General features: G+C 35.3%; 1 pseudogene; it reads left to right on the top strand.

The window, feature by feature from the left end:
* The first annotated feature begins 10,894 nt into the window (after positions 1-10,894).
* LOC105727021 (etoposide-induced protein 2.4 homolog) lies at positions 10,895-46,311 on the top strand (annotated as a pseudogene).
* Positions 46,312-72,089: the final 25,778 nt, after the last annotated feature.

Below are 72,089 nucleotides of genomic sequence, written 5' to 3' on the forward strand. Positions count from 1 at the left end.
GATTATCTAAAATGTTTGATTTTATGCCCTACTCTTAGCTTCTGAGAGAAGAATATAAAAAAACTCTGTTGTGTGTATTTAGGGCTGCTGACTTTCAGAAGAAAATCACTGGAAAACCACAAACACAAACAAAAACAAGTGTAACTAACTTTAGGAAGAGAGTTTTTTAATGAAAAAAATGCAGCATTTTGTTTGGGAATTGAAAGACATTAATGTGAAGTTTTATTCAATAAATATAACTAATACACTTGTTGAGCCAACAAAATAGAAAAAATGAGAAACAGACTGAAGAAAGGATAGAGGAATGAGAAGAATGTGAAAAAAGAAAATTGACAGAAAAAAATAGGCATACAAAGAAAGCCAGATATAAAGAGAGAGAGAGCCAGTAAAATGGAGAGACTGTCAAAGAGAGAAGTAGGTTTTATTTTATGTAAGACTTCTGCGATAACTTTTTTGCTACTTCCAGAGGTCCCCATCATCTAGCTACACTTTCTTTCACAATTGTCAGCACCTTGGACAGCACAAATGCCAATACCAAGTTTCCACGTCTGCTAAATACAACTTTTGAATTTTACCTACGCTACTTGCTTAATAGCAACTCCTATTTCTCTTAGAGTTGTTTTTTCTTTTTACTGTGTCCACAGCATCTTTGAGTCATTTATCAAGAGTTAGTTTTGTACAGCTAGAATTTTTTTCTGCTATGTTTGTATTTGTCTCTGTTGTTCTTCATCAGAAGAAGTAAGGAATTCCTAGTGAAACTTGCAGAAAATTTCCCTTGAGACAAATTAGGTTTTCAGACTGTAGATGTTCCTACATCTAGTGTAACATAATCATGATTTTTATGTCCAATAAAGTATACATGCTTATTTTTTCCAGAATGAAGAACAGTGCCTCTGATATTAATTATGTGAATCACTTCACTTAACTAAATATTCTCTCAATATTTATTAATCTCTCCTTTGTGCCAGACACGTCAGAGATACTCCTTCTTCTCCCCATCTGCACATGACATAAAAAAAAGCATAAATGCTGGTCAGTTTTTTTTTATTATATTATGATTCTTTGATTAAAAGCCATGGCATCTGCATTCATGATTGCCTGATTTTAGCAACAAATTATAAAATCCAATAAGATTATTCACAGAACTCAAAGGAGAGGTTACAGTCATCTTCACTGAAACTTAATGTAATCTTTAGAGAAATATATTTTTATATCACCTCTGCATTACAAATTAGAGCATCTACACATTGATGCAGTCTCTCATAACAGCTAACCTCAAGGTTAAACAATATGCTGATGCTAAAGAAATAGCAGAAACAGCTATAGAATACTGCTTGAAAGAAAATGTTACACATCACAGGGAATGAACTGTTGACCCATGTTCTCATTGAGAACAGCAAGGGATCGATTGCCAACTTCTAATTATGCTTCTATGGTTATTTTTCTAAGAAAGGAAAAATAATTTCTACAATAACTGTTTCCCTACTTCTAGAGATCCCCATCATCTAACTGCACTTTCTTTCACAACTGTCAGCACCATGGACAGCATAGATGCCAATACCAAGTTTCCACATGTCTGATAAAAACAACTTTTGAATTTTACCTAGGCAAGATGTGACTAAAGTTTACAGGAATCAAATAGTACTTTTAGTACTAGCAACTCATAAATTCAAAAACGTTTGGACTTAAGAGTGTTAGTTAAACTCATACGTTTAAATGCTTGCCTACACTTTATTATATCATAACTTTAAAAAATATCAGATGCCCCACTTATTGCTGCTTAATTTCAAACACATGAGCAGAGATTAACCAAAGTAATTATGTAGCAATCCAGAGTATTAGTCACTGTAGTCCAAAGACACATCTTTATGATGATGTTAGTACTTCATTTTGATGAAAAATATTATAATTAAGACTAATTATAATTAAAGTGGGCTGCTGGGTTGGGCAATGTCTATTCTGTTAGCATCCTCTATAGTACTCCTTGGCTATATAATCTCTGATCCAGCCTTTTGAACTATATTGACCCTGTAATTAGGTTGAGAAATGAAGTGATTCTGCTGTTGGTTCCCATAGCATATGGATTTTTAGCATCAGGACATTCATCAAATTTCACCACCATTGTTTCTTTATTTTCTTTTCTGAAAAAGCACAGTCTCTATTAATGAAAGCCTAGCCTTGCTACTATTATCCCAAGCTAAGAATAGTCTTGTTGTTATTATCTGATAGCAAGGGTTCAATAAATGTTTTCTAGATGAAATAATAGACCAGTAGATAACATCATAGTTACTGAAAAGGATGCCATCATTTTTCAGTGAACTATTTTTTTTGTATACCTACTTATTAAAACCTGGTCTCACCTCAGGTAAAACTTTCCTTTTTATTAAACATATCTTTTTAGAAAAACTACAAAGGTCATGCACTGTTATTAAAGGAATACACAGCAAGTGAAAGTGTGGAAGCATAGTGGGTATTCATGCCTCATTTGCTTAGGTAAGCAATAAATTTGCCTTGGAATGAGATCACCATATTGTCACATTCAAGTGTAAGGAAATCAGGAAAGAAGCTTTTTACACTTATTAACTATTAATTTAAAATTTTCTTTTAGGCCAGGCACGGTGGCTCATGCCTGTAATCCCAGCACTCTGGGAGGCTGACGTGGGTGGATCACTTGAGGTCAGGAGTTTGAGACCAGCCTGGTCAACATGGCAAAATCCTGTTCTATCAAAAATATAAAAATTAGTTGGACATAGAGGCATGCATCTGTAATCCCAGATACTTGAGAGGCTGAGGCAGGAGAATCACTTGAATCTGGGAGGTAGAGGTTGCAGTGAGCTGAGATTGTGCCACTGCACTCCAGCCTAGGCAACAGAGTGAAACTGTGTCTCAAAAAAAATATTTTATATTAGAAAACTTTAGTTTTTAGATGCAATATGATATCAAATTTTGTCTTTATGCCAGGTCAGAAAAAATGGCTTTCTAATTAATACACTGAGTAATGCTTAAAAATCAATTATTTTTGTTTACAAATTAATTTTTTCCTGTTTCTGGCTTTGTATATTTTAATTATTCAAATTCTCCCTCCCCTGTTGCCTTGGCTCACTGGAGTACTTTAAATTAGGAGAAAACCTTTGAATAATAAAATCTTTCACAATTTTATTGGTCATTGTGATAAGATGACCTTCTAAAATTGCTCTTGATGATTTCTATCTCCAAGTATCTATGCCCTTGTATAATCCTTTCCTTTTGAATGTAAGCTGGACCTAGTAACTGGCTTCTAACAAGTGGAATAGAGTAAAAGTATTTAGATGTGACTTTCAAGATTTAGTTGTAAAAGACTGGGATTTTTGTATTCCTCTCTCTCCCTCTCTCTCTCTTTCTCTCTCTCTCTTTCTCTGTTCTCTTCCATTTGCTCTGATGAAACAATCAGGTATGACCTAAGTGTTAAGGACTGAGGGAGGTCTCTGGTCAAAGGGGAGTTGAGGCATTCAATTCAATAACACTTAAGGGACTAAATTTTACCAAAAATCATGTGAGAGAGCCTAGGAGTGGGTTCTTCTCCAGTTGAGCCTTCAGATGAAACTACAGCTACAGTTAGAAGCTTGATTGCAGCCTTGTGAGACACCCTAAAGCAGATGACTCATGCTAGATTCAACCTGCAGAAATCATGAAATAATATATGTATATTCTTTTAAGTTGCTAAGTTTTGTGTTAGTCATGCAGCTCTATAGAATGAATACAGCAATACTCCATGCATAGATGTCAGATAATAAACAGAATCAAACATAATTTAAAATAAAGATTTTCATAAAACTTAAAGATTCCAAAATTACATTAAATTTCCATGCCTCTGAAATCATCACTGCTGACCTGCAGATTGAGAAATATGGAGGGATGTAAGAGAAATGTATCAAGAGATATAATTTGTTGCTTAATTTGATTATTGCAACCATTAATCAAAATATAATCCTATATTTGATAAGAATATGGACTTTATTTTTCATTATAATTGCTGTTCATTATTAAACTTTACAAAAATCACACTGACGTATTTAGCAGAATGCATACTTGCTTCACATCAGCCAACTGTGGTAGTCATTTACCTTTGTTAAATATTTTCAATTTTCTCTTCCTGGGGCTCATGATAGAATTGTACTTTCAATTTAACCAACTGAATGTGTGTTGTTTCCTGGAAGAAGATGCTTAATAGCCAGTGGGAAACACTGCATCAGTCTCTTCAAACTGATTGTGGAAATGTGTTTGAGATGGAGCCTCTGATAACACGGTTTGTTGAGTAACTGCAATGAGTAATTGAGATGGAGCCTCTGATAACGTAGTTTCCTGAGTAACTACAGTGAGTAATAGCCATTGTCAATTCACAATGGACAAAGCAAAACATAAACTAATTTTCTGATAAAATACTACAAGTTTTGTTGCTGCAGCATAACCAGGCTTAACCTAAATGATTTCTGCCCTGACATTAAGTAGATCCCATAAGTCAAAATATGGAGGCATGTTTGTGTGACAAACTTTTTTTTTTCTTTTTAACTCTAAATGCAGAAAACATTTTAATCAGATAATAGGTCAATGGAAGTTATCTTCTTTTAAGTTGCTTCCTAAAAGCTAATAGGAGAAAGAGCAGAATTTGAAAACTTTCTAAAACCTCTTAGCTCACTGATTATTTTATTTTAAACTATGAAGTGACTATTACTAGTCATTTTTGTAGAAATCAAACCAAAATGTAATTACAGTAAATATTCAAATACATTATGATATTATAAATGTATAAGAATTATATAATTAACATATTGGGCTGGGTGCTATGGCTCATGCCTGTAATCCCAGCTGTCTGGGAAGCCGAGACGGGAAGATCACTCAAGGTCAGGAGTTCAAGACCAGCCTGGACAACGTGGCAAAAACCTGTTTCTACTAAAAATACAAAAATTAGGCCGGATGTGATGGCTCAAGCCTGTAATCCTAGCACTTTGGGAGGCCGAGGCGGGTGGATCAAGAGGTCAGGAGATCGAGACCACCCTGGTCAACATGGTGAAACCCCGTCTCTACTAAAAATACAAAAAAATTAGCTGGGCATGGTGGCGCGTGCCTGTAATCCCAGCTACTCAGGAGGCTGAGGCAGGAGAATTGCCTGAACCCAGGAGGCAGAGGTTGCGGTGAGCTGGGATTGCGCCGTTGCACTCAAGCCTGGGTAACAAGAGTGAAACTCCTTCTCAAAAAAAAAAAAAGATACAAAAATTAGCCAGGCATGGAAGTGAGTATGGAGTATGAGGTAGAAGAATCACTTGAACCTGGAAGGCAGAGGTTGCTGTGAGCTGAGATAGCATCACTGCATTCAAGCCTGGGTGAAAGAATTAAGCTTCATCTCAAAAAATAAAATAATAATAATAATAATAAACATATTGAATATATATCATAGTAACTGTATTATCCCAAGAACTTAGTCAGTCATGTGTTTCAACAATTTTCCCATATTTTAATCTACATCATTTTTAACTCTCTACTAAACATCTTCTTTGAAAATAAAAATGCAGTCACATCTGCCATCTGGAAACATAAAAAAAAAAAACCCTCAAATACATTTCCACCTTCAGTTGTAGTCCCATCCCTTTCCTTTCTTTTACTGAAAAACTCTTTAAAGTAGTCTATTCCACTGTTTTTTTTTGTTTGTTTTTTTTTTTTTTGAGACGGAGTTTAGCTCTTGTTACCCAGGCTGGAGTGCAATGGCGTGATCTCGGCTCACCGCGACCTCCGCCTCCTGGGTTCAGGCAATTCTCCTGCCTCAGCATCCTGAGTAGTTGGGATTACAGGCTCGCACCACCATGCCAAGCTAATTTTTTGTATTTTTAGTAGAGACGGGGTTTAACCATGTTGACCAGGATGGTCTCGATCTCTTGGCCTCGTGATCCACCCGCCTACGGCCTCCCAAAGTGCTGGGATTACAGGAGTGAGCCACCGCGCCCGGCCTTATTCCACTGTTTTGATTTCCTTCCATTCTCTCTTTCTGAATCTGCTTCGGTGTTGCAAAATTACTATTATTTCCTTATCTCCTCCCCTACAACTTGCTTCTTTCTCCATATTTCCCACCTCAGTTGATGACAACTCAATTCCTCTTTTTATGTATAGACCAAATAATAGAATTCCATTGTTGATTGTTTTATTTTGTACATGCTCCATGCTCAATCCATCAGAGAATTGTGTTGGCTTTATCTTTAAAATATGCACAAATCCCAATCATTGGGATTTTGCATTGCTTCTCATGTTGCTACATGAGTCCAAACTGTTCTTATCTCTTGCTTAGATTTTTGCAGTAGCCTACTAATTGGTATTCTTGATTCTGCCATGCCTCCTATAGTCTACTTTCAGTTAAATAACTGAGTAACCTTTTGGAAAAGTGAACCTGATCATATTTTTTTGTTATCATTTTATTTTTTATTTTGCATGTCTGTGACAGGTCTTGCACTGTCACCCAGGCTGGAGTGCAGTTGTGCCATCTTGGCACATGACAACTTCTGCCTCCCACGATTAGGTTATCCTCCCACCTCAGCCTCCTGAGTAGCTTGGACTACTGGCACACGACATCTTGCCAGGCTGCTTTTTTGTATTTTGGGGGGTAGAGACAGGGTTTTGCCATGTTGCCCAGGCTGTCTTGAATTCCTGGGCTTCAGGCAAACTCTCTCACCTTGGCCCCTCAAAGTGCTAGGACTACAGCATGAGCCACTGTGCCCAGTTAAGCCTTATCGTGTTTTTCCTCTACACAAAGCCCTCTAATGCCTTCTCATATAATTAACAGTAAAGGGTTAAGTCCACAATAGGCTTTAAAACTCTCCTTAGTTGACACCTTTGTACCCATTACATTTTCCTTCTTCTGTTCTCTCTCTTGTTTATTCTATTTTGGCCATGCTTGCCTCATTTCTGTCCCAAAATCATGCCAGAAACCGTAATGTCTCAAGGTATTTTCTATTATCTTTTTCTTCTCCATAGCACTTACCATTACCCAAATTCTTATATATTTTTACTATTCATTTTATTTAATATCCATCTCTAAAAGTAGAATATAAGCCTCATTAGTGCAGAGACTTTGTATGTTTCTATTGCTATATTCCTATTACTAGAAGTTTGCATATTATTGAATAATTTAAGGAAGAACTTGGCTCCGACCTTCAAAGTATGAAGTCGTTGTCTCTAGGAATGATGATGCATGCCTCTCTCAGGAAGCTATATTTTTGTTTGTATTTGTCATCTTCCTCCTGGAAAATGGTTGAGATATCTACTCCCTTCAAAGCATCTGTTTATGAACTTAAGAAAAGAGAGTTAGCATTGATTGCCCAATCATAGACTAATGCCATTCTTCCCTCTCTATTCTTAGTTGCCTGGAATTTTGGAACTCATATAGAATAAAAAAGGAAGGTAAATAGAGATCCTCCTCATCAAATATGTGATTCAAGTATTCACAAATTCACAGTTCACCCAGTGAATTGCAGCACTTGTTCAAAACAAGTGAGCGAGTTGACAATGTGTTGTTAAAATATTATTTAAGACTCTCGTGAAATAACTGCATTGTTTTGTGCTCCTAACCCAGTAGTTTGGTACATGAGTGGTAAATGATGAGGGCGAGTTTAGAAGGAAGGTATGGATAAGCAACAAAAGAATGATGCCAAGACCAGGCAGTAAATTTTACTTGAAGTTATCCACTTGAGAAAAGAAAATAATAGGTAGTAGGTAACAATTTGAAACCATTTTCAGAGGTGAAAAAAGTAAGGGGCAAAGAGATTATCAATTGTCTCATCTTACAAATCAGTAAATTGCAACAGTCTGAGCTTAAACGTGGTAATTAGTGCTTACATCATCTTGGTTTTCAAAATGCGATTATCAATATTAAAATATTTAACATATACAGGAGGGCCTTCAGTTGATCTTCTATGTTTTCTCTGCCTTTTTATTCCAGACACCAATAGAAGGTACTAGAATTGAGCATAGACATAATTAGGCCTGATTACAACTCTGTCATCAACTTTAATATTAATACATAAATTAAAAAATTTTTGATAATAGTAAAGAAAAGCAATGCCAGATAACCTTCATCAATTTTGATTATTTCAACCACAATTTCTTTTTTCTTTCTCTGTATTATAACTTCCAGTCCGAGTCTCTCAAATAATAATTCATATGTTTATTATCCTTTCAAAGTATCTTCTAATTTTATAGTCATTTTATAATCAAATAATAAAAACAACAGAAAAAATCAAATAATAAAAAATAAATAAGTGAATAAAAACAGTGTTGTCACTTTTCTGCTTACCTTAACTATTTCTCATCAGTTTTCTTCTGGTGTTATCTGGCCTGTTATAAATGGTAAACTTTCAAAGCAATAATAATACTATTACTTTAAAAAGCCTCATTCTGAAACTTATCAAGGGCTATTTGGTAAAATACAATTCCTTTTCATTTGTGTTATTTCTCTTCCCTTATAATATTTATTATACTGTGTTTTATACTCAAGAAAACAGAACTATTCTCCTGTGATTTCTAACTAAGTTTATTTTACTCTTCATAATGTTTATTGACTGGCATATGTTTCTCAACTCTGTGAGCCTGTAGTACAATAAATTAGTTATCAGTAAACTAAATGAGACATTAATGGTAAAATTATTTGACTCAGATTATAATATTTCTCACATACTTCTGATTTGCTATCATCATAAAACTCATTTATGTGGATTATAAAAGTGGCTCTTCCGATGAATTATGTAATGTTCCACTTACTAGTCAAGAAAAAAGCCATTTATATTCGTTTGATTTACTTCCTTCAACTGAAAATTTTCTTCTTAATATTGTTATTGAATCTTATAAAATGTTTGTTAAAAATCCATATTTGGTCTAAAATACACATATAAATTATAATTCTGAGAGTATATTTCAGCACCTTGAGATCTGATCTTTGCTGAATATTTTCTAAATAGTCCCTAATATTTCTCCTCAAATAAAACACTTTTAAAGAATATTTATGGCCCCTTTCACAATCAGCTTTTTGTTGCTGTTGTAGTTACTCTTTTCTGTCCCTGCTTTGATAGGAAGAGTGATGGAATGACATAGAGACATACTGGGTTGCTGCACTAATAACTCCATCAGGCTGTACCCTAAGCATATTCCCTTCATAGCCTGTGAGGTGCTCAGGGAAAAGTTTTCCTGAAGTCACAATAAGGCACCCCAAATTGTTTCAATATGAATTTTCTGTATTTCCAGTAAGAAGCACATATTTGTTTCACAGAAATCGTCTTTAGTAAGACTGAAACCCTCTTGCTAAAATTTGACACACTCTTGAATAAAGAGATGCCTCTTATTAGACAATAATATAAGGCTCAATATAAATCTGTTTCTGTAAATTCACAGAAGCTATATCTAACGTAGTGTTATAGTAGTAATATGGCTTGACTCTGTGTCCCCATCCAGATCTTATCTCAAATTAGACTCCCCATGTGTCAAGGGAGGGGCCTATGAGATGGGTTCCTCCATATTATTCTCATGATAGAGAGTGAGTTGTCATGAGAGTGGGTTTTTTGATAAGTGTCTGGTGCTTCTCCCTTCTCTCTCTCTCCCTCTCTCTCTCTCTCTCTCTCTCTCCTGCCACCATGTAAGATGTGCCTTGCTTCCCCTTTGCCTCCTGCCAGACTGTAGGTTTCCTGAGGCCTCCCCAGCCATGTGGAACTGTGAGTCAATTAAATTTCCTTTTTATAAATTACCCAGTCTCTGGCAGTATCTTTATGGCAGTGTTAAAATGGATAACACAGAGAATTGGTAGCAGCAGAACGGGGTACTTCTACAAAGATGAACTGAAAATGTGGAAGCAATTTTGGAACTTGGTATTAGGCAGAGGTTGGAAGAGTTCAGAGGGCTCAGGAAGATGTGGGAAAGTTGTTAAATGGTTTTAACCAAATGCTGATAGTGACATGGGCAATGAAGTCCAGACTGAGGTGGTCTTAGATGGAGATGAGGAACTTACTGGGAACTCGAGCAAAGGTCACTTTTGCTCTACTTTAGCAAAGACACTGGTGGCATTTTGCCCCAACCCTAAAGATCTGTGGAACTTTGAACTTAAGAGACATGATTTAGGCAGAAAAAATTCAAAGGAGCAAAGCATTCGAGCCTTGAATTGGCTTTTCCTGAAAGCATATCATTATATGCACTGACAAAGAGATTGTTTGAAATTGGAACTTACATTTAAAGGGGAAGTTTGTTGAAGAAATTTGGAAAACTTGCAGCCTGACCATGAGGTAGAAAAGAAAAACCTGTATTCCAAGGTGAAATACAAGTGGGATGCAAAAATTTTAATAAGCAATGAAGAGCTGTATGTTAATCATCAAGAAAATGAGGGAAATGTCTCCAAGGCATTTCAGAGATCTTCAGGGCAGTGCCTCCCATCACAGGCCCAGAGGCGTAGGTGGGAAAAATGGTTTCATGGGCTGACCCAGATCTCCACTGCTCTGTGCAACCTCAGAACATGACACTCTTCATTCCAGCCACTCCAGCTCCAACCATGGCCAAAAGGGGCCAATGTACAGACCAGGACATTGCTTCAGAGGGCACAAGTCCCAAGCCTTGGCAGCTTCTATGTGGTGTTGGGTCTGAGGGTGCATAGAAGACAAGAGTTTAGGTTTGGGAACCTCCACCTAGACTTCAGAGGAGGTATGGTAATGCCAGGATGTCCATGCGAAGTCTGCTGCAGGGGTGGAGTCCCCATGAAGAACCTCTACTAGGGAAGTGCAAAGGAAAAATGTGGAGTTGGAGCCCCCCCCCCCACAGAGTCCCCACTGGGGCAATGCCTAGTAGAGCAGTGAGGAAAGGGCCACCATACTCCAGACCCCAGAATGGTAGATCCATGGACAGCTGGCACTGTTTGCCTGGAAAACCCAAAGGCCCTCAAAACCAGCCTGTGACACCAGCTGCAGGGGCTGCATCCTATAAAACCACTAGGGTCAAGGTGCCTGAAGACTTGGGGGCCCATGTCTTGCATCAGCATGCCCTGGATGTGAGACGTGGAGTCAAAGGAGTTAATTGTGGAGTGCTAAGATTTAATGAGTGCCCTGACAGCTTTTAGACTTGCATGGGTCCTGTTGTCCTTTTGTTTTAGCCAATTTCTCCCATTTGGAACAGGAACACTTAACCAATGCCTGTATACCCATTGTATCTTTGAAGTAACTAACTTATATATATATACAGGCTCCTAGGTGAAAGGCACTTCCCTTTTCTGAGATGAGACTTTGGTCTTAGACTTTTGGGTTAATTCTGGAATGAGTAAAGACTTTGAGTGACTATTGGGAAGGCATAATTGTGTTTTGAAGTGTGAGAGGGACAAGAGATTTGGGAGAGGCCAGGGTAGAATCATGTGGTTTGGCTCTGTGGGGTGGGGACCCAAATTTTATCTTGACTTGTAATCCCCATGTGTTGATGGAGGGTCCTACAGGGAGGTGATTGGATCATGAGGGTGCTTTACCTTATGCCATTCTTTTGAAAGTGGGTGAGTTCTCATGATATCTGATGTTTAAAAGTTTGGCAATTTTCTTTTATCTCTCTCTCTTGCCACCATGTAATAAATCTAAGTTACAGAATATACTTGTACCAAATTGTTTATAATATTACCGTATTTTTATGTTAATATTCACGGAATCTGTAGTGATGGTGCCTCATTCATCCTGTATATTGCTTTTGGTGTATTTCTTATCAGTTTTACCTGATTAATACAGCTAGAAATTTATCAACTTTGTTTATCTTCTGACTTACTTTTTAATTTTATTAATTTTCCTCTTTCTGTCTATGTGTCTGCCTCTCTGTCTAGCTCTCTCCCTCTTTGATGTTCATGATTCTTCCATTGGTTTGTATTTTACTTACTGTATTTTTCTGCTTTCCTAGGACTTAAATCAGTTTGGAATTTTTCTTTTCTAAATCAGGCATTCACTGACACCAATTACCCTTAAATACTACATTAGATCCATCCTACAAATTTTGATGTTCTTCAGTTTTATTTTAATTCAGTTCAATGTACTTTCTATTTTTTTCTTTATATGTGTTCTATTTAGTTTCCAAATACGTATTTGGGAATTTTCAAAATGTGTTTTTGTTATTTATTTCTAATTTCATTCCATTTTTATCAGATAAAATACATTATATGATGTGATAACTTTTAAATTCATTGATACTTCTTCCACAGCCAACAATGTGTTTTATGTTAGTAAATGTTCATTGTGCACTAGAAAATAATTTTTAGTCTACTTTCATTGGGAAAGGCATCCAAGCCTTCTGCATCTGTCCTAAATTTCTATTGACTGTTTCTACCAATTTGTGGTAACATCACCACTGCCCACTTTCCTGCCATCTGGCTGCTTTTAAGATTATCTCTTTCTGACTGGTTTTGAGCAATTTGAGTATAGCATCATTTTGTTTTTCTGGTGCTTTGGGGTCATTGAGTTTTTTGATCTATGGGACTTTGTATCAAATGGCACACATTTCAGTATTTATTTATTTATGTACCATTTCCCACTTTCAGGTTCTCTGTGTATATATTAGGCTGTCAGGGTTTTCCCACAATTCATTCATGTCCTTTGCGTTTTTTAAGATTCTTTTTCTCTGTGTCACATTTTGTTTACTTCTGTTGTTATGTCTTCAAGTTTATTAATCTTTTCTTTTGCAGTATTTAATCTGTCATTTATCCCATCAGTGTATTTTTAAAATTTTAAACAATGTAATGTTCATTTCTAGGAGTTCAAATTGAATCGTTTTTTAAGAGAGCTTATTTGTTTTCTTAACTTTTTTAACCTACAGAATACAGTTAATATAGTTGCTTTAATGTTTTTGTCTGCTAATTTTAACATGTTTCAGCTCTCTCAAATCTCAAATTATTGATTAAGGTATTGATTATTCTCTCCTTCTGAGCTGTGTTTCTACAGCTTCTTTGCATACTGGGTAACTTTAATTGCACTCATGAGAGGTGGGGTTAAATTAATTGGATACAGTTTGATACTTAGAGATCTTGTTTTATTTTTTGTTTGACAAATTGAAAACAGTGTTGATTTAGGATAATTATTTACCACTAGAGAGGCATGGCATTTCTGAGTGTTCTACTTAATGCTCTGTAAATTATGAGGTTTTCTTGCCTGGCTGGTTCTATTTTAGTCACTGTGCAACCCTGAGCGCTATTCATTTTGATCTTTTCAGCTGGTTCTTTTTCTGTGCTTGGGTAGTTTCCTCATACATATGCAGTAATCAGTATTCTACTGAATACTTTAAAGAGATGCTCTGTAGATTGCCAGCATTCTCTTTCCTTGTTGTTCTCTTGTCTTGGTTCCTTTGTCTTGAAAAATCTAGACACTTTGCTCTCCCTGTACTCTCAGCTCTGTCTCAACTCATGACATTCACTGGGATCTGCATGGACTCTCTCTTCCAGCACCAAAGCTTGGAACAGTCAAGGCAGTAAGCTGAGGCTACTGTAGGGCACATTGCTGTCAATAGAAGAGTTGAAAGAGCAAAGCATTTGTACAAGATCTGACCTACAGAGACAAATGTCTAAATCTTCTTACAGATCATAGCATGTTAAATACCCAGAGGCAGGTGTCAGATTCCTAAAGTTTTCACTTAATAAATTATATTCCCAGTTTTCTTAAATATAACTCATTAGAAAGTTTTCAAATAAATTAGCATTCTGAACATTTTTTGCTAGGTTTTAAGATTTTGTCAAAAGTTTTGTTATTTATTGTTTGGTTTAGCATAGATCAAAAAACTCAATATTATATATGTCACAGATAAAGTGATATTGATAAAATTACCAAAGTATAACAAATAGATCACATTTGTTTACTTAGTCTTGAATCAGTGTAAATTTATGAAAAGTACTAACATCAATTATTCTTTAACTGAAACTCTCCAATTAATTAAACAGATATTTTAGCAAGTTTACTTTTTAGGTAACTCTTTTTTTTCATTGGTACTTTCCAAAAATTGATGCTCCTTGATATGTGAAAAAAAATCATGCTCTTTTTGATCTCATAACATATTTCATACTAACTGTTAAAACTTTTCCCATAGGTTTCTACTTGTATTAGTCCATTCTTACACTGCTATGAAGAATATTTGAGACTGGCTAATTTATAAAGAAAAGAGAGTTAATTGACTCACATTTCCAAATGGCTGGGAAGGCCTCAGGAAACATAAAATCATGGTTGAAGATCACAAGATACTAAAGTTGACTCGAGAATAGCAAACCCAAATATCCTTATATTTTTTAAAAATTGAGTTTTCAGTTAAAAGCCTTCCACAAAGGAAAACTCTAGTCCCAGAAGGCTTCAGTTGGACAGTCTACTAAGTATCAATGGAAGAAAGAATATCAGCTCTGCACATGCTCTTCCAGAAAATTGACCAAGAGGGAATTTTCTTAAATGATTCATGAAGTCAGCATTATTTTGATACCAAAATCAGAAGAAGACATTATCAGAAAAGAAAATTATAGAACAATATTCATAATGAATGTATATCCAAAAAAGTTTTAACTAAATGCTACCAAATTAAATACAACAATATATAGAAAGATAATACATCATGAGAATAAGTGAAATTTATTTCAGCAAAATACATGGTTTAACATTCCAAAATCAATGAATGTAATTCACCAAATACCGTATTAAAAATAAAAGTCTTATGATAATCTCAATAGATGCAGAAAAAGCATCTTAAAAAGTCTAGTATCTATTTATGAAAGAAGGATTCAGCAAAGAAGAAATAGAGAACTTTCTTATCTTGATAAAAGACATCTATGTAAAAACTTATAGCTAACCTCATACTTACTGGTGAAAGAAATGAAGGCCTTTCTCTTAAGATAAAAAATGCAAGGATTTCTGCTCTCACAGCTACTATTCCACATTGCATTTGCAGCTCCAGTCAGTGCAATAGGCAAGAATGAAAGGCATTCAGATTAGAAAGAAACAAAACTATTTGCAAATGATATAATTGCCTGTGTACAAATACAGTGGCATCTACAAAGGAGCCATTAGAATTAAAGTTAGTTTAGTAAAGACATAAGATAAAAGATCAACATATGAAAATAAATATTTCTATTTTTTTCTTGTCTTTGGAGACAAAGTCTCCCTCTGTCGTCCAGGCAGGAGCCCAGTGGCACGATCACGGCTGTATGTGGGGTTGACCTCCCAGGCTCAAGCAATCACCCTGTCTCAACTTCCCAAGTAGGTGAGACTACAGGCCCACACCACTACCCCTGGCTAATTTTTGTATTTTTTTGTAGAGACAGTGTTTCATTATGTTGTCCAGGCTAGACTTGAGTTTGTGAGCTTAAGCCATTCACCCACCTTGGCCTCCCAAAGTGCTGGGATTATAGGCATGAACCATTGTGCCCAGACATAAATAATATTTCTATACACTGACAATTAATTGTAGAAAATTGAAACGTTAAAATATACAATATAAAATAATACCAAAATATAAGACATATTGAGGTATAAATGTGATCAATAATTTGCAAAACTTACAAGAACTGTTAACACAAAATAATTTCTGAGAGTTTTTTTTTTTTTTTTTTTTTGAGACAGAATTTCGCTCTTGTTACCCAGGCTGGAGTGCAATGGCGCCATCTTGGCTCACCACAACCTCCGCCTCCTGGGTTCAGGCAATTCTCCTGCCTCAGCCTCCTGAGTAGCTGGGATTACAGGCATGCGCCACCATGCCCAGCTAATTTTTTGAATTTTTAGTAGAGACGGGGTTTCACCATGTTGACCAGGATGGTCTCGATCTTGACCTCGTGATCCACCCGCCTCGGCCTCCCAAAGTGCTGGGATTACAGGCTTGAGCTGCCGTGCCCAGCCTCTGAGAGATTTTTAAAAAAGCAAAATAAATATAGAATATAATATTGTTGGATCCCAAAACTCAACATCATCAAATTCTATACAAATTTATGTATAAACACAATATCACTACAACTTCCAGCAGGTACTTTTTATTGACATTGATAAGCGGACTCTAAAATTTATGTAATAATGAAAAAGCAGCTCTGAAAAACAAGAAAATTGAAGGACCTTGACTATTTACTTTAAATCTTATAATATTTTAAGATTCAGTATTAATATACTATTGTATTTTAATATGTATTTTAAATTTATAATTATCATAAACTCTAATAATGAAGTTCATAGACTACTGGTATGAAGATGAACAAACAGTTAAGTGGAACATAAGATAAAGTAAAGAAATAGTTCCACAGTATATAGTCGATCAATTTTTATGCAAAAGCAATTCAGTGAAGGACATGTAGTATCTTTACAAATAGTGATGGAACATGCAGTTATGCATTTGCAGGAAAACAGCTTGTATAACTAATGCTATAATAAGTCTAAATGGAAAACCTCATGTTATAAAACTTCTAGAAGAAAAGATGAAAGAAAAATTACTGTGGCCTTGAATTAGGTAAAGGATTTCTTAGCTGTAACACTAAAAACACACTCTACAAAAATACAGATAAATTAGACTCTACCGAAATTAAGAGTTTCTGCTCTCTGAAAGATTTTAAGAGAGAGAAAAGACAAGTCCTGAATTGGGAGAAAATATGTTTCAATTATTTATCCGACAAACTTTTTGTATTATGGTTTATAAAGTGTTCTCAAAGCTCAACAATAATAAGATATACAACTCAATAAAAAATAAGCCAAAAGTTTGAAGATTTTATCAAAGAAGCTATATGAAACATGAAATAAAACTACCAAAAGATGCTCAACATCATTTTTATTTAAAAAATGCAAAGTAAAAGCACAATGAGATACCACTATGCACATATTAGGATGCCCAAAACTAAAAAAAAAATTATAAAGCCTAATCATAATGGATGTTGGTAAAGGATGGAGCTGAAACTCTTATCCACTGCTGGTGGGACTGTAAAATGGAACAACTGCTTTGTAAAGTTGTAAAATGGGCCAGGCACAGTGGCTCACTCCTGTAATCTCAGCACTTTGGGAGGTCCAGGTGGGTGAATCACTCGAGGTGATTCGCCAACATGGTGAAAACCTGATTCTAACAAATATACAAAAAATTAACCAGGTGTGGTGGTGCGTGCCTGTAGTCCCAGCTACTGGGTAGGTGGAGGCCAGAGAATCGCTTGAACCTGGGAGGTGGAGGTTGCAGTGAGCTGAGATCATGCCACTGCACTCCAGCCTGGGTGATACAGCCAACAAACACGTGAGAAAAAGCTCATCATCACTGGTCATTATGGAAATGCAAATCAAAACCACATTGAGATACCATCTCATACCAGTTAGAATGCTGATCATTAAAAAATCAGGAGACAACAGATGCTGGAGAGGATGTGAAGAAATAGGAGCACTTTTACACTATTGGTGGGAGTGTAAATTAGTTCAACCATTCTGGAAGACAGTGTGACGATTCCTCAAGGAACTGGAAATAGAAATACCATTTGACTCAGCAATCCCACTACTGCGTATATACCCAAAGGGTTATAAATTATTCCATCATAAAGGTACATGCACACATATGTTTATTGTGGCACTGTTCACAATAGCAAAGACTTGGAACCAACCTATATGCCCATCAATGATAGAATGGATAAAGAAAATGTGGCACATATATACCATGGAATACTATGCAGCCATAAAAAAGATGAGTTCATGTCCTTTGCAGGGACATGGATGAAGCTGGAAGCCATCGTTCTCAGAAAACTGATAAAAGAACAGAAAACCAAACACCTCATGTTCTCACTCATAAATGTGTGTTGAGCAATGAGAACACAAGGACACAGGAAGGGGAACATCACACACTGGGGTCTGTTGGGAGGTGTAGGGCTAGAGGAGGGATAGCAGGGGGTGGGGAGACTGCAGAGGGATAACATTAGGAGAAATACCTAATGTAGGTGACAGGGGGATGGAGGCAGCAAACCATCATGGCACGTGTATACCTATGTAACAAATCTGCATGTTCTGCACATGGACCCCAGAACTTAAAGTATACTAATAAAAAGAAAGAAAGAAAGAAAATGGTTTGGTAATGTTTTAAGAAGTTGAATATACACTTATGATATGGCTCAGCTATTCCACACTAAGGATTTGAAATTTTCCAAATATGCAAAAGAAATGAAAACATATGTCTACAACAAAGACCTGTACATGGATGTTTGTAACAGTTTGACCTGTAATAGGCAGAAACTGAGATTAATCCAAACACTCATTAAATGTGAATAAATTATATTATGTCCATGCCTCAGTAATAAAGAGGAATAAACTACTAAAAACATGCAACATTATGGATACATCTCAAAAAATTAAACTAAATGAGAAAGGGCAGGTATCAAGCAACAGCATAAAATTTAATTTCATTAATACAAAATTATAGGAAATATAAATTAATTTACATAGCTAGAGAATCAGTGACTGCCTGAAGGTGGCTAGAATAAGGAGAGGTAGGAATGAGAAACCCTGAAGTGGTACAAGAAGACTTTGGGAGTTAAGAATATATTCAATAGGCTGACACGGTGGTTCACAACTGTAATCCCAGCACTTTGGGAGGCCAAGGTAGGCAAATAACAAGGTCAGGAGTTCAAGACTAGCTTGGGCAACATAGTGAAACTCCATCTCTACTAAAAATACAAAAATTAGCTGGGCGTGGTAGTGGGCATCTGTAATCACAGCTACTCAGGAGGCTGAGGCAGAAGAATTGCTTGAATTCAGGAGGCAGAGGTTGCAATGAACCTAGATCATATCATTGCACTACAGCCTGGGAGACACAGTGAGATGCCATCTCAAAAAAAAGAAAAAGAATATATTCAATAAATTGGGTGTACTGATGGTCTCACAGGTGCATACATATATAGCATCTTATCATGTTACACATTTTCAATATATACAGTTTTATTTCAATTACACATTTAAAAAGCTGTTAGAAGATCTTTATTTCATATTATTTTTTCTCAATCTCAAAATTATAATTTATAGAAATATTTAGAATTCTACCAAAGCACAGTTAAGAAAACATATAGTGAATTTGTTCTCTGATATAACCATACATATTCCTAACTAACCCCAACTTCCTTAAATGAATGTGAGTATATTTACATCTATACACACTTACATACATACACATATATGTGTGTGTATATATATATTTGTGTGTGTATATATATACACACACACACATATTAGTATTCAGAAGTAATTTACGTGAAAGGCATCAAAATCTTAATTTTTATTTTGCGCAGCATCTTTATAAATATATTTCTTGGCAAACAGAAGTGCTCAATTTTCCTTCTTAACAGTCTGCTTTCCTTTCAACGACTTTCTCTTTATTTGATGATACTTGTTCTGAAAGTCAAAGGATATCCTAATGAAAGCTCCTCTTAGCATTGTGTTTCTAGAATCTGCTGTGCATCTAGGCCACACTAACATGCTTGGTGGGGTTGCATTTTCCCCTAAACACCTCACTGACAAAGCAGATTAGTTGTATGACTGAAATATTTCCCTGTTAAGTATCTCTTCAGTCTTTCTGCAATTCTAGCATCAGGGAAAAGAAAATGTAATGTTTCCATGTGTTTTATTTTAATTGAATCAGCTGCAAGAACAAAATACTTTTCCTTTTCAGATTGAGAGAAAATTGCTGCCTTGGTTCCAAATCACTGCTTGGTAACCAAATAGCTCTTTTCAACCTAGATTTATTATATTTCTACTTTCATGTGGAAAAATTTTGCAGTCACTGTTGTTTGGAACATTAGTTGGTAAACTCTTTTCCTGCCTGACACTTTCCTCATTAGGCCACTGAGAAAATTAAACTGATTCTATCACTCTCTTTCCTAATACACTGGTAATACTTTATGTGCTATAGGCTGAGAGAGAGGAAATTTAACTGTGACTTCTAAGAACTATCTTCCCATTAGGGTAACAAAATATTTTATGTTCCTGTCAGGGTGGATGTGGTGGAATGACTGAGAAGCATATTTTTTAATCTCATCACCTACAAGCTGTGGTAAATCTCCAGATGTACCCCTAGCGTTGTTCCTAGAACAATGTCTGAGACCTTTTAAAACAAATATATGAAGGGGCCAAATATTTCCTAATTAGAACTTTCATGTGCTCTAGGTTTTAATCAGCAGTCACTTTGAGACAGTCCTTTACAATCACATTAGAGAATTTATGCCCTTGGGTAAGACTTTCCCTGCCTGGGATTAAGGTGTGAAGAACATAGCCTTTGGGGTAAGAAACACCACTACATTTTGCTTTGCCACTTCCTGTTTGATATATTCTTAAGTTTCTTCAAGTATCTGTTTACGCTTCTGTGATACAGTGTTAATAATTTTAGTTAGAGGAAAGCTAAATTTAGCCATAAACAGATGCAAAAGCAATGACTTAATTAAATAAGCAAGAAGTTTATTCTTTCCCACAAAGCAGTCCAGAGTTGAAGACAAGATGGCTTTGTAATCTTCAAGACACAGCTTCTGTCTCTGGTATCAAGGCTGTTGTTTATCATCTCCAGCCAATGGAAAGTGTAAGGAGGAAAATGAAGGTAAGTCATTTTCACATTGAAGATTCTATACAAGGTGCACAGTCAACACTCCTGCTTTCTTCCTATTGGCCAGGGCTTGGTCACAAGGCCCATGTGGGTGCATGGAAGCCTGAGAGAGAGCATCTCCAGCTGGGAGGCCCTGTGCACAGCTAAAACTTGAAGATATCTCTTTCTAAAAGGAAGAAGGAATAAAAGCAAATAAATAATCTACATTTACTAGCTATTACATAGGTTGCAAATATGTTTTCTAGGTCTGGCACTTGCATTTTAGATTTTCTTATGATGTTTTGTCACATGGAGATTTTCATTTTTTATTTGACTTTAAAGAAATAATTTCCTTTTTTTGTATGAATGCTTACATGTGTTTGTTTTTTAAAGGTTGTAAAACATTCCTTTATAGGAGCTTTTAAATGTTTGAAAGTTTCTTTTTAGTCATTTTGATCTTTAATGCATCTGGAATTTATATATTATAATATGAGGTGTGAAGAAACAGTCTAATTTTATTTCTTCTATGGAGAACTAATTACTATAACTCTTATTGACTACTTCATCTTTTCTGAATTTCTTCCTCTTCTCCTTTGTCTCTTATACTTTCTGTTTTTTGGGTTTTTTTTTTCCAATACACAAATACAGTTTTGCAAATAGTGATAAAGTGAACTCCCAGGTAGCAATGATTCAAGTCAAGCCTATTCCCTTGTATTTTATATTTCATATTCACTTCTCTTTTCAAGTTTATTCCATTCCCACACCCACCCATTTTTACACTTCTTTCTTTTCCTCATTTGCCCTTTATCTTTCTCCTCCTGCTGCTCCTCCTTCTTCTCCTCCTTCTCCTTCTTCTTCTTTTTTTTTTGAGACGGAGTTTTGCTCTTGTTGCCAAGACTGGAGTGCAATGGTGTGATATTGGCTCACCGCAACCTCCACCTCCCAGGTTCAAGCGATTTTCCTCCCTCAGCCTCCTGAGTAGCTGGGATTACAGGCGCCCACCACCATGCCTAGCTAATTTTGTATTTTTTGTAGAGATGGGGTTTCTCCATTGTTGGTCAGGCTGGTCTCGAACTCCTGATCTCAGATGATCTGCCTGCCTTGGTCTCCCAAAGTTTTCTCTTCCTTCTTCTTTTCCCCTCCGTCTCCTCTTCTGCATCCCACTCTTCCTCCTATTTTCATGTGACTATAATACTAAATTAGTGCGTGTACTAAGTTTTGAAAAATTCAAACTTATATGTCTAACTAAAATAATAAGCAAATTAGTAATCCTTCCCTCTAAAGTCCAGGGAATTCTAAAAAATTATAGCTAGCTAGGAACCTAGACAGTTGCATATGTATATATTCATATATATATGTATACACACATAACTATATAAATGTATAATATATATAATATTTGTATATGGCATATAAACATACATTATATAATAAATAAGTGTATGTATATAAATAAATAAATATAAATATATATACTTAATAATCTAGGATATAATTAAACATATATGTCAAAGCAAATAAGACTAGCATGTTTTTATTTTAAAGGCCTAATTTCCTTACAGTGAATTAAAAAATCAGTCTAAGTTCAAGCAAGTTTATAATAACTACTGATCCCATTACACTCTCATTCAGAGATGATGACAATATATTGAGTGTGGAGACACAGAAAACAATACACCTAATATTGCGCTTTGACAGGCTGTAATAAAGAAGCAGCCTGAAGGTCTGCCTGACCACCCTGCAAGTCTCTCAATCCTTTGTCTCTCCTAAAACACAGGATAAAGCCTTTCTGAAATTTCCTTATCTACCTAGAAAGCAGAACTTTACAGAGAAACACAATTGCCTTTGATCCCTTCCCTGAAATTTCATAAAATAGATAAGATTAAAATTCACATCAAAGAGAAAGATGTTGAAAATTAAACACCAAACCTAAATCACAGATAAACTTTGTCTCAAACGACTACATGTTCTCAGGTCCCAATTCAATTCTAGAAGAGAATCATCTACAACCAATTACCTGGTCTTCAGCCCCCACTCTTCAAATCCCCTTCCAATGAAGAGGGTATTTAGATATCAACTATCTGGTCCTTTCTTTGAATTTTTATGTTTTGTATAACTTCCGTGAACATGTGTACACATAATAAATTTATTATGCTTTTCTTGTGTGAACTTTTCTTAAAGGCATGTCAGCCATAACCCTTAATGACGAAAAATAAAAAGATTACTTCCGGCCGGGCGCGGTGGCTCAAGCTGGTAATTCCAGCACTTTGGGAGGCCAAGGCGGGTGGATCATGACGTCAAGAGATCGAGGCCATCCTGGTCAACATGGTGAAACCCTGTCTCTACTAAAAATACAAAAAATTAGCTGGGCATGGTGGGGCGTGCCTGTAATCCCAGCTACTCAGGAGGCTGAGGCAGGAGAATTGCCTGAACCCAGGAGGCGGAGGTTGCGGTGAGCCGAGATTGCGCCATTGCACTCCAGCCTGGGTAACAAGAGCAAAACTCCGTCTCAAAAAAAAAAAAAAAAAAAAAAAGATTACTTCCTTCCCACCTCTAAATTAGTTAATTTCAAATTTACCAAAATTGTCATTCTTTTTCATGAATATGTAATGTATCTGACATAGTTACAAAATTCAGCTAAAATAGTTCTTTGATTTCCATAAGGTACCATAATAAATATTAAGCAAATAACTTGAGATGTGATTTTAGTTCACTGAGAATTGAGGGGCTCTTGACTTGAAGGACTCAGCACCCTTCTACGTACGCTTCCCTGACAGCCCATTTAATCTCCCAGTAGCTATAACACAAAGATAATTTTTTATCTCAAAAACATATTGTTGTGTTTTCCCTGAGGCTGTATCCACATGTAATAATTATTTTACTTTGTTAAGATAAATAAGAACAAATGGTTTTCGCTGAACTTTCAAAGCATGATTTAATCAGATTAAGAAAAAAGAAAAAAAAAGGACCCAACCTAGTTAAAAGGCGTAAGTGGCAACCTTTATTGAAAAGTCACTTGATTTTTGCTCTTTGGAGATTTTAGTGTCATCAGATCACTCTTAAGAAATGTTAAGATTATCCAATTGACATCAGTTGAATTTTAAACTCTGGAGAAATTGCATGTACTCTGCAAACCATTCTGGCTTCTTGGTGGGTCTCATTTTACTTTTTAGAAAAAAATAGAAAACAAAAGCTAAATACTTTTGCTAGATCTTAAGGCCTACCAACTTATATTATACCAGCTTAAATTCATTTATATATTTTAATAGCTATTTACTAATTGCATATTATGTTAGACTTTATAGATTGCTAAAATAGATGAAAAATAATCGATTGAGATGAATAAGAAATAATCATTGATTTGCCTTTAACAAGTTAAACCAAAAGAGAAAATGCATTAGTAAAAAAGCAGAGGCAAATTTCATTTTATTGTGTTCATTTTATTGAGCTTCAGGTATCACATTTTTCATAAACAGAAGGTTTCTGGTAACCTTGCATGTAGTAAGTCTATCAGTGCCACTTTTCCAACAGTCCGTGCTCATTTCTTTTCTGTGTGTCACATTTAGAAATAATCTCAATATTTAAGACAGTTTCATTATTGTCGTATCTGTTATGGTGATTTATAATCAGATATTTTTATATTACTATTGTGATTATCTTGGGTCATCACAAACCTCCCCAAAAGACAGCAATGTATTGCTAAGACAGCAAACTTAACTTATAAATTTCACGGGTATTCTGACTGCTCCAACAACCAGTCCTTCCCCCATCTCTCCCCCTGTCTATTCCCTAAGACACAATAGTTAAACTAGGTCAAATAGTAACCCTACAATGTCTTCTCAGTGCTCAAGTGAAAGAAAGAGTCACACATTTCTTACTTTAAGTTAAAAGCTAGAAATGGTTAAACTTAGTAAGAAAGATACGAGCTTCTTGGTACAAGAGGCCTAGTTTTTAGCCTCTCTCAGTTTGTGGCATATTTTCCTCTCTAAGTTATGAATGCAATGAAATGGTTCTTGGAGAAAATTAAAAGTGCTACTTTGGTGAACACATGAATGATAAAGGAAAACTGCCTTATTACCAATTTGGAGAAAGTTTCAGTGGACTGAATAGAAGACAAAACCAGCCATAGCATTTCCTTAAGTCAGGACATAGTCTGGAGCAAAACCCTAACCCTCAATTCTATGAAAGCTGAAAGAGTTGATGAAGCTGCAGAAGAAAAGTTTGAAGCTGTCAGACAATTTCCGTAACTTACAAGTCCAAGGTGAAGCAGCAAGAGCTGACATAGAAGCTGCAGCAAGTTAAGCAGAAGACCTAGCTAAGATCATTGATGAAGGTGGCTAAACAGATTTTCAGTGTAAAAGAAACAGTCTTTACTGGAAGAAGGTGTCATATAGGCCTTTCATAGATAGAGAGAAGAAGTCAATGCCCGGCTTTGAAGTTTCAAAGGACAGGCCGACTCTTGTGTTACGTGCTAATGTATCTGGTGACGTTAAGTGGAAGCCAATCCTCATTTACTATCTCCAAATCCTGGATATGACAAAGCCTGGATGAGAGTACATCTGTTTACAGCATAGTTTACTGAATATTTTAAACACATGTTGAGACCTGCTGCTCAGAAAAAAACATTAATTTCAAAATATTACTGCTCATTGACAATGCACCTAGCCACCCAAGAGCTCTGAAGGAGATGAACAAGGAAATTGATGTTATTTTGATGCCTACTAACACAATAGCCATTCTATAGCCCATGGATCAAAAAACAGTTTCAACTTTCAAGTCTCATTATTGAAGAAATACATTTTGTAAGGCTAGAGCTGCCATAGATAGTGATTCCTCTTACGTATCTGGGCAAAAGAAACTTAAAACTTTCTGAAGAGGATTCACCATTCCATGTACCATTAAGAACATTCATGATTCATGAAAGGAAGTCAAAACATCAACATTAGCAGGAGTTTGAAATAAGGTGATTCTGACCCTCATGGATGACTTTTAGGTGCTTAAGAAAAAAGTAACTGCAGATGTCATGGAAATATCAAGAGAACTAGTGGAAACTGAAGATGTGACAGAATCGCTATAATCTCATGATAGAACTGGAATAGATGAGGAATTGTTTCTTACGGATAAGCAAAGAAACTAGTTTCATGAGATAGAAACTACTGTTGGTGAAGATGCTGTGAACATTGTTGAAATGACAATAATGGATTCAGAAAATTACATAAACTTAGTAAGTAATGGCAGGGTTTGAGAGGATTGACTCTGATTTTCAGACAAGTTCTGCTGTGGGTAAAAGGCTGTCAAACAGCATCAGATGCTAGAGAGAAATCTTTTGTGAAACAGTCAATTGATGCAGTGAACTTCACTATTGTCTTATTTTAAGAAACTGCTACACTCACGTCAATCTTCAGCAACTACCACCCTGAGCAGTGAGCAGGCATCAGCATAGAAGCAACACCCTTTGCCAGCAAAAAGATTACAACTCGATGGAGGCTCAGATGATTGCCAGAATTTTTAGCAATAAATTATTTTTAAATACAAGTATGTAGACTGTTTTTTAGACATACTGCTATTGCACACTTAATAGACTACATTATAGTTTAAACATAACGTTTATATGCATTGGGAAATCAAAAAACTTGTGCGACTCCCCCAAATTTGTATGTTAAAACCTATTCCCAATGTGACAGTGTTAGGAGATGAGGCCTTTCAGTGGTGACTAGGTCATAAAGGTTGACCTTTCAGGAATGAGATTAGTGCCCTTATAAAAGATGTCCCAGAAAGTTGCCTCATCCCTTCAGTCATGTGAGGACACAGCAAAAAGATAGCCATCTGTGAACCAAAAAGTGTACCCAGCCCTCACAAGATACTGAATCTGTCATCATCCTGTTTTAAAACTTCCCAGCCTCCCTGTGGCAGATAAATTTATGTTGTTTATAAGCCACCTAGTCTATGATATTCTTATGGCAACCTGAATGGACTAAGAACTCCATGCTATGAAAGATGAGTTGATCTTCATTAAAGGCAAATCTGCCATACAGTAGAAATGAGATTTGGGTAGATATTTCCACATAAACAGCATTTTAGCAAAGGTACATAAGTATAAACCAGTTTTAAGTACGCCAGGAACTGTTGCCTCTTCTCCTCCTCCTCCTCTTCCCCCCTCCTCCCCTTCCTGTCCTCGTCCTCCTCCTCCCCCTCCTCCTCCCCCCTCCTCCTCCTCCCCCTCCTCCTCCCCATCTTCTTCCTCCTTCTCCTCCTTCTCCTCCTTCTCCTCCTCCTCCTTCTTTCTTCTTCTTCTTCTTCCTCCTTCTCTTCTCTTCTTCCTTCTTTCATCAAAAAGGATTAGAATGGGAGGGGAATCCTGCCAAATATCTATGTAGCGTGTGGACAAAATACCTGATCTTGGAGTTATTTGAATGACTAGCAATTAAAAAAAATGACTCTATCCAGAAATTGAAAAGTTTAAACAAGACAATGGCATTCTTAGACAAATATTTGAAACAATTACCATTCAGGAAGAGACTACTGTAAGAGTGTATTTGAAGAATGGTGAGAACCTGAACATGTATAATCTAAATAAACATGGAGAGGATAGTTCTAATAGAAACAGTAGTAAAGTTATTGAATTAGCAGATATTGATTAGAAACAGGAATACCAGAGAATGCAGAGTCACAGGAGGCACATTTGCTGACATACATCATGTAGTAATTATAAAAGAAGAATTTCTGAGAATAATGAATTATATATAGAACAAATTGGATCTGAAGAGTCTCAGGTACTAGGAGAATTGGATGAATCTACAAAATTAAGAGTTTATGATGGTTGATGGCCAAAAACACAAAGAAAATTTAATGAATTTTCCACACGATTTAACTGGCATTTCAATCAAATGTGGAGTAAAATTAACCATCTATCATTATGAAAACATGATGCAAGGGTTTCTATACATTAGGCTTATTATAGGGGAAAAGAGTAATTTGGATATTTTCATTGATCTAAAGACCCATAATTTTCAATGGCAGTGGTTATATCCAGAGAAGGTATTTGCAAAATAAGTATGTTTTTGATTATCAAATGATTCAATATTGACATCAATATGTCAGCTATACTAGGCAACCTACAATATTTTCAATATACCTGCACAATACAGAATTATGTCATACCCTGCACAAATTTGGAATGTCCCACCAAGTTTTCATGTAATGAAAAGCCTGTTTACAACCTTTTTAGTCTAGAGACTTATGTTACGTTACAAATAAATTCCACTTATTTTTATTCCATTTGATGTGTGTGGAATTTTCTAGGAATGCTGAACACTTGCAAATAAAGAGAGGGATATATTTTCTTGGTTTGAAACTTTACAAGATTCTTTCATCATTTTATAAGATTACATCAGTGCAAACAGCACTGCCTGTGATTTTGAAAAAACCTATACAACTTCACTGTGTCAGTCTGCATTTGTAGCTACAATTTTCTCAGTCATTTTTTTTTTTGAGACAGAGTCTTGCTGTCACCCAGACTGGAGTGCAGTGGCACGATCTCAGCTTACTGCAGCCTCTGCCTCCCAGGTTCCAGTGATTCTCCTGCCTCAGCCTCCTGCATAGCTGGAATTACAGGTGCCCACCACCATGACTGGCTAATTTTTGTCTTTTTAGTGGAGACAGGTTTTCACCATGTTGACCAGGCTGGTCTCGAACTCCTGATCTCAGGTGATCCACCCACTTTGGCCTCCCAAAGTGCTGGGATTACAGGCATGAGTCACTGCACCTGGCCCTTCTCAGTAATCTTACACAGAGTTGTATACATATATGATTCATTTGGAATGTCCTCTAGAAATGTTGTTTTCTAACATTTATGTACTGAAATGTATCATTTAATTATTTTGCTTTTACATAATCTTTATATTACAGTTGGGTAATTACAATGTTTCTTTCCAAAATTATGTTTGTAGGTAGTGATCGGCTCTATGAATTTTACTATGGATAGTAAAGATGATATTAAAAAAAAGGATTTATACCTTAGAGTTTACCATAGTGTTTGTGGAACCTTAAAATATATTAGCCTCTTTCACCCACATTTTGTCTTTCAGTCTTCTCACTACTGTTTTGGGTAAATAGGGCAATAGTCATTTTTAAGTCCCATTTTCAAGATGTAAAAACCAAGGTTAAAATATGGATCATGATTTATCAGTGATCATATGAGTTTAGCCAGTGCCAGATCCAGAATCAGAATACAGATCCTTGCTTTAACTTTGAACACTTAGCACAACGTCATGTTGCTGCCCTAGGGTGTGCAGTGAATACAGACTATCTTATAATGATTTTCTTTTTTTCCTTTGGTTTTCTTTCTTTCTTTTTCTTTTTTTTTGCTACTCAAATGCTCTTATATACAGAATGTTGTGTCCACTGTTTGGACACTTTGAGCTTCCTTAAAACTTCATTTCCCATCATATTCTTAAACAAATGTAAATATTCACTAATAAAGGGAACATGAATATTGAGTTAATATTCTGAATATTTCAGAGCCAAACTAAAACAAACAAACAAAAATATCCCCCAATTTTAGCTTTAATTGGTAGGTATTTCAAATCAAAGAAATATTTAGTTTTTCTTTCTGGCTATATTTTTTCCCCTAACCCTGGCTTGTTCTGATAATTGTCATGAACACTTCATTTCATTTTCTTGCTATCAGCTTAAGCCCGGGCAGCTTTTATGTCTTCTGCTATCAACCAATGCTCTGATTGAGCAGACGATGCAGAGTGGCAGCAAAGGACACACTGATTGTCTGTAATGAATGGAATTTGTGATTGTGGGTTTCCAATGGAATCTTTAAGGGAAAGCCTATTCACGTCCTGCCTCAATAGCAACAGAGTAGTGGTGAAACTTTTTTGGCTGTTTACTAAAAGCTTTTACTTTACAAAAATTTCACCTCTGCAAGATAGATAAACGGTGAAATAGTAAGTGGAAAAATTATGTTATTTAGGAATAATAGAAGAAAACATATTAGAAAACCCAACAGCTCTTCCAGAACTACAAATTTAGGTGAATGGCTGATGTACCTGAATTTCTGAAGTTTTTTACTGAAATAAATGCCAACAGCTTCAAATATTTACTTATGTTCTAGAAATGCATTTAAGCCAATTATTAATAGAAAGAAGTTGGTTGGTCTTGTATATAATAAACAGATATCTTTCTAACACACGAAGTTGTACATTTTATCTCTAATAGTTGAAGAAATAGTATACTCACCAGATAAATGTATCAGAGAGTAAGCTTAATAGTGTACACCATTCTCACCAAAACATTACCAATATTTAAATTTCTCTTCAAATTCTCTAGCTGTCTCTCCTCACCCCATCTTCTTTCCTTTATTTCCTCTTTCCTTTTTTCCCCAAATTTACACTGCATAATTTTCACTAAAATTTGGATGCAGAAATTACTACATGGCATATTTAAGAGGGACAAATAGAAAAAAATCTCGGTGGAAACAACTCGTATAATGAAAGGACTTGAAGCAAAGACATGGAGGAAGAGTCTTGTTAATCTTTATCTTTTACCGTAGATTATATTCGTATCATTAAAATAGATGAAGTACTTTCAGAAAACCACATTTACATAAGACTTCAGTGTATCTTTAAATAAGCTGATAAGTGTATACAATCAAGTGATATGAAGAACTCTGAAAGAGTAAAGTATGAAGGTAAGATCAGGCAAGAGATCATAACTACAGCATATTTGGCTTTTGCAGAAACTTTCAGAGCAAGTGGGGTTTGGTTACCATGATTTCAGCTTGATTTTGCTTCTAAATATAATTGAGCATATGAAGCCAGGTCACAGTGGAGCAGCATTTTTAAAAAAGTTAAGAAATTGCCAACCAATGATATTATACATGGACAAGGTATCTTTCAATGAGTTGTAAGTGCCACCTAAGTGTTGATTATTTAAATCCTTCATTACTCAGGGCATCTATGGGAATGACACAGTGTGGGTTTATCAATTTGCCATCAGTTATGCTACAAAACCCAGCTCAATATATAAAGGATTACATCTCTATGTAAAACCAGCACTCACTCTTTTGTGCCTCATTTCTTTTTTCATAAATTCTAATACTTTAACCCAATATACTCAAAATGTTATGTAAACATGTAATTAATATAATATTACTAATAAAGGGATTTTTGGTACTAAGTCTTTCAAAGTCACTCTGTATTTGGAGCTTCTATCACTTCACAATGCAGACCAGCCACACTCCAGGTGCTCAGTAGCCCCATGTGGCCAGTGGTTGCCACACTAAAATGGGCTCTGACTGTGGGCTCTGACTCTTCTGACTTCAGGGGCATGAAAGGCCTAACTTCCCTTTTCTGCCAGAGGAAAGGGAACACCCTCTTCTGGCCAATATCTATCCTCAGGCCCAAGGGTGGGAGAGACAGTGCCCAGAGAGAGAGAAAGGAGATACAAGTAGGAAATGTCCACAGGTAGCACACTGTCTCCCACCTGCTGATTCAGGATGACCTATCCCCACTTCTGAAGTTCTCACAGTGAACAAAAGACACGAGGCCCCAGAGAAGGGAGCCCAGGTCTTCAGATTTATCCACAGCCTTGACCTCCGGAATTTAGATGGGGAGGAAATAGATTAAAGACAAACTTCTTATTTTGTAATTCGGCCTTAGTCCTAATGGTCAGACTGTGGTTCTCTTTCTGTGGCATGGGAGACCATGTGAGGTTAAGCACCGATCCCATGCATACATGTCTACATGCATCCATACCTACAGGGTGTCTTCTGTTTGCCAGGTAAACAGTAATCAGCTCTGTCATTCAATCCTGACATACTATCTGCACTGGGTATACGTATTAGTTAGCTGTTGCTGCATTAAAAACCACCCCAAAATTCATGATTGAGCTGTTAAGCTATTTTGGCTGGGCTCAACTGGGCCATTCTTCTGGTCCCAGCTGGGCTCCTTCAGGCATAGATCAGCTTCCCGTTGAATAGGCAGCTCTGCTTCTAGCAGTGAGCTGGCTGTCAACTGAGGCACTTCGATTTTCCTCCCCATGGTATCTCCTGCTCCAGCAGGTTAACATTGGTTTGTTCCCATGGAGATAGCAGAGTTCTGAAAGAAAAAGCAGACACACTGAAGAAATTTTGTCCCCAGATCCCAAACTGAGACACTGTCATATTCACAGCCTTTTATTGGCTAGAGATAATAAGACCAATGAGATTCAAGTTTTGGGAAACAAAGTCTGTATTGGGAGGAGCTATAAAAATACCTTGCTAAGGGCATCTATATAAGGAGGAATGAAGAATTGCTGCTGTTTTTGCAGTCAGTATCATCATGTCTTTTCTTTCAAATACTTTACATAACTGTTCTAAGTCAAGGAATTTGTTCCAAGCCCCACAGCCATTAAGTGGCTAGGCTGGAACTCAGGATTAACTCTCCCTGACTCAAAAGGCCAGGTACCTCCACAGACCACATGACTCATACAGCTCCCTAGTCCTGTGAGTTCCTGGAGAGTGACAATTCCACAATAGAAGCAGGATTCCTGTGAGGTTCTCATCCATCTAGTACTCTTCACTGTAAGGCTGGTTGCCTCACCAGGAGCTCAGACGCACACCCCTCCCCACCTTTTCTTTTTCAAAAGCTCGGACTAGCCCGGACGAGCTCGGGCAAGCTCAGACATGCTCAGGCATGTTCTCTTCTCCCATGCTCACACAGCCTGGCCTTCCCTTAAAAAACCCAGTATGCAAACAAGGTCTTGTAACCCTAGCCTCTTGTCAACCAATAGCAGTCAAGCCTTATTGACCAATAGCAGTTGAGTCTTAACGATCAATAGCAGTTGAATCTTAACAAACAATAGCAGCTGAGTCTTAACAACCAATAGCAGCTGAGTCTTAACAACCAATAGCAGCCAAGTAATTCCAACCAACAACAAGCCAAGTCCTAGGTAAAGGCTTGTAACTTACCCAATAGCAGCCCTGCTTTCCCACAACCAATCGAGCTGTTTCACTCCCTATAAAACCCCATGTCTAAGAGGAGTCTGTGTGACTTCTCTGGCCCCTCCTGTTGGACCGCAGAACCACACCCGGGAGCCTGAATAAATTCCTTTGCATTGGATTTTTTCATGCTGGCCTCAGTTCCTTCCCTTTTAAACTCGGTGAGAACAGACCTTACATTCACCATTGGGAATAATACCCTTCAGAGAATGCTTCTGAAGTGTCTAGGAAGGATTTAGAATAATCTGGGGAAATGACAGAGCACTGAGTTTAGAAAATCAAGACCTAACATTATATTTTTCATTTCTCACCATAGGAGAAATTTGAAAACATGTATAATGCACTCCACATGTCGGCAAATTCTTTTCATCCCTTTTTGGTATTTGTAGGCTATTTATGATTTTCAGCACAGACTAAATCAAAATACTGTGCCTGAAACAACCTCGTAGTCTGAAAGCAAGTGACATAAATATAGATCTGTTGAAAAAATATTTCCTCCTTCTGCAGTTTAGCTGAACAGCTGAGTGTGCCTTGAAGTTGTCCTTTGATTTTACCAGAGCAGAGCTCTAAGATCTAAGATCTCAACAGACCATATGCATATCAGGCTATTACATCATCTCAGAAGGTTGCCCATATCCTAGGTGTGGGGGTGAAGTGGTGAAAGGGTTGAACCAGCAGTTGAGTAGCCATGGATCCATAGGTGACATTCATTCATCAGGTGAAGTGTTTTGGGGTCCTGATGTTTATGGCAAATTAACATATATGTGTTACTGAAAGTAAATTATAGAACATTACAAATAATAAATCTATATATAAGCTAAATGTCAACAGTTATAATTGTAATCACTATAAGTATAATTGTTATTAATATCACTATTAGAAGCAATAGTTGTTGCTTCAGCTGCTGTTTTAAAAATGGTGATAAAATCACTGAGTAAAGCTCTGTGGTTTCCTCCTGTTGCTGTTTCTGGGACTGCTGGCTCACTAGTTTGGTGCAGACTTGGGACCTTTCCAGTGAAGCTGTAGCTGAAGAGACTTCAGGTGGTCTGCTGTAGCTGAGGAAGAGCCTGAATCAAGAATGAAAGCAATGATCCTATGAATGTAGTGAGGTAAGATGGTTCTGGAGTACCATCCTACAATTTTGAAGGCAAAGGGCAAAACAGCTCACACACCCCTTAAGGAACCAGTGGAAGCCTATGGTGAGTGACAGGGTTTGTCCATGAGGCCGATCAGATTCTAATTTGATGGTGAGTTCATGAAACAACACGCCTGAGGAAATGTGCTCCTGCCAGTTCTCGCCCGGAGTCTGTTGCAGCACCTCTCCCTAAGAACATGGACAAGGTTCGCTCTAAGAACATGGACAAGGTTCGCTCTTGGGTCTCTGGCTGACCTCATGACCAGTCATCCTGCATTTGGAGACATTGTTGCCAACTCTTCCTGAACAGAAGTCATGTCCGTATTTTGGGTGGAGGGCAAACAAGCTGGTAGATCTCCACCTGTTCCTCATTTCTTAAAGAAGGGAGTCACTTCAATTATCAAGTCTTAATTTACTACTATTATAAAAGGTAAAACTTTCATTGACTAAAAATGAAATAAATATTTTTGACTATCTGAAAATTAGAGTTAAATATAAATAAAGCACTTTATTTTTAATATTCTAACAATATTGAGCTATAAATTTAAAGACAATTTAAATGGTGAAATTGCTGTGTTATAAATGTTATAAAAATATATCATTCTTATGTTTTCCCATATTTCATTTATTTTTCTTTATAATTGATGAACGAATCTGCAACTATCACATGATGCTCTTTCTTTTTCCTTCCCTTTGTTGGTTTTTCTTCCTTCATTAGTTCCTTCTTTTCTTCTTTCCTTCTTCCCTCCCTTCCCAATTCAATCTAAAAGTAAGTGAGCAGGTCTTAGACAAGCAGTAATAACTTAGAGCACGTCGGCCAGTGCATCTCAAGGACAGCTGGTGTTATCAGTCCATATGAGGATGGCTTTAGAGTGGGAAGCAAGGCGGTACAGCAACAGCAGCAGTGGTGGCCTTCCAATAATGGCTTTGTAGCAGTATGTCAAGGGCAGCTTGACATGGTCAGGAGATTGGCTAAATACAGGAGATTAAACCAATAATTAAATATATTAAGGAGGTACAGATATGGAAAAGGAGGAAGCCAGAACGAACTTTGTTGTACTGGAGCAGAATGGGAAGTGTCAGTGTGAACTCATGTTTTACAATACACATATAGATAGAAATAGAAATAAATATAGATATAAATGAGGATGCTAGCATCAGATCACACTAGTGCCCAGATAATAGTTTCTGGATACATTCTCCTCAAAGGAACAAGTTTTCCTTGGAAAAATGACTAATTCCAGGGCTGATGTAGGGAAAGCATAGGATGAGTCTGAACAATTTTGTTATGATTGAAATTAAAAGAGTGCTCAGTGAATGATGCACATCGCAAAAGCATAGTTGGCAGCCCGCCCTGGGGGGCTACTCACTGGCTAAATCTGGGGCAATTTTAACACCAAAATGAATAATCGTAAGAGCAGATCACTGAATAGCATTTTAAAAATATAAGTCCATGCTGATATATATAAGCAAATGTATAAATAAAAATATATATGGTAAAGCTCTTTTTTAAGTAAAATACATGTAGAAGGAATGGTGAAATTAGAAAGACCTTTGAACAATCTTTATAATAATAATTAATTCCAGCAAAAAGCACTAAAGGATGCTAAAATACAATAAGAAACAATATGTGCAGAATCTCAGAACATCTCTATACAAATTATTTTTTAATTACAAAGGAAAATATATAACATTATTATGAAAAAATTTTCCAGACATCAACATAATCAAATTTGTCATTATCAGTAATGGAACAAATCAATATCCAGTGCCACCTGTTAAGATGCAGTAAGAAGCATTGTTTTTGTAATAATTACATCAAAAATGTATAAACCTGTGTTTAGGCATAAGACGTTACTGCTCTGTAACCTTAAGAAAAGTTTCAAGGGCATGAAACTTAATGAAAGACTGAAGGTTTTTAGATTTAAGACCTGAGAGACAAGACCATTGTGTGCAACTGTGAGACTGATTTGTATCCTTTTGCAATAATTGAAGGTACATGAATAGGGTTTTGGGGCCAGGAGGCTGAAAGAGTTTTTTATATTATTCTCTCTATTTGTATGTTTTAGGGTTTTAAAAAATATTATTCCTGCAACTTTTCCTAAAGCTTTAGTTTTTTTTTTAAAAAATGTAATATCACACACTTATTGTTAGATGATCCTACTTATATAATGAGAGTGCAAACTGCTCTACCACCTGTTCAAGAAGAGAAGTCCACTGACTGTGTACTTGTATGTTGTGACAATGTCAAATTGCCATCATGTTTATAACCATTTCCTCTCATTTTCTGTAGTTATCTTCTTGTGAACTGGTAGCAACTAGTTTACAGACTGCTACGGATGACCATGGGCCACAGTTGGAGTAGAAATAGATTAGAAGAGAGGGAAGACACCCATAACTGAGACCATAACCTTTAACATCTCTCATAATGCCCAAGATGATTCCTTAGCTAGGGAAAGGGTAAAAAAGTGGAACGTGCTTCACTCTTTAATTTAATGAAAATGATACTTGTGAAGACCTGCGGTTTTTTCAAAAGTTTAGTTGTTATTGATTTTCAATAATATTCCTAAGCTAAGCAAACACCTAGGAAGCACAGCAATTTTAATAGGAAAACGTAAAATGATAGACAATTCTTGCTATTGTTTTACTCTTTAAATAAGTAATACAACTTTGTTTTTATGACAATGTTGAATAATAGCTCCTTTTGTGGCAGGGGCATTGAATTCTAATAAAAAATATTTTTAAGTTAGAATACATGAGACAAAATGCATAGACTTTTACAGAAACCTAAAGAAGACATTAGAAGACTAAAAATGTGATATAATTTTTGGGTTACCATTTTGTTCTGATGTTCTTTGAAAGATTATAATTTTAAAAAACTAGAAAAACCAACATTTATTATTTATGCATTTTATTAGCACTTTAAAAACATCTTATTTAGTAATTATACTAATCCTATGAGTTAGAAGTCATCATTATTATTTCAGTATTCAGATGGAAACTCTGAGGTTTAAAGGACTTAGATAATTTGCCCAATGCTACACAGTTGTTAAAATAGTTCAGATTTGCACCTAAATGTTTTGGGGGTTTTTATTCCAAAGTGCTTGATTTTTTAAAAAATCCACTATTTCCATAATGGGGAGGTTAATGGCAAAGTATAAACTTATTTTTTTCTGGATTCTCTTACTAGCAAATAATGAAGGTGTATATAAGTTTTCTACTGTGGTTATATAGTAGCTAAGGTATTATTTTCATCTACCACATAACGTATTATATGTGAATCCGTCTTACATCTTCTGATTTGGAAGTGAAAAAGATATGACCTGATCAGGATTTCCATGGCAGTTCCAAATAGAGTTTTCATTTTTAAATTATTTCTTGATAATTATTTGAACTTGTTTCTATTTCTCTGAATGTGACATAAATGATCTCACTTTTTTTTCTATTTGCTGCTTTCTCTTTTCAAAGAGGTAATTTCTCATAAAAATGTCTCCTGACTACAAAAAGTAATATATTGAGTTTCTATAGAAGACTTAATTCTTCTACTTTTATTTCTACACTTGCTCTTTGAAGCAGCTTTATTTATTCCCCAATAAGTTGAAAATGCCTTAATACTATCAATCCATCATAAAGTTTCAATGGATTGTTTCTTTATTTCAAACAATAAATACGTGTAATAAGAGACCATTTCTAAATTTCTGTTTACATTTTATACTTCTCTTTCATATTAGATTACTAAAGTTGGTAAATAGCATTCTAAGTAAAAGTTACCTGCTTCTAAATTGCTTTTTAAATAAAAATAAATAGAACTTTTTCAAGGTATATTTAGTTAAAATTGGCCATAAACAACCAGGCACAGTGGCTCATGTTTGTAATCCCAGCACTTCGGGAGATGAAGGCAGGGGGATCACCAAAGGTCAGTAGTTTGAGACCAGCCTGCCTAATATGGAGAAACTCCATCACAACTAAAAATACAAAAATTAGCTGGGTGTGGTGGTGGGCACCTGTAATCCCAGCTACTAGGGAGGCCGAGGCAGGAGAATCTCTTGAACCCAGGAGACTGAGATTGAAGTGAGCCAAGATTATGCCATTGCACTCCAGCCTGGGTGATAAGAGCAAAAACTATCTCAAAAAAAAAAAAAAAAAAAGAAAATGGTCATAAACATTTAAAAAATGAGACAGAAGTTTAATTGGTATAAATGTAACGCAGTTCTGTTTTTTGAGTCATGGTCTTATAATTTTATCGTTTAAACAACTTATTCTCACATCAACAGTTAGAGTTTTTCTTTTAGAAATGTAGACAAAACACATCACTGGGAAGCACTTTCCAATGACTTCCTAGCTCACAGAGAAGTCTGATTCTTGTTAGAATAGAGGCCCTGCAAGATCTCATTCCCATTCTCTCTCTAAGGTCAATCTATTCTCACTTCCTCTTGCTCTTGGCCATAATTACTTTGCCCCATTTATAGGGACCCCATTGCTAGGCTTTCTTTTCCCCTCGCTTTGATAAATAAAGTTATCCTTTCCCCATCTCCTGTCTCTTCACCTCCTGTATGCAGCAGAGTCAACTCTTTCCCAATTTTCTTGTCCTTGGAAAAAGTATTCAGGTATTCTAATTCATTTATGTTGACTAGAATAGTTCACATCTTTTCCAGAAATTCTGAGCCCATTCTCTCTCTCTCTTTTTTCTTGTGGAGTCTCCTTCTTGTATGTTCTCCTTACTCCAAACTGAGATTAAGCCCTGCCTCCATTATTAGACATATCATTTTTTGTCTATCCCTCTTATTCAAAGAAGAATCACAAACAGGTAAAAACAAATAAAAAGACTTGAAGTCCAGAGCAAAGAAATTAGGCACTGGGTAGAGACTCCATTCTGTTTTAAGGTCCTGGTCCTGGTATTTAGAGCCCATTCCTACTAAGCTATATCAGCATGTTTTCTGGGTAACTAAAAAGCTGGGATAATGTATATTTCAAAGTTTATGTTCATTGTATACATTGTATGTAATTCTCATCCAATGTAAATTATATTAAAAATCAAATATCCTGCACAAACAAAATTCACTTCAATTTGTTTTGATACTTATACAACTTAAAATATAATGTCATCTAGAAAGGAGCACATTAATTGAATGGATAAAATGAGCCATTTGTACTTTGATGTTTCTTATTCTATTTTACTTTATTTGTGTAAATTTATGGGGTACAAGTATGTCGTTACATGAATATATTGTGTATTGGTGAAGTCAGGGCTTTTAGGGTATCCACCACCCGAATAATGTACATTTAATTGTTTCTCATCCATCCCCCTCATCCACCATCTTTCTGAGGCTCCATTGTCTATCATTCCTCACTCTATGTCCACATATGCACATTATTTAGCTCTCACTTATGAATGAGAACATGTGGTATTTGAGTTTCTGTGTCTGAGTTGTTTCACTTAAGATAATGTCCTCCTGTTCTATCCATGTAGCTGCAAAAGACATGATTTCATTCTTGTTTATGGCTCAATAGCATTCGTGTGTGTGTGTGTGTGTGTGTGTGTGTGTGTATCTTTGCTATTGTGAATACTGCTGCAATAAACATATGAGTGTGCGTGTCTTTTTGATATAATGATTTCTTTTCCTTTGGGTAGATACTTAGTAGTGGAATTGCTGGATAAAATGGTAGTTCTATCTTTAGTCCTTTAGAAATCTCCACAGCAGTTGTTTTCCATAGCAGTTGTACTATTTACATTCCTACCAACAGTGTATAAGTGTTTTCTTTTCTCAACATCCTTGCCAAAATCTACTTTTTGTCTTTTTAATAATAACCATTCTGATTGGAGTAAGATGATATCTCATTGTGGTTTTGATTTGCATTTCTCTGATCATTAGTAAGATTAACCATTTTTTACATGCCTTTTGATCAGCTGTATGTCTTTTATTGAATGTCTATTAATTCTTTGCCTGCTTTTTAATGGAGTTATTTTTGTTGCTGTTATTGAGTTATTCAAGTTCCTTGTAAATTCTGGGTATCAGTCCTTATTCAGATGCATAGTTTACAATACTTTCTTCCATTCTGCGGGTTTTCTGTTCACTCTGTTGATAATTTCTTTGGCTGCACAGAAGCGTTTTACTTTTATTAAGACCCATTTGCTTATTTTTGTTTTTGTTGCTTGTACTTTTGAAGTATTAGTCATGAATTCTTTGCCTAGACTGATGTCCAGAAGAGTTTTCTCTGGGTTTCCTTCTAGTGTTTTTATAGTTAAATTTATTAGTAAAAAACTTACATGTAAGTCCTTATCTTGAGCTGATTTTTGTATATCCTGAGAGATAGGGGTCCAGTTTTACTCTTCTGTATATGGCAATGTTCTTGGCACTATATATTGAAAAGAGTGTGCTTTCCCTCATGTATTTTCTTTTTGACTTTGTCGAATAGAAGTTGGCTATAGATATGTGGCTTTAGTTATGACTTCTTTGTTTTGTTCCATTGACCTATATGTCTATTTTTCTGCTTTGGTTCCTATAGCCATGTAGCATAAATTGAAGTTCGATAATGTGATGCTTCTAGCTTTGTGTTTTTTAGCTTTGTCTATTCAGACACTTTTTTGATTCCATATAAATTTTAGGATTTCTTTTTCTAATTCTGTAAAAACTGCATTCCTATTTTGATGGAGATTACATTGAATCTGTAGATTTCTTGGGGCAGCATCGTCATTTTAATGACATTGAATCTTCCAATCCATGAGTATAATTGTTTTTTCATTTGTTTGTGCCATCCACAATTTCTTTCATCATTGTTTTATAGCTTTTTTTGTAGAGATCCTTTACCTCCCAAATTTAGTGTATTCATACGCATTTTATTTTTATTTTGTAGCAATTGTAAATAGTATTGCCTTCTTGATTTCTTTCTCCGCAACATTATTGTTTGTTTATAGAAATGCTACTGATTGTTCTACATTGATTTTGTATTCTGAAACTTTACTGAATTCACTTATGAAATCTGAGAGTTTTTTTTTTTGTGTGTGGAGTCTTTAGAGTTTTCTACATGTTAGCTCATATTATCAGCCAACAAAAATAATTTTGTTTCTTCTTTTCCAATTTGGATGACTTTTATTCTCTGCCCGCCCCCCCACCACCACCCTGATTGCTTTGTCTAGAAATTCCAGTATTAGGTTGCATGCAGTGGTGAAAGCAGGCCTCCTTGTCTTGTTCTAGTTTTTAGAATGCATGCTTTCAGCTTTTCCTTGTTTAGTGTAATGTTGGTTATGGATTTGCCATATATGACCTTCATCATTTTGATGTATGTTCCTTCTATGCCTGATTTGTTGAAGGTTTTTATTATAAATGGATGCTGAATTTCATGAAATCCTTTTTCTGTATCTATAGTGATAATCATGGGATATTTGTCTTTGATTCTGTTTATGTAATGTATCACATTTATTGATTTGCAGCACTTTGAGACTCATGACTGGGATACCAGGGCTAGAATTCAAACCCTAATTTTATGCCCCAATTCTGATTCATTTATGCATCTATTCAATAACTAATTAGGAAGACCCAGCTATCAGGCAGACCCTTGGCTTGGCACTTAAAAAACAGTGTTGGGAAAAATAGAAATGGTTTCTGTTTATATAATATTCATCATCTTATAGTCTAGCAGTGGAAACAGATAAGTTAAAAATAATTAGGCAAATAAAGTATAAATATTAGTACTATGAAAAACTTTTTTAGGATATTATGAGAGAGTGTTGAGTAGATTGTAGAAATAGTTGCAAATACTTCCTGTTTCTGTATTCATGCTCTTATACTAGGACATTGCAGATCATATCATACATAGAGATAAAGTCTAATTTTCACTGAGGTGAATCATGTGCCTTACTTTGGTCAGTAAGATTTTAGCAAATATGATGCAAGCAAAAACTTCAGAACTATTTGCATATTGAAGATTTCTCTTTTGCCATATGTTGAATTTGAAACCACCACAAGATCATGGAGAGAATTATAGTGTCCCATTTTACAGACCGCCAACCCCCAAATATGTGAATCAGGCCATTCAGGACCATCCAGGTCCAGGCCAAACTGCCAGCTGATCTCAGAACCTGTGTCTGACCATAGAGATGGGAATGAGCCCAATTGAGACCAGCAGAAGAACCACACAGCTGAACCCAAGCCAAAATACTGTTACACATAATTATGAGTGAAATAAATAGTTCATCTTTAAGCTACTAAATTTGGGTTATTATTTTATGCATCAAAAGCTGACTAGTAATAAGGATGTTAGGGGGACCTAATTTAGCTTAAAGAATCCTGGAAGGCTTCTCTGAGGAAAGTATTTAATGGATGAAAGAGAGAGTCAACAAAGAAATGGCAGGAGGAATATATTTAGACAGAAGAAAAAGCATATTTGAAAGCTTTGTGTGAGGAAGAGCTTAACATATGGAAGGAAATAGGAGAATGTCAATCTTTTTGTTAGAGTTATTCCTTGTCTCTGAATCTGAATGTCTTTCTTCCCCACTCTGCTTTGCACATGGCCTCAGATTTAAATTTGGATAATTAGGTTTTTACCCACTTTTCTATGTTTAATAACACACACACACACACACACACACACACACACACACAGAGACAGAGAGAGAGAGAGAGAGAGAAAACTCTTTAGATCACCTATCACTGAGCTGCTCTTATTCTTACCATTCTCTCTTCAGTGGACCACAGTGTTCTCCCGACCTTGAGCTTGCTGGTTTGGGTCTTGCTATCTGATGACAAACTTTCCTGATGCCCATTTCTTGTCCTGGGCTTTGAGAATTGACATTCATTAATTTGCTGTATACTGTTTCTTACTACACCCCACTGTAGAAGCTTGGATGGGAAGAGTAATCGTAAAAAATGATCATGAAGACAAATAAGTAGAGAATAGAAAGAAACAGTTATGAGCAGTTACATGAAAAAAGTAAGTTACAGAGCAACAGAGACTGTCTATAAGATAATATAATTTTTGTAAAAAGCAAAAAATACATTATTTTATTAAATACTACCCACATATATGCACACACACACAAACACATACATATACGTATTTGAAAGCTTTGCATGAGAAGCTTAATATATATGTAATATGTATATATGTATAATATACACATGTATATGTACACATATATGTATATACATATGTGCATGTATATGTACACATGTATGTATATATGCATACACATGCATATACACATGTATGTATATGTATAAGCACGCATATGTAAACATGTGTGTATATGTATGTATATGTACACATATGTGTATACACGTGTATATATGTATATACATACATGTATGCATATATACATATACATAGTATATTATGCACATATACACATTACATATATATTAAGCACTTCCTCACAAAAAGCTTTCAAATAGGGTTTTCTTTGTCTATTCATATATATGTACATGTATATATACACATACATACATATAAATATGTACCTATATATATACAGGTACATATGTATATACATATATACATATACATATATACACACACACACACACACACACACACACACAGGCATACACACAACAGCTTAACAGTGGTTGCTTCTAAATCCACCATCCTAGGATTATTCTTTTCTTTGTTTTATATACCTTTATATTGTTTGAATAAATTCAATTAAATTTTCTGAACAATGCTCACTCAGGAACTATACATTCATTAAGTTGGCTACTGAGATATATATACTAAAAATTTAAATTTACTTTGGTCAGTTAATAAAAACCCACATCTAGCACTTATGGGTATGGTTAAGGGTGGGAAAATAGAACAGGACTTGGGAGTACCGATGTATGTGACTAAACTTCAGGAGAGACAAACTAGTTAAAAACTAAGTATAATGTTTGCACAGTTTGCAACATATCATCAAAGTTGATAAGCTCTTACTAGGCTTTAATGTTTTATTATATAAATCTATGTATGCAAATTAACTGTTTTTTGTCGTTAAAAAGGTAAACAAAGAATAATTAAAATACATTTGTTAATTAAATTTCACTACTTTGAATTTTTGTTTGTGGAGAGAGGGAGCAAGCAAGGTAAATGCAGTGAGCAAGCAAGGTAAATGCAATGAGTCTCATGAGAGATTCAAAGTCAAAATAATAAAGTAGTGAGAGCCATAGTTTTTCAGCTCTTTATTCTTTACATGTAAACATGCATGAAATATGTTAAACAAATGCCCACATATTTAATCACATTCCAATTACCTTGTGAGGTTTAGGGCAGGTCTTATCATACTCCTTGCTTTTGGTATGGAAGCTGAGGCTCAGAGTTAAAGGAGACAGCTAGGATCACATCCTGGGCCAAGAGACTAAAGGTTTTTGCAAAGATCAATACAATAATTATCTGGATAAGTTTACATTATTCCCCCAGGGACAATATTTCAACTCATACTTATATTTCTTTTCATGAATAGCTTCTTCAGAGGACAGTTTAGTTTATGAGACAGTTTTATTACAAAGTATTTGGCCCAACTAAATTTGATTTTCTAGATGACTAAGTAGCCATTTATTGTAGGGAAAGATTTCAGATAATACGAAAAGGTCAGGTAAGAGCTGAAATATGTAAATTTCATGTCACCATTCATTTTAAGTCAACTATTTCTTCACTATGTAAAGAATTTGCATTTGATTTCTCTGTCATAACACTCAAGTAATATGAGAGTGTTTCATTTGGTATCGATAAAATAAATAGAAATTTGAGCTTTCTTCACAGAAGCATAGCCATCTTCAAGCATTTACATAGCACTTTATATTTCTAATCTACTTTACAATTTTTATATTACTCATATCTTTCAACAACCTTGTGAATATGTCAATAGTATTAACTTAAATAGAAAAAAAAAGACATAGAAAGTTAAGTGACTTCTCCAGATAGATAAGATTTTATATTCTTACAGCCTCATTGAATTATTAGATTAAAATCATGCTTCTAATCTTCTATATTCTTCATTTATTGTTAAATATTTTATATGAATTTAATAATTATTATAGTTCTAGGAGAAAATGAGGAACCAAATTTTCTTTCATATCATAGTATAAATTATATCAGGCATTTTATTTTCAAAAAGCTGGTTTTGCAAATAACAAAAATATATTTTGTTGATATCTGAGGATTAGTTTTCATCAGATTCTATTGTATTCATTTTAAAATATTTATTTGCATAATTTATTGTATAAATACCTCCCCTCTATGAATTGCTTAAGTGTTGAAGTAAATTACTACGAAGTTAAAAATTCCTACCAAATTAGGTTTAGCTAGATCTGATAATTATTAAGAAATATGTTTCAATTGGGCTTATGTACCATTAATTTCACTCCAACAACTCCTCTAGGTAGGCATCACTATCAGAATAGCAAAATTTGGTAATGTTGCAAAAATAGGTGGATACATTCCAAATCCTAATAAAATTTTGCTATGCAATTGCCTTAATAAATAATGCATACCCTGGTCTCTTCTCTGTGCTAGGACACTACTTATCTTTCCTCGGCTTTGCTCCTCTCCCTACTGCTGGATTCGAGCATCTAGTTTTGAGATGGTACAAATATCCAGATGGAGTCTTTGGTTTCCCTGGAGAGGTCCTGGAGAAAGCTTCTGACACTGTCAGCCTTCTCTTCACCACCCATATTATCAGCTACACAGAGGAGAGAGAAGTGCCCTAAATCTCTCATCATGAAGGACCCGCAGCTCCACTGCCAGGTCTCCGGCGGGTTCCTTCGCCCCCCGCTGCCTGGATAGGCTCCTCCACTCCTGGCCACCAGCTCTGCCAGGGTGCTCCCAGGGCTGGGATCACTTTGCCCAGAAGGGCAAGTAGTATTCTAAACAGAAAAGAGCCCACAGTATACAGTGGAAGCAAGAGAGTGAGTCACGTATTGTTAGCAGAATTTTCCAGCGTTGCCCTTGGAATGGCTTCGATCTCCTCTAAACACGCCTCAAGCACGGGGTGTTTGTTCCTGTGCTTCAGTCAGTAACAGCCCGGTTTATTGGTGACTGATTTATTGATCATTACATGGAGATGTTTGCTCATGGCTGGAATTCTTCGTTATGTCAATTTCCAGTCTTCTTTGGGTGCTCCACTGGTTGGTGCTTTGCAAATCTGTGAATGCCATTTGATTCCAGGATACAGCGGGCCTGGCACTTGAGGTACCAGAGAGGAAGCCTCACCCATTCCCTAGTGGGAATTGCTGTGTGGTCTTCACCCTTTTGCAGCAGGCTCTTTTCCTCATTCAAGGAATGTCTGTGAATCTCTTTCCCATCCATCCTGTTGGTCAGGTGGTTAGTCTCCTGCATATGTCACTTCTCCCTCACTGCACTGTTTCGAATATCCTTGCTTCAATAAAGGAATTTAAATGCATCAGCGACCGGCTAACTTAGAAAGGAACTGGCCTTACTACTTTGGATTTGGTTTGCCCTTGGCTTTTCTCACCAGCAACGCAGCGTTCATATTACCAGGCTCTTACAGTTGTGCCTGTTCTCCTCGGTGGTCTTGTTAAGCAACAGGCTCTTCCACAAGGCGGTCTACCTGCAGTCTGTCCTGAGCAGCTCAAATTCTGCAGAGAAGTTCCCGTCACCACATCTATCTCCTGCCAAACTGAAGGCTGCTGCGGGCCGCTGAGTTGCTTCCCATCCAAAGAGACAGGTGGGATTGGAAGGAGGCTGTGGCAGCTCTTTTCCCTGTTCAGATCCCCCTGCCAGGGAAGGCAGGACCCACTCTGCCAAGATCCCTCTGCCTATTCCTTTCTCTCTGAGGAATTGGAATTTTTGTCTCTGCTGCCTCTAAGGCAGAATCTTCCTGACACTAGTGTGTGGATTCCCCCCACCCTCCGCTTTTTTTTTTTTTTGAGACGGAGTCTCGTTCTATTGCCGGGCGCCAGGCTGGAGTGCAGTGGCACGATCTCGGCTCACTGCAACCTACGCCTCCCGGGTTCAAGCAATGCTCCTGCCTCAGCCTCCTGAGTATCTGGGACTACAGGTGCGCGCCACCATGCCTAGCTAATTTTTGTATTTTTTCAGTAGAGACCGGGTTTTACCATGTTGGCCGGGATGGTCTCGATCTCTTGACCTCGTGATCTGCCGGCCTCGGCCTCCCAAAGGGCTGGGATTATAGGCAAACACACCACCACTGAGTCTGAAAGGACCACATGTTTTTCTGCAGCTATTTTCTAGCATTTGCAGATGCCTGTGGCTGGACTGATTTTAGTATTTTGCTTTTCTCCCTGTGACATTTACCCTCCTGCCTTTCCTTGCTGCCTTCTACCACTCTTGGATGAGTGGATCTTGTAATTCTAGCTGTTGTATTTTGTGGGTTTTTTATTTTTGTCATTTTTCTGTGAAGCACACACATTGGATGTGGGAGGTAAAGGAGTATCCCAGTTGCTCCTGGTCACTCCAATCTTTTCATTCATCTGTAACCCAGGTTTGGTTTTCATCTCTCTTGTTCCACAGCAATGCTAAAGTGTCTTACTTCCCCATTGCTTTTTGCATTAAAAAATAACAACAATGTAATACGATTGCCCCTTGAACTGCTAAGAGAGGGAACATCTGAAGTAAGTAATTGGCCTTTTGGAATATTGGTCTGCATTTACTGAAGTATGACCAATCAACTTCCAATTGGAATGCTTGTTCATTTCATATTTCAAAGGAATACTGGGTGCTGCAAATGGGAACAGAAAAGGTAAACTTATTAAGCCCATGAATGGTTGGTGTTTTCCTGTGATTTTAAGATGCTAAATGTGGGGGTCAGATGTCAAAATACTTGCACAATATTAGGCCAGTTGCGGTGGCTCACACCTGTAATCTCAGCACTTTAGGAAGCTGAGGTGGGTGGATGGCTTTTGGCCAGGAGTTTGAGACCAGCCTGGGCAACATGATGAAACCCCATCTCTACTAAAATTAAAAAAAAGAAATAGCTGGGTGTGGTGGTGCAGGCCTGTAATCCCAGCTACTCGAGAGGCTGAGACATGAGAATCGTTTGAACCAGGGAGGCAGAGGTTGCAGGCAGCAGAGGAGATCACACCATTACACTCTAGCCTTGGTGACAGAGGGAGGCTGTGTTTCCCTTCCCCCCCAAAAATACTTGTACAACTTTAAAATGTTGCAATTAAATGTAAGCTCTTCCCCCTCCCGCAAAAAGAGACATAATGTAAAACAATAACTTATTTCTGTCCTCTGTCACATATAAAAGTTAGGAGAAAACATTGGACAAATGAGACAGGCACTTTTCTTTTTAGATGTTTCCATCAAATAACAAGTTCTTGATAAACTTTCATGAATCTAACCAAGAAACAGATGTATTTGGCAAGTGACTTCCAAACTATTTATTTGCATTACTTGATGTTTAAAGAAAAGATAGTACTAGAGAGAACAGGAGCTGAGAGTGAGATCATGCAAGAGAGAAATACGGAAGGGGAAGAGGAGAAGGAAATGGCTGAAAATACAATGTCTCTCTGATTAGAGCATAGACTGATGTTACAGTGCACGGATAGAAGAGGTATCCTGAGGAAACCAGGGCTGTTTCAGGCAGGAGGGTGAAGACAGTCATTCTCTCTATCCTGCCTTAGAACTCAGGGATTGTGAAGTCACCGCAGAGTGATGGTGGCAGTCAGGCCAACAGTGGGGCACTTGGACATGGCAGATGACTTCAGAAGAAGAGTTGGAGTAAATGGTTTAGAGGCAGCAAATTTCAACTAGGAGGTTGAAGTGGAGGAACACATATGACTTTTATCCATTCAGTGAGTATTTACTGAGTATCACTCTCTGCCAGATATCGTGCTTGTTTCTGAACTTACATGAGGCTGCTCTTGAGGAGCCCTGCACATAATAACAATGGTCATCTTTTTGCTGGATCTATTCTATATTCTACAAGGAACAGCCCTAAAAAGCCATCAAAATGAGCTCCTTAACGTTAAACATAGCACATTTATACTCACAAGAGTTGCATAAGTTGTGACTCTGCACTTTCAGTTTAAATTGGTGACCCAGCTTTCCCTGAGATGTTGTCGGGATTAACCCCGTCATGGATCATGTTTCTGTTTACTTACTGCAAAAAACCTAGCCCAAAGGCCCTTCCACACAGTCCCCTATCACTGTGCATACCGTTATCTGACCCAATTGCAATTGCTCCCTCCTTTCCTGAGTTTTTCTTCTGATGGCCAATGATCACTATCAACAGCAATGACCTTTATGTTCTTAACCATATCTCTGAAGCTTCCCCTCCTGCCCCACGTTAGTTCACTCAGCCCTGATCAAGCCCTCGCACACAAAGCCTGTTTGCTCGCTTGCTTTTCTTCCTCTCACAGTCTACACACCTTAGGTCCCAGCATTGAGATACAAATCCTCCCTGATCTTTTTTGCTTATTTTAAACAATTTATTTTCCTTTTTTTTTCTCCAAAATCTAGCGTGTTTGGCAGCCATTCCTTTTATTTTTTGCTGCCTCCCTTGGTTCACTGCTGCCTTTCCACTCTTATCTATGATCAACATTCGTAGCAATATGGATGATCCTTCCAGAACCTTGGTTTTTCCATTCTTTCATCTTCTCACTACATCATTTCAGCTGTACTCAATGAATATCTTTATTAATTATAGTAAATATAAAACCTTTAGGCTGGGTGCGGTGGCTCACACCTGTGATCCCAGCACTTTGGAAGGCCGAAGTGGGTGGATCACAAGGTCAGGAGATCGAGACCATCCTGGCTAACACGGGGTAAAATCCCGTCTTTACTAAAAATACAAAAAAATTAGCCGGGTAGCTACTCAGGAGGCCGAGGCAGCAGAATCTTTTGAACCAGGAGGTGGAGGTTGCAGTGAGCCAAGATTGTGCCACTGTATTCCAGCCTGGGCAACAGAGCAAGACTCCATCTCCAAAATATATATATATATACACACACACACACACACATATACATATATATACACACACACACATATATACACACACATATAAATATACATATACACATATATATTGTATATATGTGTAATATAATATATATGTGTATATATAATATATATGTATATATAACATAATATATATGTGTGTATATATAACATATGTAATATATTACATATATTATGTGCATACACACATATATACATATATACACATATATATTACATATATTGTATATATAATATATGTAATATATTACATATATACACACATAAATTATACATATATACACATATATATTATATACATTATATATTATATACATTATATATATTTTTATATACATGTGATACTCAGTAAATACTCATATATGTGTGTGTATATATATGTGTGTGTATATATATGTGTGATACTCAGTAAATACTCATATATGTGTGTATATATATGTGTGTATATATGTGTGTGTATATATATGTGTATATATATGTGTGATACTCAGTAAATACCCATATATGTGTGTATATACATGTGTGTGTGTATATATATATATAAACTTCAACCATCCTCCCTTCTTGCCACCTCTTCACCTTGAAGCTCTGCTTTAATACATCATCAGTAGCATTTTCGCAACCTCTTAGAGACCACTCATGTGTTGACCTATTATTTTCTTATGCTCAGTAACCAAGTTTATGTCCTTGTGACCTCTGCATAAGCTGAGAGACTATGATTGATTTAATTCTTTCTACAAACTGTTTACTTCCCTTGCTTCTTTCTTTATTGAACGTAAACGGCAAAAGCCTAGATTTGTTTAAATGTAACATTCTATCTATCTCTTTAGTGCCTGAATCTAAGACATTGAATGTCTCTGGAAAGGAACACAGAAATCTGCTGACTGCCTTACTTTATTTAAATTAAGGGCCACATATCTCAGATATGCACTCTTAATCCTTAAATATCTTGATTGCATTTCCCTACTATGTTAATTTTTCTATTATCCCAAATAGGTTGCAGTTTTCTTCCTCCTCTACTCCATTCATCCTCTGCATTCCTCGTTTACATTCAATGGCAAAGAAAATAAGAAAATAAGAGTTTCATTATTTTCTCCTTCTGCAAAGAACCAGCCTACCCATAACCATTCACATACTTTTTGTCTCTTTTTTTCTAACTATATATAAGTTTACTTTGTTCCTATCTTGAGCCAGATCTTGCTCCTCTCTTGATTACTTCATCTGATCTTCCCAAGATCTTTTCTTCTGTAATTATTTCCTATCTTTCAATTATTTCACTTTTTCTGTAGATAATTCCTCTTATATCCAGTCTAAAACAGCAAGAACAATAACAAGAAACAACATCAACAAGAAGAAAGAATATTCAGTAGACCCTAATTTACTCTGCTAATTTCTCACATCTCTTATATGTTTTACTCCATTTCTTAATTAAGAATTATAGAGTCCTTTCTTCACACTCTCACCTCAATTTCTCTCCTCAATTCACTTCCATTCAGTTTTTATTCCAATGAATCTACTAACATTTTTCTAGTGATTGTCAGCCACAGTGTGCTTATTACCAAAGCTAGTGGTCCCTGGGCCATATAGTCCCATTTGGTCCTTTAGATTCCTTCCCCATCCTTTTCCACTTGCTTCATGCCCTGGAGGACTGATCTATATGGATTATTGTTGGACTTCTTGCCTTCTGGTTTCCCGCTGTCTTTAGCCAATAGGAAGCATCCACAGAAGACCAGAGGCCAAGATGAAAGTTAGATGGGAATATTTCCCTTTTTAGCATTCTTTTCACCAGGACTTGTAGGTTGATTGTGTTCTTTGACGAATGCTACTTTTAAAAAATAATAGACCTCATTGTAGGAAACTCACTTCACATTCTATAACCATTTTATTCTCTGGTTGCTTTGGATCTTAACAGTGAAACTTTGCTGTTACTAATTCTTGTGGTTCCTTTACACTTGGTACTATGGCTGAAACGTTTGCCTCCTCCAACACTCATGTTGAACTTTAGTAGCCATTGTGGCAATATTAAGAAGTGATACCTTTAAGACGTGATTATGCCATGAGGTGTCTGTCCTCCTGCCTTTATTGCAGGAGTAGTTTCTTTATAAGGAATGAGTTTACCCCCCCTTTTGCCTCTTTCACTCTCACACACTCTCTTTTCACCCGTCTACCATGTGGTAATGCAGCAAAAAGGCCCTTACAAGATGGCAGTGCTTTGGACTTCCCAGCCTCCAGAACCACATGACAATAAATTTCTGTTTATAACAAATTTCCCAATCTAAGCTATTCTCTTAGAGCAGCATAAAATGGACTAAGACACTTGGTAAATATCTCTGCAAAAAGTCTTTTTACTAAATCTTCTTGAACTACCTTAATTTGTATATGCCATCCATTTCTTGTTGAGACCTTAATACAGTCACATTTTTATTCTTTACTCTCTTGCTTTCTCTTGATATTTTTTCTTCTTGAACCCTTTCTTCTCTTAGCTACTGTGACTCTATGCTTTGTGCCTTTTCTTCCTCATTTATTTATTTATTCTAAGTCTCCTTTACTAGGTCCTTTTCTTCTATTCAACTTTGAAATATTGAAGTACAGTATGGCTCATTCTTGGACTAGTTCTAGTTGCTAAGTAAAATATTTCCCTAAATGATCTCACTTAATTTCTTGACATTTTAATAACATCTATATATTAATGACACTTTATTCCTAGCCCTGACCGTTGCCTGAAATGCAGATGTTTTTAATATGACATATCTAAAATGTATTCCTCCACATGTATTTCTGATAAGCATCTTAAAATTAACAATGGAAACTGCTTTAACTTTTTATTCCCCAATTGTCCCTATCTCAGTAAATACCATCACCAGCTACCCTATTACTGCAGCCAAATATCCAATAATCTTGATTTTTTTCTTTTACTAACATCCCATATCAGTTTTAACAGCAAATCTTGCAGACTCAACCTACAGAGCATATCTTGAACCTATACTTTTCTCTCCACCCCTACTCCTAACACACACAAGTCAAAGTAGTAATTGTTGCCTTTCCAGACTGCTCCTGTCCTTCTAAAATTGATTTTTCAAATAGCGGCCTTAATTATCTTTTGAAAATAGAAGTCCAATCAAGTCATTACTCACTTCAAATGTCTTCTCATCATTTACACTAAAATACAAACTCCTTATCCTGGGTTATAAACTCTGCATGACAAAGCATTCTCTTGGTGTCCTAATACATCTCATTCTACTCTTTCTCCCTCCCAACATAAGGTAGTCACTCTGGCCTTCTGTCTCTTCTTTAAATATGCTAAGCTCACTTTTATCTTAAGGCCTTCACACAAAGTGCCCTCTCTGCCTGAAATGAGTTCCTGTAATCTTTACAGGTCTCTCTTCTTGCAAGTCTCAATTTAAATATCAGTTTCCCAAGATGCCTTTCATAAATGAAATCAAAATTAAATACACAGCCATACTCCAACACATTAAGTTTTAATTTTCATTATAGCATTCATCCTTTTAATTAATTTATTTATTATATTGCTTTCTAAAATTTCTTGTCTTTTTCCTCCAAAAAAAAATGTGAGCTTCCTAAGAGGAAAGACCTTTTCTTCACTGGAGGATCCAAGTGCCCTAATTTTATCTGAAACACACTAGGTGTTTTAAAATATTTGTTGAATAAATAAGCAAGTTAATGAGGCCTTAAAACATTTGGGTTATATTACAAGAAAATATTTATAATTACCTTCTCTGAAGTATCCTAAAACATTATAAGCCTCTGAATACTGACAAAAAATGAGCTAAGCCAGCTCCACCCTTGGTAACAACCATCTATCCAATAGGAAAACTAGAGCACTATTTAACACTGTCCTTGTTCAAATGACATTTGCAAAAGCAAAACTACATTTATTCATTCATTCTTTATGCAACCATCATTTGCTTTTATATTATAGGAAGTTTTTATACATCGGCCATACAAAAATTAAAGATTTATTCTTGCCCTCAAGGAGTCTTTGTTCTTAACATTAATTACTTTTGTTATGGAATTCCATGACTTCTGTATCTATTGCATCATCAGGAAACATGATAGGTAAAATGGGCTTTCTATAAGACATTCAAATCTATGGAAGCTGTAGACTATGTATACTTCTACAGGCGTGGCTATGATGAGTATATTGAAGACCTGGGCTTGAATTGTTGGTGTACACACACAACTTTTTTGTAACATTTTAAACTAAATTTTTCCCTTAATGTTACCATGCTAACAAGTCACATTTTGAATTTTGAAATCTCCAAAGGATCTTATAGAAGTCATAATTATATTTGTTTGTATATTCAAAGTGTTCATTTATTAAACATAAACATTTAGAATATATTAACATTTTATAACAGGCTTCCAGAATTTCTGGCATTTTTAAATACTAGATATAAGACACTGATTTATTGGTACTGATTCTTCACTCCCCTGTGGTAGTCTTATACTTCTATATCCTTGACACAGCTTCATATTGAGTAGTGTGTATTTCCCTGCACTCAGCCATTTGGCTTCTTTGTATGATTTGCTTTGATCAATAGAATGTTATTGGTTGCGAGTAGAGGCTTGAAATGGGCTTGTGCAGCTGAGCTAGGCTGCTTGTTCTACCTTTGCCAAAACAGGAAAATATACTGGGTAGGCACTGAGCCTTTATCCGAAGGCTTAAAATGAGACATGCAGTGCAGAACCATCCAACAGACTCATACATCTACAGCCTAAAGCAGAGTTGACTGATCAGCCTCAGTAGAGCCACCCGAGCTGATCCACAGCCATGTGTGCAAGATAAAAGTGCTTCTTGTTGTATGCTCCTGTGATTTTTTTCTTACTGATGCTAACGTAACTGATTATACATAAGGATTCTGAAATATGGAAGATGCCTTGATCCCTTTAATTGTCTGAGGTACCCTGTGCTCAGCAATATTCCAGAGAGCTAGTCTGCCCCTGAATATGAACTGGGCTTGGATAATCTCAGGTGTCCTATAGCTGATGTATCTAGAGTCTTCAGCTTTTATAATTAAAATCTGGATGCAATTTTTGAATGCTTTCACCTTCATATCCAAAGAATCATATATTTCTACGGATTCTTCTTTTGCAGCACTTTCTAAAATTGCCTAAAGAACTTTCTAAAGAATTTCCGAAGAACTTCAAAGGTTAGTTAAGAGTTTCCACGATGGACTCTCTTGTATCCTGTGATACTGTCTTTTTAAACCATATGCACAGCACAAGTTTTGTTCACTCAAAGCAACATGATTACACACCCTGCAATCTAGATGGTAGCTTTTACTTTTAATTTTTTTGTTTTCATTCCCCAACCATTTTAAACATCTCCTTTCTCTTCTTTAGTAATTAAAGTTCAGCTCTTTAAAAAAAAAACTCCTATTACTGTAATTATTTCTGTATCCAAGGCAATAAATCAACAAACGTTTACTCTGTACCTGCTATGTGCAGGATTTTATCTAGTTTCTTTGGAAGTATCAAGATATATGAGACATAAATCCCTACCCTTTAGGAATTTACACTTACGTTGCAGAAACAAATCACAGTTAATAACCATAGAACGAAGGAATATACGATAGGCGCCTGGTGAATGAGATGGCTAAGTGGTGCTATCACTCTGCGATGGTTAGTCAATATAGATCACTTCTAGCCACTTTTAAAGATCATCTCTCTAACAATGTTGATGTTGAATGTGCCCTAGAGGACAGAAAATCATTTAAAATTAGAATGCTGCCACTTAAACCGTCTGAAATTTTGGCAAACAGTAAAGTTAAAAAATGCTTAAATACAACGGTACATTTATTTAGTTCTACTTTGTGAAACACAGACAGACTCAAAAAATAAGTTAATCTTTGTCTTTGATTCATCGTAAGTAACTGGTATTCACAGGAACTTCAAATTTTTAGTATCTAGTGCCTATTTAGTCAATGTCAAGAATGAAACTCACTGTCTACACAAGCAGGGTTTTAAAACCAATTTGGTGTTTATAAAGTAATGAAATAAGATTATCAGCCCATTGCTGCTATAAAGAATTACTAATTAAATGCTTTGATTATGAATTTTTATTAAAACATTCTTTAAAGCCAAAATAATTACTCTTTTAGTGAGCCTTATGATTAAAGAGTGGTTCTTTCACTTATGACAACTATGCTCTATGATGTGTGAGCAGAATTCCACTTTATATTCCATCATTCATTTTTTTCTTGTTATTTTACATAGTCATTTCACTTTCTCCAATGTTTGTGTGTATAACTAAGAAGCCCAATGAGCCAGAACAGATTGTAAGACCTTGCTGCCCCTTCAACTGAGAAGTCAGTGTTTGCACTGTTTCCTTAAGGAAATAATCAACAGATTTGCAAAACAACAGAAGGAATCAACTTTTACTGCTGGTCCCTGAATTACAATATTAAATTATGTGTTAAAAAGGTATTAGGTGCACAGTCTTCTGGAATAACCATCATCGTTGCAACATACTGCTTTCCATTTGAATTAGCATATAAATGAACAAAGACGTCCAACCACATAGCGGAGATGAGATTTGCCATCTTAAGCATTTAGTTGCCTTAGAAGCATATTGTGTAAAATGCAAACTGGTGTGCTTGGATGATGATATTTGCTTGTTTGGGAATTTAGAATTCTGGAGTTAGTCATAGGATATTAGGGATACACAAAGCAATTATATAATTTTTCCCAGTAGAATGTTTGAAAACATGTTCAAAAGATGCCAGGGAACTAAGTAAATAGAAAAGGTGAGTTTTCTTTGTCCAGTGGACAGATGCACAGAGGTACATGCTACACTAAAGTACCTACAATTAGCTGGGCTTGCTGCCAGTTATAAGTATGTGAAGAAGAAAGACACAGCAAAATATAAGGCAAAAATTGTTGTTGGGATATTCTGTACATAACGGGAACTATTGTAAGTATTCAATTATGGCAGTCATGAGAGCAGGTCTGGTTTATAAGGAAGATCAGCAGCAGTGTACATAAGGATGATAGAAACACGTAGACAAGGTGAGTCAGAGGTCAGAGCAGTAGTCTCAATGAGAGGTGATGCAAGTTTGAATCAAAACACCAACTGTGGAAACGCAGAGGGGAGATAACACAAAACATATTACGATTAGAATCTGTGGGACTTGTTAATAAATAAGATGTGGAGGTAAAAGGCTAAATTTAAGACAGACATCCAGATTCCTTGCTAAGAAACACAGTGAACCTGTGGTAGAAACTGAGCTAGCGATTGAAGGAGAGAAGTAGGATAGTCCGAGACATGTTCTTTCTGTCCTACGTAGGAGACATCCAGATGGCAATATACAGTGAGTGCTTCCTCATAGAGGCCCTGCACTTCATGTCTGGACTCACTGACTTGGGTTTCATGAGCATACAGTGATTGAAGTCAAAAGTGTCTTTTCCAGTATGAGACTGTGCAAGGTGTGAGCCAAATAGGCCAAGAACAAGATCCTTTGATTTACCATCATTTAAAGAGCTGGAATAGTGAGTCCATAAAGATGACTTACAAAGAATCATCAGACCAGTAGGAAGAAGATAGGAGGAGATTGCTAACTCAAAGACAAGGAAGGACTTTCAGAGGAAGGAAGGGACACTACTATTGAGGACCATCAAATCTAAATAATGTGGATATGGATTAATTAAGAGGTCATTAATGAACTTTGTCAGAGATAGTGTAACCAATATTCAGAGGCAGAAGCCTCATTTCAAGGGGTTAAAACATAAGAGAGAAAAGAAAACCTGACTATAAACGAGAGAGGAAAAAGAGATGAATTAGTTTTCTAAGATGTCAATTGGAATTGATGGAGTTTTTTTCTTTTTATTTGGGAGAAGACCTGAATGTGTTTTTTTAAACTGAGGGAAAGAAACAAGGGGAGAAGAAAAGTGAAAATATAGGAGTAGCAAGATAGGAAATATTAAGAAAGAAAATCTTGGAAAAACTAAGAGATTATTAAAAAGTCAATTATTTTTCATTAAAAAAATACTTTTAAACTATTGAAAACACAAAACAGTAAAAAGTCCAAATTTTAAAAAGTTTTAAAAAACAGTAAGTTAACATCTTTAGACTTTTAATATAATCCTCCAATTCTAGCCCAAACCAATTCAAGCCTGCCTTCCTCCACCTACCACTAACAGTTTGCTATATATTAATTTATTTTCTACATTTTAGTAGCACATTTACAAACATATACATATATGTATATATATATATTGTTTTTACAAAACACTGAATCATTATGTACATATTATGTTGCAATTTAGACTAGGAAAGAAACAACACATCGTTCATATCTTTCCAGGTGAGTGTGCATTTGTACCACATTCTTATTAATGGTGGCTTTTTAATGGCTATTTAGTAGGCATGTCTTTTTATTGACCATTTCCACAATGATTAATATTTAAGTTGTTTCCAATTTTTGTTATTGAAGGCAGTGTTTTAAGAGGAAATCTTATTTTTCTTTAAAAAGTAAGGAGAAAAATGGGTGCAAATACAGACATCTTTTTAAGTGTGATGTTGGAAATGTAGTTACACATAAGGGTTGTTTACTGTGCAGGTCTGAGGGGGTTCCAATTTCAAATAAAATATCTATTAACTCATATGTATAAGTTAGGCATAATCACACTTTTCTTTGATAGTACATTGTACTTTTAAAAAGCTTTTTTATTGACATATGCAATGCATAGATGAGAGAACAGCTTGATGAATTTTCTAATATCAAATATATCTTGTACCCAGCATTCAGATGAAGAAAGAGAATATTACCAGAACCCCAGAGAAGCAGCTGTGCCCTCCTTTCTAATTATCCTAAAGATAGCCACTACCATCATTGCTACCATTATACAATATTCTGTCTATTTTGAACTCTATATAAAAATGCAATCATGCAGGATGTAGCCTTGTATCTGGCTTCTTCTCAGCATTTTATGATATTCATTTATATTGTCATATGTAGCTGTAGTTCATTCATTCTCATCACTGTACAGCATTCCACTGTGAAAACAAACCACAATTTATTTACTTATTCTTTTGTCGATGACAATTTGGGTAATTTCTAGCTTTTGGAAAAATAGTGCTGTTGTGCATGCTTATATGTCTTTATGGAATATATGTGTGTGTGTGTGTGTGTGTGTGTGTGTGTATATATATATGGCATTTTTATTGATTATATACCTAGGAGTGACATTGCTGAGAGCATTGTGTTTTTAAGTGGTTTTTGTGTAGGTGTAAAAATCCCTTATGCCAAGCTATGTGAGGACCAAAGTATATTAATCAAAAGCTCTGTTTGGAGAGAGATGACGTGGTAGGCTGGTTAAATTCTTCAACTCTGGAGTCAGACTAGTTAGGTTCAAATACCATCTCTGATGTTTTCCAATTGTGGGAAGAGATAAGTTCCACACCCTTGCTCATCCTCAGCGTTATCATCTATAGAATAGGGATAATAAATACATTTCTTATTATATGAACATTTAATGAGAAGTAAATATTCACTATTATTATTCCCATTATTCCTACTAATGTAAGTCTAACCTAGTCCTTTTGGATTTTCTTTGCTATATAAATACCATTTAGTCTTTGCTTCAGGCCATCTTTCTTTAACAGTTAATAAGACACAAGAAGACCAGGCATTTGGAAGATTTGGGAAATATAATCCTCTGCTACCTGATGCTCAAATGCCAAATTGTGAAGAAAAATGGAAAACTCAAGATGGAAGCAACAGCATCAATTGTATAATCTCCTTTCAGAATCCATTGTTTTCAGCACTGAGAGGCACCACTTCATGTCACCATTTACTTCCTCCGACTCCATGTTCTTTCTCTCCTTTAACACTAGGTTTAATTTCCTGTTTCATTTTAGCGTGACACTCATCTGAGAACAATAATTTATCTTAATAATGTTACCAAAAGTTGTATCTAATGCTATTCATGAAGGGTTATTTCCACATCGCCTTTAAAAAAAATTCTAGATGTTTACTTTTCTGACATATTATTAGCTTTATTATAGAAAATATGTATATAAGCAATTTAGCTATTTCCCCTTGTATTATCCTGGATTATAAGAGAGAAAGACACCCCCCATCCCCTCTGGGAATTTTCTTATTGAGTTCAGGTGCAAGGAAAATACTCATATCATTACAATACGCAGAGTCCATTTATGGACATCATAGGAGACGTGAGGAGGGTTTCAGTTCTATGGACTTTTTGAGTTACTTTTTTAGATTCTCAAGGCCTTTATGTGCTACAGTATAACTTACCTCTTCGTTAATGTGTAGGTTTTGGAGAGTATTTCTTTCATTAGTCTTCAGTCCTGGCTTTCACCACACATATTTATTCAAGTCCACCCATTCCCTTTCCTCCAGGATAGAATTTTCAGTAATGATCCCTCTAGCCTTTGATCAGTTTTGCATTTTGAAGACATAATTTCTCATTCTGCTTTTTAAGTTGTCTCACTAGTGGCATAACATTCGGAGAGGTGATATAGTGAAATCAAACGTTTCTACTGCTTTTATTTTTCATTTACTTGATCTGATATTTAAACAATCAGTCAAATTCTGTTACAGAATTCTAGTGAATAAGGTGACAACAGAATTTCAAGTATTGTAATTTTCTAAATCTATTTTTTAATTAGAATTTTGTGGGAGGAAGACAGCCATAATATAGAAAGTCATTACTTAGAAATTAAAAGAAACACTTTAATGATTGCAAAGGCATCAAAAAAGCAAAAATCTCTAAATATACTATTTTTAAGCAATATGTATTATTAATAAAATATTTTCATGCATCAACAAAATTAATTAAAACCTTGATACTAAAAAGAAAGAGAATTATTTTCTTACATTAATGGTTGAAAGTTAATTCCAGCATGTACATTTTCATAATATCATTCTATTTAATCGTACTGAACTTTTAAACCCTATATACAGTGTTGCTGCTTTGTATCTAGAAATTGGCATTTTTGTGAAATTAATACTGTTCTTGGACAGCTTCCCAGGAACAAAGCACAGGCGATATTTTATTCTTCAATAATGTGAACCAGAAACAATGAAATAATAACAGGAAATATAACGTGAGGTGTAGGAATGAGCATTAAACTGAGAGTCTCACTAAACAGAGTTAGAACACTTATATTACTTCCTGCTCTTCTGCATAACTAAAACACAAGTAGGAGACTGGAGTTTTTTGTTGAATGGTGGACTAAACAAATGATGAAAATTTAGGAAATTGAGAATTTGATTTGAGAATCAAATTTAGGAAATTCAGAATTTGAGAATCAAATGGGGAAAGAAGTAAATCAATCTTTGTCAATGTTGTAAATAAAACTAATTTTCAATCATTTTGATATACATTTGGAATCTTTTTTCTACTCACTTTTAGTTTATGAGCATTGCCTTATTTTTCTCAATAATTTATTTTTAAGTAAAACATTAATGTTCTAAAGCCAAAACCATAAAGCAATTAAATTCATAGAAGTTAATTTCCATCCTTGCTTCCTCCATCCTCAAATACCTATACATTTATTATTTTCTTGCTTATTCTATCATTTTTGTTTTAGTAAATACAAGCAAATTGACACATACATATATATATCAAATACATATGCATACAAATGCATACACAGATATTCCTCTTCCAAAAAAAATGTTTTTACATAAAGCATACTGTAAACATTGCTGTGTATTTTCCTTGTTTTTTCCACTGAAGAAATATTCTAGAGATTATTCCATGGCAATATATAAAAACCTTCCTCAATCTTTCTTACACATTCATAATAATCCACTTACAGATATATCCAATTTTATTCATCAATTCATATAGTTATAATATGGATTGTCTTCTAGGTTTCAGTTATTATAAATAAAGCCACAATTAATATTTTGCATCTGTGTCATTATGTATTTTTGCTAATGAATCTTAAAGATAGATTGCTAGATATAAAAGGAGATACATGCCTACACAATTTTAATATATAGTGCAAATTCAACTGTATAAGGTTGTAACATTTGCATTCCAATTAGTGGTAGTCACTCAAGTTTGACTTTTTATTGTGTATTGGGTATATTTTTAAATTATGAACATTATTGTGTGGAATCTGAAGTTTTAATACTATCTTCTCACAAGGATTTTATTTTTTCCCTTGAGACATAAGATGATACTCCCTTCCACCTTTGAGGTTCCAAGTATAAAGTTTTCTAGGAGTCAACTTAGACTCCTTCCTATAGGCACAAAACATAGAATTCCATTTCAGTTCAAAGTGTAGGCATTTGCTCCACCATTAAAGTTGGCTTTTCCCTTAGTGGTTGTTTCTTCATTTATAGCTTCATACACTTTGAGGGTGGGATGGCATTTGCATTACTTTCTAGAAAGTCTAGAAGAGTGTTAAAATATATACAGAATCTAGATGTATTTTGAGAAAAGAATTTTAGGGATATCGGGCCTGCCATAGTACCAGAAGTAGAAATTATATTTCTTAAATATTTTTTCATCATTTATTTATTTAAGATTTTAAACTGTTTCTCATTCTCAATCTTCAAATTACTTGTGTGTTTTATATTGACCATTTTAAAGCTCCTAGATATATTTATGATATATTTATTACTTTTATCTTCTCTAATACATCAAGCTCCTGGCTTTATGTAATAACTTTTTCCTTTCTAATCCAGATATATTTATTAATTTATCTTTAACACATTATTTATATTTATTATAATTGCAAACTTTTTTAGTTGAATACTACTTCTTTCACATTTTATAGGTCAACGGTTTAGAGCTGATTATTTATTGAATATAAATTTAGCTATAACCCATACATTATATGTAATGCTTTTATTGAATTTAATTACACTAAATACATTCTCATTTACAAGAATTTTTAATGTGAATTTTTAATGTGTATGAGTTGTAATGTTTCATATTTTATGTTATTAGTTTCCAGTTTTATTACATTTTGGTCAAAATATGTGACTTGTAAGGTTGATTATTCATATGTATTGAGATTTTAGACATGCTAAGAGTAATATAATCAAAATTTGGCAATGCTCCAAGAGTAATAAAAAGAATGATATTATCTGCTCTGATTGTATAGCTCAAATTTCACTGATGTATTAAACTGGCCTTGGTCACTATATCAATAACTTGTCCCCAAGTTTGTGACCTTTTCTTCTTGACCTATATGGCTGCATGATTACTTACTATGAGTCCATTACCAGGTCTGTGATCCAGCCACCAGTGAAACAGAGGGGATGGGGTCTATATCTCACAACTGAAATTTCTCTACTTGATCTCTTCTTTAGGTCTAAGAAAGACACTGTGCCAGCAGAGAGCTTTTACTATGCAATTAAAATAATTTTTTCTCTTTGGTCCAGCTTCCATGCTTTGTATATTATGGGGCCTTTGTCAGCATGGCTTAGCACAAAGCCTTCGAAGCAAATGTTTTGCACCAGGGATGCTTTCTACTACAGATGGTCCTATTTTCTTTTGGAAAGCCTAATGTGGCCTATGTGCTAGCGTGCTGTTCCAAGGAAGGTGGCCTAACTTTTTCCTTTAGCCTGTCTTTCCTTTAGCATATCTTTAGTGTCATTATTCAAATATATACTGCCAAAAAGAAAATTATAGACGTTTAACATCTTGGCCAAATTCTGCTCTGTTTACATCTTATGGTTAAGAAACCAGCTTCTGAGGTAAGACAGTTTTGAGTAGATGAGTCTGTTCCTTTCAATCTGATCCTATATGCACTATATGTGGAAGAAATTCTTAACTTATGCCTTTTATAAATAATATTTTCCCTTATGTTTTCCTCTATTTTAGTAGCCCTTTGATCATTTCCGTCAGGATTTCAGAAATAGCAGATGTCATGTCTCTAGATGCAGTTTTCTAAGAATCTGTTAATTCACTTTTTAGAATCATTGAAAAATGACTTTTTTTGTAAGACCAACTGTAGTTGATATTTTAATCCTCTGTATCCCCCATATCCAAAACTTAATCTATCAACCTAGAAGGATGATTTGTTTAACTTTGTAAAGATTATGGTAACAAAGATAAGGGTACTGGACCAGGAAGTATAGATAATAGAAATAATGAGAACTGCCCCATGAATGATTTACAATGACAGGATGAAGAAATCTTCCCCCAGCTTATCTTTAATTACTTGTACCTTCAGAGGTGAGGTGAGAACATTCAAATTAATCGCAGTGTCAAATACTTCAGTACCCCACAGCTACTGTAGTTTTTATTACTTTCTTTGTCAGGTTGTTTAGTCTTTGGCTAATTGGGCTTCTTAATAGATGCTCTAAGTCAATTAGCATCTTAAAATCAATGTCTTCCACTAAATTTCTATTTCATATGCTCAGAGAACAATTTGCTAAAGTGAAGGTGGGACTATAACGCAGTGATTTCTGTTTCAGAGATCCAACACACTAAGAAGCAAGAGTTAAGGGAGGAAGGCAGCAAATCACACTGCCACGTGTGTACCTATGCAACAATCTTGCATTTTCTTCACATGTACCCCCAAACCTAAAATGCAATTAAAAAAAAGCAACAGTTAGAATGCTATGGAAAGATACACAAAACTTTTATGGTTGTCTTAGTCACCAAGCCAAAATTTATACATAAAAGCTATCAGACAGTTTTTCATATTTTAAACCAAAATGATATATTTATATTTATATAACAGATGGATAACCAGGACTTAGCTCAGTATGTGGAATATAGGCTGTAATATTTATCTCTTCAAAAATCGATTGAGTCCAAAGAATCGAACTGTGGTAGCACACTGTTTTCCTTGTGTAATTTTCTATATGACATATACAATATTTCTCTCTCTGCATCAGAATTTGTCTTTTGCAACAAGCAATAAACCAACTTGTTCAATTACAGATATAGTTCTATGTTTTGACTGCAGGGTATTGAAAATGTCTCTAAATGTTCTTTTAACTTTTCTTAGATTTGTTTGTTTAAAGCTATTTACATCATTTTATAGCAAAATTTGATGTTTTTATCTCCTTAAGGGAATAAAACCTTACTATGTCATAACAGTCATTTAAACAGAAGGTGTGTGTTGATGGGAACTAAAGCTAAAGAAGCCAGTCAGATTTCAGGACTCTAGTAACAGTCTAGCTTTCACACTTAGAGTGAAACCCAGTGCAGCGTGCCTAGTAAAAGAAATGCTGCTTCTAGGAGCTGGGAGTTAATCACAGGTGCATCATTTTCTTGCTATGAGCCCATGGGAATTCAACCTAACTCACCTACACTCAATTTCCTCATATGTAGATTAGAAGAATAATGAGAACTCCATCCTAAGTCTGTTGCTGGAATAGTAATACTGAGATTGGCAGAAAAATACCAATTTTTAAAAATTCATAATGGCATGAGAACTTTGACAAATTGTACCCTGAGAATGAGCTTGATTGTGAAGCCCTGTTCTCAAAAAGGCATACACCAGAACACAAAATCATCAATATTATTTTTGTGTAGATGAATGTTAAAATGTACTGGTCATCAAACATGACATATTTAATAGATATTCTATTAGAGAATAATGATCTTTATATAATAGAAGTCAAAAAGATGTATAGCTAGAATATACCGGATGTAAGAAGCTGAGATCATTGTTGCAAAAGACAACTGTCAAAGAAAATATGTAGATGTTTAAAAGGCCAGTAATCCTAGAAGAATTTTGAAATTTTGGCCATGGCTCATAAAAGCTTAAACGCTTTTTAATAAATCAGAGAGGCCACTTAGAAAATGGCAGTACATGGCAAGGTATGCAGTACTCTCCCTTAAGGATGCCTGCCATCTTAATATCATGATAATATAATTGGTTTCACTTGCAACTGATTTTTTAAAAAAATTTAGGGAGATGTTTTCATCCTGTGAATATACCAATTGTGTCTTTGTACTCATAAAACCATTCTTTATCACTGCAAAAAAAAAAAAAAAAACTGTCTCTGTCATATTTTATTTGGCTGTTGGAAGAAGATATGAAACATTATTCCCAAGCATACACCATAATAAAATAGATATATTTAGAGAATATATCACTGATAAATATAAATATTGTGGACAATAGGATAAGAGAATGAAAATATTGTGGAAAAATCATAAGAAACTTTTTTTTTAAGTCTCCACATCAAATAGGCTTATGAATTTTTACCTGTAAAATTACCCTGTAAAAAATATTTTAAGGTATTGTTAACTTTTAAAAAAATCTTGAATCTGTCCTTTGAAAGGTCATAGTTGAGGCCTAATTAAAATATTCAGTGTATTTCATGAAATAACATGGTCCAGATCAGCATTTCTGAATCATGCATCTTACTAATTTTAATACTGAGGTGATGCTATAGTTAAAAAATTATGATGTTCTCAATTTAAAATATTGCATTATCCCATTCATTTCTTCTTTCTGTCCTCTCCAAAGATATACCAAGGAGGTACTAGAGAAGCTGCTGGAATATCTGGGTCATACATGTTTGTTTCACCTCTGATCCACTTGACGGGTTGACAGATGCATATACAGCAAATGTCCTGCCTCTTGCATTTTGGCAATCTAAAATAGGCAGGAGTATGATCGTATCTTCATATTATCATGGCAATAAATATACTTGGCTCCAACCTCATTCGGTGTAACTCTATGGAAGAATTCTCTCTGAGTACATAGGCTGAAGTTCAGGCCTGCTATTTTTTATCACATCAATTACAGTAAGCAGCAGAAACACTAAATTTTCTGTGAAAATGTTATAGCTTTTTGGCACACAATAGCCCCACATTCTCTGAATGCTAAACAAGTAAATAAATCCATTTATGTATAGTTGCAAGAGCTGTTTCTTTTATGGCTATTGACATATGATTGCATAAACCCTTGGGAGTTTAAAAATCTGGTCTAATTCTCAAAAATATAAAATTAAGAATAAAAAATAATCTGTTCCACATGCAAGTTCATCTATTCTTTGATGATGTAGCCAATAAATCCGAAAGTACAGCTTCCTCACTTAAAAAATCAGCAAGATCCCAAAGTTGCAAAATGTAAGTCTTGAAATCTAATGCAAAAAGTGGTCTTCAAATTGAATGAATTCTAGTTTTTTTTAATTGAACTTTGTTTGCATAATTAGTTTGCAAGACCTTGGAATTAGACATTCAGTCACTTTGCAGACATAAATATAAATGTAAAGATACAAATATGTTTTAAATATATGTATAACACAGTGCTTATCTTTTATAAATATAAAAAGTAAGGAAAAATTATACACAAAATGAACACTGTAAAAGCACAAAAATATTTGTGTGCTTCTCCATATTTTTTAAACTATGATTAAACTAGAAAGATACATTACTATTTCTGGAGAGTTGCAAGCTAAAATTGACATTTTAAGTTCCTCACAAGGAGAGAACTCTATTACATGTGAAAATAAACCAAGAAAAGTTAAAACCAAACTGAAATCTTTTACAATCATATCAATAAAATGAGGATACAATTAACAGAAGCTATGTTCGGGTACTGAACAATAAAATGGGCTACTCTACCAAAAAGGGAGTTTTCTGCCACTTGCTAATACTCAATGTCTGTACAACTTGTGCAGAATTGCAACAAGGATGATACAGAATAGACCTCTGTATGCTTTGAAATATAAATTTAGATGACTCGAAAGTTCTCTTTTAACTCCATATACCATGGAAGATTTTACAATGTCAAAAGATCAAAGTCTGTATACATACAGTATATACTCAAATACCGCATGCTTAATTAGCTCTCTTGTACTCTATCAATCTTGTTACTAATTGCACAATATCCAGTGAACTCACTGCTAGGATCAAATATGACCAAAACTGACATGTAGTACTTGCTCAGATATTGTTCAAATGATGAATTTGACTTCCTAATTAGTCTATTTCTTTACAAAGAGTGAACATATGCTTTAAATTGGGGAGCTTCTTAAGTATACCAAAACACTAGATACAGGGAAAATACACTTTGAATATGTGAGTGATGTCACAATTTGCATCACAGAAAACAAATGAAGATATATTTCATGGTTTCACTCACAAACAACTTGGAAATTTTACCAGTGGAGAATACTCAACAAGTATTATTATAAGACTAAAATTATTATATTTAATTTAAAATTATTCAGTTAGAAAATATTGGCCATAATATTATTTAAATTTTTTCTGCCCAATTTTAATATGTAAGTAATTTTTTAAAGCATCAGCTTAAATTTTAAAACTTTTACTAGAAGAAATCTATTTAGCATGTCTGAGTTAAATAATCATCTAAACAATTAACCCAAACAATTGAGAAAACTCTCTTGTCCCCCTCTCTATTATCTTATATAATCAGTTTTTTTGATCAATAAAAAACTAAAAATAAAATCAGAAAATATTACTGACATTTATTTAATTTATTTGATCTTGCGTCAAAATAAGTAAACCAATTCAGCAATAAATGAACGTTAAAATTTTCAGGAATTCCTTTTTATTTATAAGGACTGTATTTCTAGGCAGGAATTTAAAAATCAAAATAAATGATAATATTTACTTATTGAATAACTGAATTTGTTGAGTAACTGAATAATACTAATATTCAGTTATTCTGAATATCCTCCTCAAAAATGTGCAAAACCCCATGGCCCAATAAAAGCCACTGATACTGTTAATTCCTATAAATTTGCATATATGTCAAAACCATTGACCTACTTTTCCATAAAAACAATCATGACGTGAGTTAGAAAACATTATGACTGCTTTTTTTAAAAAGAATTTATCACTTAATTTAAAAATTACTGATTAAAAAATAAAATGCATATTAAAATCATCAAATATTTTCTGTACTTTGTGGTTGTGATCAGTGTCTCAGCTTCCTCTGAAGATTTCCTTTCTTGGTCCCTTTCTTTTTCAGTTTCCTTTTTATCACACTTTCTTTCTAGATTAAAACCTGGAGTCTCATGACTTAAATATCCATTGTATACATAATGACTCAACTGTCTTTATGTTCAACCTGGAATTCTTTCCAGATTCAGGGATAAAATTACTCCAGATTCAGAGCTAAAACAAACAAATAAGCATATGTATGCACATGTATATATATGTGGCATCTTCTTTAGGAACTCCTCCACTTGTTTAATGAAAATCACCCCACCCTCGTTCTAAAAAGCCATTAAATGACCCGAACCCTCCCATCTGTTATGGTTTATTGCTTTAACCTCTAGATATACTGGCCTACTTTTGTTTTACCATGGCAGTAACAAATACCAAACATATTCAATCTAATGGCTTCTTTGTTAACTTTTTATTTTGCCTGTCATTATATTCTCCCAATTTTTGTATGGCTATTTTCTCCTTATCATTCAAATGTCAGCTTAATTGCTACCACCTTGAAGAGTCCAACCTACTCTGCAGCACATGAACCTGGTTTACTTCTCTGCTTACATATTAATCATTTCTGATGTCATCTCCAGTATTTCCATTTTAGGAGTGGGGAGAAGACCCATATTTTGTTTTGCTTTTTCTTTACCAAAGTATCCCTAGGACCAGTAGGATCAGAGGCTCAATAAATATTCATTGATTATATTAGCATCCATTATTAATAACTATCTTTTAAAGTTCTAATATCAAAAACCCATTAGGTAGAATTATAGTCTAAAAAGGAATTCAGGAATTCCTGTTTGAATGTTTGTGCCCCCCCAAAATACTTTTGAAACCTATTAACCAGTATAGCAGTATTATGAACTGAGGCCTTTCAGAGGTGATTAGGTTATGAAGGGGCAGCCTTCTCAAATGGAATTAGTGGCCTTGTAAAAGAAGCCACAGAGAACTGCCTTGCCCTTTCTACACATGAGTACACGGCAAGGAATTTCCTATGAATCAGAAGGCAGAACTTCACCAAATACCAAATCTGACAGCACCTTGAATTTGGGCTTCCCAGCCCCCAGAACTGTGAAAAAAAAATTTCTATTGTTCATAAGCCACCCAATTATAGCAACCCGAACAAATGGAGACAGTGTGTTTTCTTTTCAGTTAGTTTATTGCACATTAAGCTTTAAGCATATCCGTTCACTCATTTATTAATTAATTCAACCGATCTTTTTGGGAAGTCTGCCTTTTGCAATGCAAGACAGGTCATTCTAAATGTTCAGGTTTCTAGTCGCATCTGAGAGTTTGAAATTAAAAAACAAATGTGAATAAATGAATTTATTGCTAGTTTGTTTCCTCTCTTGAAACACTGTACTTTTTTCCCCTCTAATCTCTTTGATTACCCATATTTTGGCTCAATTTCTGGGAGCTAAAATGCCCTCAAGGATAGTTTTTTAAGGTTATGTCCAAGAAGCTTTATTCACTTAGGAGGTGTATTTTTTTCTTGGAGATTTGAAAGGCACAACTAATTTGTAAATTCTGTGCTTAGCTATGAAATTAAAATAAAAAGGTGGACACGTTTACTTTCTTTAAAGCAATTATGAAACTTTTCAACAAGTTTCTTCATTTCACTACCAACAACTATTTGCATCTGTATGTTTTTGTTAAAGCTCTTGCTTGTTCAATTCAATTTTCTAATTCAGTTTTTTATTTCATAACTTAGATACTTAGAATATTTCAGAATGTATGGGCACTATTTAACAAAATAGCATAGATAGATTTATCCTAGCAAATCTTGGACTTGAGACAATTAAGTACTACCCCAACTGCCAATAAGCGAGTTGAAGAATTTATCTACTTATTTGTAAAAAAGCAAAATAAAAGAGCTTAGATAAACAGAATTGAGAAAATCACGTATGAAAACAGTTTAAATCAATGATTTTACCATTACATACACCACAGAAAATAAATGTTTCTAGGAAAATTTATATTCAGAAAAATATCTGTTTGCCATCTCACTAACTCAAGGAAGCCAGCCTAGTTGTAACACTAGACCATTTCTCAAACTGCATTTTCCTCCTTATGAAAATTCACCCTGTTTTCATACATGGTACTTTGAGGAAAACAGAGGACATGTGACAGTAAACATTGCATAAAGCACAATAGAATATGGATATTTAAAGTGCTTACAATCACAGGTAAAGCAAATTGTAAACAAAGAACTTACCTTTGTCACTAGTCATTATGGCTGTGCACACCAAACAAACAAATCAACAGATTTCTTATGAAGCACCAAACAACTTGACTTTCATTTGTTGATGTCGATGTTGGTTTTGTTGTTATTTTCTTAATGCAATTGACTCTTTTTGGTCTGAACTGATTTATTCTTTTGCTGTTGTGTAGAAACACTCTTAATGTTGTCTATGGGCATTCAAAGGCATAACAAACAACAAAACTGAGAAGAATAATGACTGCAGCACAGATTTTAAGAAACATATTTTCCTGCTCACTGATCTCCTTTTATCTTCTGTCCATATGTTTCTGTGTTGCAGTTTTATCTCATCCACACTTATGGAACACTTTGGCAGGGGAAGTGAATTCTGATGAGACAGACTTGGTGAAATTCCAGAAAGTTTTTAAGAAGTTCAGATACCAAACATGGGACCTGCATTGCTACGTGTTGCAAGGATTTAACCTCCACTTGTCGATTGACTCTGGCTTTTTGTTTGTTGTTTGATATGTGTGATTTTATGGTGTATGTTAGTAATGTTCAATGATTCAATTGTGTTTTTACAATTTGACAGACTTTGACCAAACCATGAGCTCATGTTTCACTATTTACTGTATTTGGATAAGTGAAATATTTCTCAGTGTATGAGTAAGTTAGGAAAGGTATGTGTCATGGTAACAAATGCAAGGAATACATGTTGAGTGGCTATAGGGCCAGATAAAGAGCAGCCATTCCCAGTAGAATCATGTAATGCCAGTGATAGTGATAGTTCCATTAGCACACTCACCCCTCTGTGGCCACAAGAGGGAACCTTGTCTCATGTATTCTCTTAATACAATGTCTATGAAAATAATTTACATATATGAATATGTCAGTAAGCTACAACTTTTCAAACAGAATACAAAATTTGTTATCTCCCATGCCAGAATGCAGATATTTGTATCAGTATATACACGTCTTAAACAGTCCTGGGCAATGGAGAGCATGTTACTGCTATTCTCACCTCTCAATCTGTTTTAATCCCTCTCTCTCCCTCATCATCCTGGCAATATCTGGTTCTCTCACTTCCAGTTTCACTCTTGCTCAGCCTAGAATTGATCTTGAAAAAATGATGGTTGAAGATCTGGAAGAAGTGACATTTATTTCAAAAAACATTTTTAAAGTATGTACTAGGTGCCAGACACTATGTCCTTCCATTCAGACATTAATATTAACTGCGTTGGAAATATGAATAGCAACAGATGACATTTCTCCTTATAAAACATCACCGATTATCCCACTGCTGTGGTCTTCCATATGAAGCTAAATTGAACTTTGTGAAGCTACAAAGATACATTTGATATTCAATGTCTTTCACATGTCATTTGCTTCATATGAAGGGACCTCATTAGTCTTTTATTCT

The sequence above is a fragment of the Aotus nancymaae genome, unplaced genomic scaffold, assembly GCF_030222135.1.
Source record: "Aotus nancymaae isolate 86718 unplaced genomic scaffold, 86718_ANA_hifiasm-v0.15.2.pri h1tg000019l, whole genome shotgun sequence".
Classification (NCBI taxonomy): Eukaryota; Metazoa; Chordata; class Mammalia; order Primates; family Aotidae; genus Aotus; species Aotus nancymaae.